General features: G+C 43.2%; 1 protein-coding gene across 3 annotated transcripts; it reads left to right on the forward strand.

The window, feature by feature from the left end:
- The first annotated feature begins 7,292 nt into the window (after positions 1-7,292).
- Positions 7,293-60,375, forward strand: LOC311031126 (shisa family member 6). 3 transcript variants are annotated; one of them, XM_084037243.1, is made up of 9 exons: positions 7,293-7,341; positions 7,795-8,699; positions 13,268-13,425; positions 18,642-18,737; positions 19,094-19,162; positions 52,873-52,935; positions 53,678-53,698; positions 55,020-55,148; positions 59,037-60,375. In XM_084037243.1, exons 2-9 carry the CDS (start codon positions 8,134-8,136, stop codon positions 59,636-59,638), a joined length of 1,704 nt encoding a protein of 567 aa, XP_083893369.1. In that variant the 5' UTR covers positions 7,293-7,341; positions 7,795-8,133; the 3' UTR covers positions 59,639-60,375. The 3 variants fall into 3 exon arrangements, with proteins under 3 accessions (XP_083893369.1, XP_083893370.1, XP_083893371.1); XM_084037244.1 differs by lacking the exon at positions 53,678-53,698 and having other exon boundaries at positions 52,873-52,956; XM_084037245.1 differs by lacking the exon at positions 53,678-53,698.
- Positions 60,376-72,089: the final 11,714 nt, after the last annotated feature.

Consider the following 72,089-nt stretch of genomic DNA (forward strand, 5'->3'; position numbering starts at 1 on the left):
GCTCAGCTTTACTGAGTTTCATGAAAAGATAGAGATGTGCTTCTGCTGCTTTCTTTTTATTTATCCGGTCGGATGGCATCTTCAGATACGCTTTTATTCCTTTAATTCAGTCCGTCCACGTCATAACAAAACCAGTTAACCATGACAAGCTGATACATTTAAAGATTGTTGTTTTCAAAAAGAAAAATAACGCACAGTCGGCAAGTCTGAAAAAAACATTGTGATAAATCCTTGAACATTTTACATCAAAGTCATCGCAATTATAAAATAATATTCTATTTGTTTTACTGAACACCTCCGAAAGTGGGACAGGTGTAAAATCTGGCTAACACTGCAAAAAATGGAAAATCTTACCAAGTAGTTTTTGTGTAATTACTAGTCAAACATCTCAATGAGAAAAGAGAGACTTGCTTTTAGACAATGATCTTGGAATATCTTGTTAAATAAAAAACTTCCTAAACAGTCAAATCTTTTATCTTGAAAGGTTTAAATATTACATATTATATCAAGCAATGTAAAGCAAAAGCATCTTGTATTCATTGTTTTTCTTTGTGACTCTTTTTTATAAGAAGACAGCAGCAGGCCTTGACCAGGACACAAATAAATAAATCGGCCTTGGCATTTTGGTCCACAATCCATCACACAAAGCTCATCTTCATGCTCAACTGTGTATCAGCTGACCGACTGTAAACACTTGGGGCATGTAATGAGAAAAGGTTATGGGAGATTAAGGGAGGAAGTGATGTTTCAACATTATAAAGGCTGGAGTTTGGAGTTTTTAAAGCCTCACGTTAGCTCCTTGCTTCTGTGTGATGCTCACTTCCTGCTGGCTACAAACCATACCAACCAGAACCTTTGTGATTAATAATCATGCAACCTTATTTATTTACCTTCACTGGAATGCTTATTATGAGATACCACAACGATGGGAAATAGATACAGATTAATTTATTGAATCATTCATTAAGCCCGTGAATGTCGGCGTGGCGGCGTTCGCCGGCGGAGCCCGTCTAATGAGGATGTCTCCTGTCTGTGCGATCAATGCACTTCTTAATTTGCTCTGTCATCAATCATTTTGCTAATAATCGTCAAACGAGTCTTTGCTCTCTACTCGGCAGGACTGATGCAGACAGACAGGCACGTTCCTCCGTCATTATCATCATCATCTGCTCAGAACAAAAACCCAACGGCGGGCCGGTCTACCAGTTTTATGGGCCGTTGACCAAAAAAAGACAGTTGTGACGTCTGAAAGCGTCGGTGCATCGAGAAAGTTGCCGGTCTGCCAGATGGCCGGTCCAACGCGGACGGCAGCGTGGTTTGTTTAGATTAACACTGGAAATGGAATAACCAGCTGGTCCAGAAAGGCTTGGCAGGCACGAGTCCAGCGCATTGTTTGATTTTCAAAGTCAAGCGTCTCGTCGGTGGATGTGGGGCTCAACCGAAGCCCCCCCGACCTTCTCAGCGGTCTGTTTGTGATTCTTTGCTTTTCCGTGTTTTCTGATGGTTTCATCGGACCGTGACCTTCACTACACGCAGCACTGCTGCTGATGGTTTTTTCAGCCGAGTGTGAAGCAGTCTCAAGTGTGACGCCCTACCTAGCGCTCGGATCGTCTCGGGCCCAAAGGTCGGACTGGAAGGCGGAGAGAGAAAAGTGCACCATCACGGAGAGGTGTCATTTTGTTTAAAAAAACAGGGATAAAAGTGAGAGTCTCTCCTGGAAGACACTCGGTTGAAGTCTCGAGAATGAAAACGAGGAGGTCGAACACGGACTCGTTCTCACCTCCACACGGCCGACCAATCACAGCGTGAAGTGCTTGTGAATAACACATTGTTGGTTTCTACAATTAACAGAAATGATAGTGTTTCTTTAGCTATTTGAACATCTGACAAGCGGTTCTGATGGAGCACACTGATGGTTCCTTCAGACCTTTATCACCTTGGCTGCATCCAGTGAAAGACATAGTATCTATATAGTGTATTAAGTCAAATAAGCAACATTTGTGGGGAAAATATATATATATAAAAGGTTAACATACATGTTGGCATAGCAGGTGTACCAGCTGCATAAAGTGCAGAAAAACAGGACAACAAATCAGATATCTCCTGATTTACATAATATTTGGTAAATAATTAATCTGATCATCGGGATCTTTTCCACATGGGAATGAAAGTATCCGAAGACAGGTGAGGCAGTCGAGTTGAACAAGCTCAGTCCACTTCACCCATTATTTATGAAAAGTAATATTTTTTGCTCTGCCTCGAGAGACTCTTGCAATTAATATATAATATTCTGCAAGTAAAATTGTCAGTCTCAAACCCGTTTTGTCCTCTCCAGATAGATAGATGTTGGAACTGGGAATACTTGTGCATATTGCATGGAGGGAGCCGTCCCAGACATTAAAAAAAAAAGGTTTTAAGGCTTCAATATTGAATCAATTTAAAAACATAAATGAACCAACAATTGTAGAATACTATTCAAACTCAAAATATTACTATGAAATGTTAGCATGTTGTTTTACTGGATATCATTTCTAGAAATAAATTCAAAAATCGGCATGTCACTGCCCTCTCACCTTTCAGCCAATCCCACGCCCCCCTGTATACGCTAGCAAGCTACCACATTTAGCCAGTTAGCTTAGCTCCCATTAGCTAGTGCAGCAACATAGCCAAAGTAACTATGAATCAACCAACAGCAGGTTTTGGATTTAAACTTACAACATGACACAAATACAGTAAGTAACCTACTTAACTTTTAAGCATTAGCTTAACAAGACTGTTACCTTCCTAGCAGGCTAACTAGCTAGCCCGGTTTGTGGGCTATTCAGCATCAAAGTGAAGAGCTAGTATTAGCAGTTAGCTAGCTCCTTTTGGCTAGAGCTATAAAGTAATTTTCTGGGGAACATATTCAGAACAAAAAACACAGCTAACCTTTTCTTCAGTTTGATATTGAACCGATCTCGCCTAGCTAGTTTGCCAACTAGCTAATTATATGCGTAGTCCTGTTCAAGGCGCGGTGAAATTAACATTTTTGTTGTAACTGTTGTCACTTTTACACAAACTTTTACACAAACTTTTAACAATGAAACACTTGGTTCTAGTTCTTGGTTCCACCCAAACATTTCCAAAAGTTCTTACTATCAGAGACGTAGAAGAATCTAGCAATCATCTTACTGGCAGAATTTCAGCCATCAACTGAGTAACTCGTCTCAGACTTATTGGAAAAAAGCCATACCTTTGGCAATGGATCGGAGTTTTGGAAAATGATCAAATCCTTTGGAGAGAGAAAAATACAACCCTGCATCATTTATCCCTAAAATCTGTTTTCATTTCAAACAAATCAAATATGTGCGAAGCTGTTAATCATCATTTAATTTGGTTGTACCTGAAATGTTGCCTCTTCATCCACTGGTTCTTTACCAAATATTTTCCATTTTCTTTCATATCAGCAAGCCGAGGTGAGGTAAACCGGTCAATTTAAACCCCGAAAAATATAAAAGGTGAATTATAATTTTGACCCTTCCCCTAAAATACACGATTTGCATTTTTCTTAGATGTGTCTAAAGCATTTAATCCAGTAAATTGTGGTATCTTTTTGGAAAAACAGCTATAAAAAGAAATGTAAATGATGTACTAAATCATCACAGCTAGCCCAAAACTCATTTTTATCCTCTCAGTAAAATGAAAAAAGGTGAGAGCTCGGCGACGACACCACTGTCAAGAAAAGAGAAGTTATGAAATTAATAGTGGCACGGAGTAAAGGTGTTTCTACACAATTTATACAAGGTTATTTATGTTATAGTTTCCTTATTATTTAACATTTATTAAACCTTTTATGTTCCAAAATGCAGCCCTCACTTATCATCCTCTTTGTCTGCCACTCGTATCCCTTTAATCTCTCCAGCGCCATCGGACGCTTTATATGCTGATAACTTCAAAAAGGTAGAATATCTCTGGAGGACTTTCGTGCTCGATGTAAAGTCAAGATTGTTATGGGACCACTTTTGAAGTCAAGAGGCACAGTATGGAATATCAGACAGCCGACAAGGTCGACGGGATGTGAGGCGGTCGTGGTCCTTTTAGTGATACACGGCCGTGTGTTAAGATTCACTTGAGCTTTTTGAAACATGTCGAGACTTCCTGGCTCATTAACAAAGGCGACAGAGCGGGGGACCCTTGAACGGGGCCGGTGTCAGAGGAGAGCAATTCCCCTCTGCCGCCAGAACTGGGGCAGACATTTTGGTTGGTGCTCTGAGCAAAGCCAAATCAAGACCCACATAAAAATCTCTGATTGAAAAGACCAAAATATAGACCAGCTAGTTACTGAGTGAGAGAATGTGGGGCAAACATCTGTGATACCAATCAACGTGACGATTACAAAGGCGAGTGCTTTCGAGAGCCTTTTTCCACGGTGGCGAACAAAAGAGCGTTCTTTATTTCATTCTTACGTCAAAACACCGTCTCATTATTCTCCAGCTAGTGTCGACCACGTCGTTACCTGTCAGAGCTTCTTTTTTTTGTTGCTGAGGTCAGCTTCGTGCACTCGGAGCTGTTAAACGCTAATGGACAATCGCTCTTCCCTTTGTGCTCAACACGCCATCTGATGTGTCATCTTGACTGACAGAGGAACGGAGGGCCAATTTGCAAATGCTGACTTCCAGAGCATCCAGTGTGGAAAGACATTCATCAAAAAAAAAAAAAAAAGGGCTCGGTGCCCTTTTTTTCTTGTCTCCTTGTCATATTATCTGTACGGTGCTGTCAGGGCAAAGGAGGGGGGGGGCGGCGCCGAGTTGATCACACTTTATTTCTAAAGGCCCGTGCTGGTAGGGCGCATGACTGCCGTAAAAGAACGGGCTCGGCAATTAATGTCCGCTTCCTTTTCCTGTCTGGGATGTGAAATGAGTCGCGAGAGATAAAAGTACAACTAAAGTCCAGAAGTAAAAAGTATAAATCAGCCAGGAATCATTAAAGAAATTACTTTTTGGCCTCCGTCTGTAATAAACCAGCTACCCTGAACAAAACGTTGGCATCGTATGTTTCTGGAAACCGCTGATTGAATAACGACGTTCCTGATGAAGAAATGTCGCGTTCGGTTAACGTTGTGAAACTACGTGCTTGAGATCATCGTTTGTGTTAAAACTATGACACAGTAACTAGTATATTAAATTACGGAAATAGAGGATTTTCTTGTGTAACAACGTTGCATAACGATCGTAATAATCGTAACATGGACAGCGGTCTCCTGGGTGAAAGTCCTGTGTTTGTTTGACCCATCCATCCACCTTTCTCTGACCTGCTTCAGTGTACTTTCTCGCTCGTTATACTTGTTATAATACAAAGTTTTCAAGCTTTTCTGAGCTTTTAACAACATCTCGTTAGCAAATGAAACCTGCCCATCAAGGTGTGGAGCGTCGGTCATGTGATAATGGGGGTCAAACATCATCTTTGCCTTCAGATATGACAGTTTCATACCCGTCATGTGTGTTGAAACGCCTTTAACAGTCAACCTGCTTGAGGACCAGCAAGCCTAAACGGGTTCATCATCACAATATTCAGAATTATAGTGCAGATAATAAAGTTTCCAAAGATACAGATGGATAAAAATGTCAACCTTAAAATGTCAGGCTCATTATTAATTTTTACATTTTTGAGGGGAAATGTGTCTGAAATGAGGCAGAAGACATCTAGAACATGAAAGGTAAGCCTTAAAAACAGAAAGTTGAACATTAAAGAGCTGAAACAAGAGAAAACCTCAAAAAAAGTGAAGTAGTGATGAAACATCTCATGTTCGAGGACAATGATAGCAAAGTATTTGAAAGTCAATTTGATATGGTTTTTCTTTTTTCTGTCAAATGTCCAGACTGGGATGTTTTAATGTGCTTCACACTTTCACCATCTGGTCCAAACAGGTTTCACCAGATTCACTCACATTTGTAAATACGATTAAAATTCCATTAGAACGAACTTGAATGCTGTGTGAAGATGGAGTGTTGCATTATTGAAGTATGCGATAAATTACCTGATCTATAAATTAAATTAATGTTGATGTCGGATGAAACAAGAGGACGTGTTTAATGTGCGAATCGAATTCTGCAGTCGAATTTCAAGATGCAATAAACATGTGAGAATGAGTCAGAATTCTGAGTATGAATAAACTTGTATATTTAAATACATTTCTGAGAGAAGAACATCAGATGATAAACTTATTTCTATATTTCTATATATATTTAGAATTTTGAGAATAAATTCTGAATTCTGTTTGTAAAGCGGACTAAAACGATAGCAATTATTAAAGTCAGAATAAAGTCTTGATTCTCAGAGTTGAGGGTCCTTTAGGGGGATCTATTGGCAGATGTTGAATATATAATATAGGTCATTGTGTTTTCTTTATTTTATAATACCTGAAAATAAGATTTTTTTGTGTTTTCATTATCTCAGAATGAGCTATTAATATCTAAATACAGGCTTTCTACAGTAGCTCAGAAGAGCCAAACCAAACACTGGCTCCAGGAGACGTTTCAGCTGGTTGCAATCTGTAACCTCACCATTATAAATGCCTCCAAATCCTTCACACGCACCTCCAAGACAATTATGAGGAAACATTTGAGATTTTTTAGAAGTGCATTCTGAGAATAAAGTCACATTTATAGCCAAAAGTTTGACGTTCGAGTCAGATTTTGTCAGAATAACATGCAATTCTGAGAATAAAGACGCCTGAAATCAAGCTGACATTACTAGATAAATGCTTCTCAGAAAAAATACAATCTTAAACATACATCCAGTAATAACTGCTGTTACTTTAAAAGTCAGAATATAAAAATAAAAAAGCACATCCCCCCCCCCCTCTGCACTTGCATTGCATTTGATTTATAATTCTAAAGTAAACCAGCTTGGGCAGGCTTTCACATTTGCATGAACACACACACACACACACACACACACACACACACACACAGCGGACGTGATTGGTGACTTGTGAGTGGATGCAGCTTATGTGTGCACTGATGCATGAATGTACACCAACAGCAGCCTCGCCTCGTACCGACAACTTCTTTAACACTGTTATCTTTCTGTTTCTTCTTCTTTTTCTCTCCTCCGCGAGTTATCGGGTTGAAGCCTGGAGGCATCTGACCAAAGCAGGGGGAGATGCCTCTGATAATTAACTGAGGCACCTGAATCGGTGACGTGGGTGGAGGGTAGGGGGTGACGAGAGGGAGAGAGGGAGAGAGGGAGAGAGGGAGGCGGGCCGGAGAGGAGAGAGAGGTCTTGCCTCTTGTCTTGCTGAGGCTCTTTGATTCAGTGGCAGCGGCTGAGACAACCCCGTTACCGGCCACCGTTTACCCGGTAAGTCCTCCTCATCTTCTCCCTCTTTCTTCGCTCTTTATTGTTTTTTTTTTTTTTTTGATTATGTCTTTTATTCTTCGTTAGAATAAAAGTCAATGCTCCGTTTCCAAAAAGAAAGTTTATGCGTCAAATAAAAAGGCGAATTAGGCGTGTTTGATCCGTGGTGCGTTCAGGGACACGGTTCATGTGTGTGTCCTCTATTCAAATAACCCGTTTTATGTTAGAAGTGGGATTAATATGGAATAAACAGGTGTTTTTACTTCCCGGTGCTGACGCGCTCCAGACAGCGGGCGCTGTCCGCGGTGCTGAAACTGTTCTCGGCTTCCAATCCCTCCAGTTTCCTTCCTATTTATCGATCCGAGAGCGCCTGCTTATCAATACACTTTCTCATGGATACGTGGTACTATTCTACAGACTAACCCCCCTTTCTGCATGGCTCTCTCCCCTACACAGCGTCACTACGAGCGCTCATGGTAAAGATCCCTCTCCGGAGGACGTCGCGTCTCCATCGCGTCTCCATCGCGTCTCTGCAGCCCCAAATAAACAAAAAGGACATTTGAGCCGAAGCGAACTTTTATAAGAAACCAGATCCAGGCCGGATGAAGATGCGTTGTGTGTCCGACGCGCGCCAAACCCGCCAGTCAGAGTCCGTGAGTGTGAGCTCGGCGCGTAAAGGAGTAACCAGCCCACCTGCGATGAAGAAACCCGCGAGAAGCTCCGCGCGGTAAGAAAGTTGAAAGAGTGAGAGAGAGTGAGAGAGAGAGAGACCGGAAGGAACCAGCGCGTCCTCAAATGATGGGGATAAAGCACCTTCTGCTGCTTTTGATTTACTTGGACCCGCTGAATGTGCTGTGCGCCGCCGCCGCCGCCGCCAACAAGAAGAACAAGAGCCCGTCGCGGAGGAACCCAAAGGTGAAGGAGGTCAACGGCAGCACCACCGCGGTCCCGCTGGCCGCCGCCGTCCCGGGCAAGATCACGCAGGTGCAGGCGCCCACCGTCCAGCACGACACCTGCCTGGGCTACTACGACGTGAGCGGCCAGTACGACAAGGAGTTCAGCTGCAACAACACCGACCACCGCTTCTGCTGCGGCAGCTGCTTCCTGCGCTTCTGCTGCGCGGACCGGGGGAAGCGGCTGGAGCAGAAGAGCTGCACCAACTACAACACGCCGGACTGGATCAAGACCCAGCCGCCGTCGCCGGCGCCCACGGGCGACACGTACGACCCGGAGCTGGACCAGACCAACACCACGGTGTACATCACCTGCGGGGTCGTGACGCTCGTCATCGCCATTGGGATTTCTGCGAAAGTTGCCTATGATAAAGCCACCAAGCCCCCTCAGGAAATGAACGTGCACAGGTAAGCCCTCCCATGTTCACTATAGATGTCTATGGTCCTAGATGCCTTGTGTGCTCACCTGTGAGTTCATCTCCAGTCAGACTGGTATGGACTGCAGAAAAATAACTGTCATAAGTGTCATAACGCTGCATATATATCCACCAGTTGGCACCCTTTTGGAGAGCTGACTTCAACACATTTCTCTCTCTAAAGTGTAAAAAAACCCTCACCAAGTGGAAATCCATCCTGGTAATAAGACTCACAGCATCTTAATCATCACACAGCCTCCATATCATGACTTCGGACAAGCTGGTGACCTTTTAACGGGTGCCGTTACTCTCCTCCCCGGAGCCTCGCTGTCAAAAGCATGTCAGGATTCTTACCTTCCCATTCTGTGTTGTCAGTGCGTCCCTTTGGCCCCCAAGGGGAGATAGAGTAAATGCCACTGAGCTCACATTATGATCATGTTCGTCCCGATGGGAGTGGTCTCTTCTGCAATGACTATATACATATATATATATATATATATATATATATATATATATATATTTATTAAATCCTCCAGGCACAAGTAGGAGTCACTAAATTGCCCGATGAGCATTATAAAGGCAATATAAAAGCCCATCCTGTGAGCCGTTTCAGTCACCAGCTGAACAAATCGCTGTACAGTGATGTCGGCGCAACGTTTTGCTGCCATCGGAGCGTGAAATTATTTCCTAATGTTGGTCATATATATATATTTATATATGAGCATAAACAGAAGAGCAGATTTAGGAAAGCAGCAGTGTTTGCTGCTACATGATAGAATGTGTTATTCAAATGGTGTCAGTTTGGTCAGAGAGACATGACTTCGTGGTTTGATTCATGACAATCAAAGTTTCCTTAACGAATGTGTGGTTGCAGTTTGATTGACAGTGGCCATGGCAACATAAGCATGAATGACTGGATGGCAATTATAGAGGCTGAAATGACCTGATTGGTCCACAGAAAATGTATCTAACGATGTTGATAATTGATTACCACATTTGGTGGTCATACCAGTAATTAACTGAGGATTTGATGGTTTCCCTTGTATTTGATTACGGTAAGGGAGTCATCTTGAGGTTGTGGGAGTTTTTATCGGTAAGCGGAAACCCTCTGGTGCTAAAAAATGAAGCCAAAAAGTGCCAAAAACTGCAGTTCCTCAAAAGACCACTTGAGGCTTGACTCCACCGAGCCATAGACCCCCCCCCCCCCCAACACACACACACACACACACACACACACACACACACACACATTATGAATGCTGGCTCCACAGACGATCCACCTCTTTTCCAAGTCACCCACTATTGAGTTTCACAACAGGTCTTCAGGCACCACTCTTACATCTCATAGACCAAATTATTAATCAATATTAAAAATAATCATTAGATAATGAGGTTTTGTGTGGAAAAATCTGAGGAAAGTTGTAGTTTGATATTTTCAGTGGATGACTGATACATTTTCCAGGGTCGGGATGTATGTTTTCATCCAGCTGTCTCCCTATGGTATGGATGACTGGACTGTCAGTGTCCCTGACTGTCATTTGTGTGATGCATGCTGGGATACTCTCCATTCCCACTAAAGCAAATGTCAAAAAAGTCTAAAAAAAGAATAAATGGGTTTTTAATTGGGGTAAGGTCTGACTTAAACGATGTTATCCAACCCACTGGTGTAGAAAGAAAACACTTAGTCATTGCTCTTATCCAAGAGTCCCCCGGGTCCCCTGTCAGGAACCAGAGTCCATCGTGGACAGAACAGGAATCAACGTCATGCATGAAGATAATTGAGCGTTCATGAAACTTTGACCCCCGACTGCTGATGAAAATGTCAAGGAGGATTGCTCAGGTTTCTAACAAACACAGGGACATTGATGAAGGACACAGAAATGTCCAAATTCTGGCCCTGACAACCACAAAGGAGCTCTGCTAAAGATTAAATTTAAGCTCCAGTGATTGCTGTAAGTGTCTTTTCTAAAAAGTTGGCACAGTCAGCTTTTAATATCCAGATGGACTCGTGAGATACAGTTTTTCATTTGAAACAACAAAAAGAGAACAAAGCTCATGATGCAGCACTTTTTTTTCTCTTCTCCATCTCTGCTCCGAGAAATGAAGCGATGTGGAAGTTGGTGTCTCCTTGCTGTGCTTCTATCTTAGCCATGGGGCGGACTTTCAAGTGGAATCTGCTTGATGCCGCCACTTAAATATAAAGCAGGAGCCACGAGAGTTTAGGGAGAGGTTGATTAAATGAGGAGGCGTGACCTGCCGGGTGCTCAATGGTGTCATTTCTTTCCTTTTTTTATGATTTATATTTATTTTCAATGACCATTTGGCACGTAGAGCTGTTGGTAATGATGTCTGCAGGAATAACCTCGGCGGCCGGCAGCAGACGTTCACGCTGACAGCCGTGACCAAATAGAAGTAGTGGAACACGGGATTAGCTTTATATTTGGCATGAGTCTGCTGCTGAAAAGTGGGTGCTTCTCTAAAGCAATTTGGTCTCTTACTTCTGCGACTGAGGGGGGAAGGACTGTGAGCAGAATACTGAGCTGTTGGCAGACCTTTGCTGTTTGGTCTGTGACCTTCACCGAAACACAAGAAATGCAAAGTGAGAGCTAAAGCCACTGGTTTGAGCAGGCTGTATTGATCACCTTCTGCAGGGGCAAACCTGAGATGCTGCTAGGTGGTGAGAATGACGCTCTACTCTCCAATTGCAGGACTAAGAACCCGAGTTAAAAGGCTATGACGATTGGAATGTGCAAAAATAGCAGCACTATAGCTGAAAGTTCAATGCAGAAGGTTAGTTTAAAAAGGCTGCTCTTAGCGTATATTATCAGCCGATTTGAGCTTATCACAGATATCCTGGTATCAGCAAATATGCTGGACAATAAAAATGCAACAGATTGCAGAGCATTGTCACAGAACAAGCTTTAGCCTTGTTCTGTTTTTGATTAGATCGATCACTCTTTTGGCCTTATCTTAAAAGGATAAGGCTGGTGTTGTTCTCTATTTTTGCTCCGTGAAATCCAAAGAAAATAATAAAACTAACAATGTGTGGATGTATGTCGAGTTCTCCACCCTCAGGGCCAAGCCTTTCCGGTTCCTGCTATGTTTGGGTATCGTACTTTATTTCATACGTTTTTTTACTAGTTCATTAAATACCCACCCATGTGAATCAAAGCATTGAGTTGCGTAAAATTTCCTAAGTATAGCCATTCTGGCAAATATTACGATACCCAGTTATTTTTCTTAGTGCCGATATAAATCTTACACACTAAGGCTACTCATTTGTTTTTCCTGGAATAAATGGGTGCTTAATTTTGAGAAAATGTTACTCATGAGGTGCTCTGGTGAATGTGGGTTTGAGACAAAAACACTACTAGTGTGTTTTCATGGGAATGAAGGTGCCGCCCTGAGGCTCATTTCCGTGTTTTTATGGAGGAAGAGGATATACCCGGCATACGCAATACTTCTGAGAAGGGTCAGTCCAATTGTTTAAGTGTCCTACTTAAAACGGTTACCTCTCAGAAGATAGAACCTTATGTCTTAATAGTATTCTGCTGTTACTCTTTAACTCAGTTTAATTGTGGCGTCCCCCAAGGGTCCATTCTTGGCCCACTGTCATTTTCAGTTTTCAGGCTTTCATCAAAAAGATTTCAATTGTGTAAAAACAGAATGAGAATTGACTGATACAGTGTGGACAGCTGTTTTAAACTCTCAAATATCTAAATGAATATCAACACCAGACATGCAATATCGATCACCTCTACAAGGATTATGAACAGTCACAGCATTTCGGATTAATACTCCCGCAGTTTCTGTGCAACTTGATGAACAATCCAAAGTTTTATTTTATATAGTTTTATATTTCTGTGGTTTTTGTTTCAGAGGCCGAATGTTGTTCTTTGTTGTTAAAACATGAAAGTCGGACCCGTTCCTGCAAACTACTGTAGCTCCCGCTGCACACGACAGCAGCCAACTGGGACAACGCAAAATCAGGTCGCCTCTGTCTGCGAAAAAGAAAACGGCTAAAGTGTTCTCCTCCTGGAAGGGGATTTGCTATTTATATACTGTATATATCTCCCAAAGTCACAGAGTTACGGAAAAGTGGAATGTGTGGTTGCTTTAGGTTGACATTGACACAGTTGAATTGCCCTTTCCATTTCCTTCAAGGCAATGCAGAGCCGACATTCCATCAAACGGGCTGACACTGTGCCTCCAAACGTTGGACATGGTGTGTTGGTGAAATATCACTTTTATTTCGTGGGCCTCAAAGAGGAGACACTGACTTAACTCTCAATAAATGTGCCCTGAGCTGGAGTCCGGCAAGCATAATAGGCTCGTCTGTAATTTGTGTACTGCTCTATTGAAAATCCAACTCCCTTGTGAGTCTGGGTGTAATTAGGATTTCCCTCTGCCGTGCTCCATACCGCTATGATTCAAATTGGAGCTGCAACAAAAAAAAAAAGAATATATATAGGAAGACCTTGAGGGTGATGGCGAGAGGAGGAGAAAAAGAAAATGTTGGTAATTGCTCTTTTTTTCCTTCATGATGTGTTTTCTTTCCAGAGCCCTGGCAGACATTCTGAGGCAACAAGGACCAGTTCCAATATCTCAGTATGAACATGAAAACATCGCAGAGATGGACGGGTCACTGAAAGACGAGACGCCGGTCAGAACCTTGAAGAATCATTACACGCCCGTTCACGCCAAGGCATCGAACCACGGTAGGTGACGCCCCTCTGCTTTCATACACATCAATATCTCAGACTAGAGAGCAGAGTCGACGGCAGAACGGTTTGTCCGACTTATGTGTAGCTTTTGCTGCATGTCCATTGAATGAAAATCCAACTTTATGTTCTTGCGATGGTAAAGCTTAAGTGTTAATCTGCCACAACATTTTCCTGACTGACATCCACCGAAATAGATGGACCGTGAATCTTAAGCCTTTCCCCCCTCAATCTCTCTTAAGAGGAAACACATGAGGAAATATACAGAAGATGAAATTCAAAGGCGGCGGCTGGGTTCTCGTCTGCCTCACACTGCGGTTTCCCCATAAGCCTACTCAGCACTGGCTCAAAAAATTGAGATGCAAATTATTATCATCGTCTGCGGGAGACGCAAGATTTTCCGTCCACGGATAATTCCATTTGCGCGACGCCCTTTTCCTCCTACTTTTATCCTCGCTCGGTCTCCAGATCCCGGCTCCAGGGATCAGCTCAGTTTGCTAAGTGCCCCAGTATGGTGTCCCAGATTCCACAGTGTTGTGTTTCACTCGTGTGTCACGCTGCCTCCACCCTTCTCTCCCAGCGCCACCCAACACGCAGGGAGTGTTTGCAGATACAGATCACACTGAACTGCTGATTTAAGTTCTGCAGCAGAATTGCTTTTTAAACTTGTGGAAAATAGACGACCCGATCGTCAATCTGCTTTAAATCTCCGCCCTTATGTCTGCAATAATAAAAAGGTATCAGCATTATCATTTATATCACGTCTGCTTCTCTGCTCGCTTTTAGTAACTCTGACTGCTGCTGTTTGAAGACTTTTACTTTGCCAAGATTCAAGACATCAATTCAAGTGACGAAAGTTTGCAAATGTGTGGATGTTATAACCAAGAGATCCTTTAAAGTAACAAATCATTGGTGAATTGGCAAAAACCTCCAGGTCCACTAATCACTATTGTTTTGACAATACATGCACCACTACAGCACATTATGAACTAAAATGAAGGGGACCTGTGACATGCAACCTGCTGTATACTTATTGTTAAGAGCTCCTGATTTACTTAGTCTAAATCACTTTATTTTGAAGGTATGTATTGTGTGTTGAAATACCATTTTGAAGGAACTATTCTGGTGCTGAAGAGATGTTCTGCAAAAGGGTTTTTCAGTGAATCGGTCAAAATGATCATTCCCTCTAAAATTGCAATAACAAAATCAGTTCAAATAATAGCAATTAGATATATTTTTTCTATAGCATTAAAGTTTCTGCAACAAAAGTTTTGCCTCTCCAAATCATCTGCATGAAACCTTTATAGCGAAGGCATTTCTTCATCTTTCTCCAGGGTCGAATGCGTCTACATTTGTGCAGATCTTTGCTGGTTCGTCTGTTTGACGTGCTGTGGCGTCTGTTTTGAGGAGCAGGCTTTCTTATTCGTACTTAGGCCTGGTGCTAATTTCCGTGCAGTCCCATTTGTTTTAATACATTGCTCATTGAAGGTTGCAGCGCCTCGGGAGGAAGCACCATCCCTCCGTGTGATTCACAGAGCCACACATTGTTATTTTGTTCATTATATATATGGCGCCCACAGAAAAGATGTCTTCATTGTTCAACCTGTGTCATATCAGCCTGCTATTGTTTGCTGTGTGAGCAGGACGTGACAGTGCCAGGGTGAGTGCTTCTCAGAGGAAAGGGGGGGATGGGCGAGGGGGAGGAGGGTGTCCGAGCAGGGATGGAGGCACTCCAGGGAAGACATGACTCAGATTTTATGACAAATTCATGACAGTGATGTGAATTCAGAATAGAAGATGGCTTTGTTCTCTTTCTTTCCGTGGGGGAATGGTCAAAACTCATTATTTTTTTATGCTGCTCCTGGATTATATATTTTATAGATTTGTCTGGCTTCTTTTCATGGATTTCATTGCTACTACCGACATTTTCCAGGATTAACTTTTTACATTGGAACATACCGCGACTACTAATGTACAATATGTGAATTTCTAATTTGTGCATTTAAGACTACAAGAATGAGGACTGTTTAACATTGTATGAAGTTCTCACCTTTAAATGGCGAGTTGAGGTTTAAGGTTAGAATTAAGTTTGGGTTAAGCTTAATGGATTGATGTTAGAATAAAAAAGTCAGGTTTTAAGGTCATATGGAAAGCAATGATTCAGGAGGCTGGGAGCTACAATATGCAGATGATGTGTCGGCTTTTATCTATGTTAGTCAAATTAGACCTTTCTGTGTTAATGCATTTGTTTTCAACTTTAACGGACATAAAGGCAAAACTGAGGAAGGAGAAAGTGACATAAAGGATGAAGGAAAAAGAATCACACTGGGACTAAATACACAAGAAACGTACGAGACAATAGGGGCAGACACGAGGGCAGGCTGGAAACTGACTGGTGGAAACAAATGGAACAGACTTGCTTCTCGCTTAAGTGAAGGGTAAAGAAAGAAGGTCTTTAATCCACATCTCGTTTAAAAGAAGACCTTTATTAGGGAATCCATCGGCTACAGCGATTCATTGGTCAGGAACCGTCTCCTGGGTCACAGCAACAGATCACAGTTAACGGGGGAGGAGAATAAAGATGGAATTTAATAGATTTCTTTATGTAGCAGCATGAAGGCGTATCAAATATATTGGTGCTGTGACTGTTCTAAATAGTGTGTGGCTCATCCCCTCTTTTAATCCTTTTTTATCAATGATTAATATACTCTAAGTGGTTAAGAAAACATCTTTAAATAATGTTTGAATAAGAGAACAATCCATGGCATTTCTACCACAAAAAAGAAAATTAAAGAAATGAAGGGGAGAAACAATGAGAGTTGTGACATGCCGGGTGGATTTCTGGATTGTAACTGGACTCATCAGCAGTATACGATGTGATCTCCTCCCACACGATGTTCCAGAAGTGATATTATACCTGCGATGAGATGCTGATGAAGTGTGTCTTTGGGCTGTGGATGGTACTTGAGTGGCCATTAAAGCTTACAATTTCCCAGAGTTCTGTTCTTTCATATTTCTTTTTTTTGGGGGGGGGGGGGCTCTAAAGTTTCGATGGCTCTGTGAAAATAGGCGACAAATGTCCTGCGCACTTTGCAGATGGAGACAATGGACGCGTCTCCATAAAGGACGCTCACAGCAATGGGTTCATTTCGAGGTTTAAAACCCTGCAGACGACATAAAATGAGACGAGACCAAAGAATGGAAGCTGATGATAGTGAGTCTGGATGTCTGAGCCTGTGGAGACTGGATTTGTGTTTCTCAGGCTGGAACTTGAGGTTCATATTGTACCTCAGTTCTGGTTGATGAGGTCTATGTGGACTTCTGCAGACTCATCGGAAACTTATTTATGATACGTCCAAAGCAAAGTACATTTCCCTTGAAAGGTAACGAACAATGTCCAGTAGCTTCTTAGACTGGGGTGAATTTGTTCTAATCTAAATGTGCCTGCACTCTGAACTTAGTTTGAAACGTTCCATCCGCCGGTGAAGAAATGTGTTTAAAACTTATAGAAAACTTTCGTTGGTGGACCGTGAATTAACATCCAGGTGAGAGGAAACCCTTTGTGCTAAACACATGAGCCCCTTTATATTAACTCCTACACTGTCTACACACCGCTTCACTAATTTGATGACCATTTACTTTTCTCCCAGAAGGCCAATTAAAAACATAACTTCTTAAATATCACATTTATCCAGAGATTTATGTTTCTTTTAATCTCTAAAATAAAACACTTTATTCATAAATATGTGATGAAAAACGTGAAACTTTAATAACGCTGCTATTCTCTAAAAAAAAAGAAGAAAAAAGGTGAGATCAGTTTTCATTATGTCGTGTGGATAAAGCAATTCTCTGGTACGTTTCCAGAGATAATAAGGGGATGTGGGTTTGTATTGCCACATGGGAGCAATTTATATCACAGTCAAGCGTCTCTACCTGTTTTCAGCTCGGCGGCGGCGTCCTTGGAGCATACAGAAGGTTATGAATCATCAGCATTCATAACTGAGATATACACCATTGTATTATCTACATAGATACAACACTGAGCTCTTAAAAAAGACAAGATTCAGGGACATAATGTTATTTATGTCTTCTCATATTTACGGATTTCTTCCTTTCATTAACAGAGTCGGTGATCCATTTATAGTTTGATAAAAAAAAAATGAAAACAAACGAGCTTTAGAGCTCGGGCTTTGGAGCTCGGTGTGATGAAGGCCTAAAGGTCCCAGGTGTTTCTTCTCATTATGATAATTTGAAACGGCATTCGATATTGGCTTCGCGTTGGCCCAAAGGTCTGAGTGATGTTATTGACTTTGAAGTAGTTCCTTGGAGAAAGAGGCATTTAACTGTTCGCCACTTAATGTCGAGGAGGACGACCAGAGAGAACGAGAGGACGAGGAGAGGTTTTACAATCCAACTTTTCTTGTTGGGTTGGTTTTTTTCTTTTGTTCTTTTTGCTGTTTTTTCTTTCATTTCGTCTAATGACTCGTCCGTGATGGACAGGACAATCGGAAGTCGTCGGAGTGCCGGCAGACACCTCGTCTCGCTGCTCTTTTGTTCAGGCTGCAGTCTCAATTACAGCTGCTTGGGAGGAGAGTTACCGGTGATGTGGTACAAATTGCATTACGGAGTGGTCTTTCAACACAGGGGAAATCCACCGGCATCCTCCCTTCTTAAATCCGACAAAGTGTATCTAACCCCCAATCATCTTGCCTCCGAGGAGCCGGAAGCACTGCAATTTTATTTTTCAATTAAAATGTAATATTTCACCTACCGTGTTTGTCACGAAAGCCCCGAAAAAATCCAGAGACTGAATCTCTGGCAATCAGCGACATCAACGAGCCGATGATCCCACCCGAGAGTCCATCTCCTCTCTTTTTACCCCGTTTAGTATTCTTGTCATCTGTGTGGCTATTCCTTTACAAAATGGCTGACATTACTGGGTAATTAAGTGCAGATGCTCAGTCAGTCTTCAGGCCCATTGAACGGCCTCCATCGTCGACTCTATTATGCAACCTGGTTGCCATGGACACGATCATACAGGGTTTTGTTAGATTATCAGTTTTAATGATGTGATCTTCGTTCTTGAGGAATCCCAATGTTATCACAGACTATCTAAACTGCATCACTTCCTGATTTGACCTTTAGGCAAACTGTATAATTCCTCAGAATATTTTGCTGTAATATTAATTTTCCACGTTTGTTTGTTTCCTCAGGGCACTATGGGAAAGAAAACATGCGCAGCGGAGGCCAAGACATGCACAACTTCATCTCCTCCGGGTTCGTGACGCTCGGCCGCGGCCACTTGAAAGGTAAAGTCCAGCCATGGTTTTCTGGTTTTTCCTCCAAACCAAGTTTGACTCACAAAGCGACTGTCATGCTGTCCTTCTATTTGTCTGCCAAAAAGAAAACCCAACAACAACGTGAGTGGGACTTTTGTTTGAGCTCAGTGGAAGTTGGACATTAACACACACACACACACACACACACACACACACACACACACACACACACACACACACTTTACTATCAGTGATTAAATCCACACTTCCAATGACAAAAGTAACACTTCCTGCCTTGTTGGGTGTCATCATGGCGCAGTAGTTTTTTGAGTTTTCATGAATCCGAGCTGTAAACGAGTGTTGTTGTTGTTGTTGTGTTTCTACAGCGCAGCACTCCATAGACGAGTCGGGCCAGATGTCCTGGCAGGGCGACCTGGACATCCCCATCTCCTACGGTACGTCCTCCTAAACGTTCCTCCTTCTCTGCCAGAGAACCTTCCTCTCTGCTCGCCCCCGATAAGAAAGGTCACTCGCACATCACGACTGATAATCGCAGCGTCGAAACGTTTCATCGGTATCGTGAGCCAACGTATCTCTCTTGGTGGTCGTTTGGACAGCAGGTCTGAATGAATGCGATGGACGTACGGTTGATTTGTTTGGCTTTTATGGGCAGGTGAGGGTGTCAGACGTTAACGAGGTGCTCGTTAAAGCGTCTTGACAGCTGACAAACACCTGTCAGGTGTCAGGTGTAAGGTAAGTGCACGCTCTGATTGAGCGACCGTGACATTATTCATTCGTTCCCGATGGTTTTGTATCAATCACAGTACGATGTGTAATTCTTAATGTCTAAGAGCACAGTGCCGCTAACAGGTAGCACTACGTATTCTTTCTGTCTTGTATATCTTATAGGGTTTGAGTTAGAAATAGACTGTGTTGTATATCAGAAGTGGCGGAAGTCATCGTGCCATTTGTTTGTGGACGTTGTCTCAAAGCCTCGAGTTCGCCCATTGCCATCTTTGTCTTGGTCCAGAACCAGCAGTGACAGGAGAGGGTGGAAAACATGCTGAAAGGGTTCAAGTTCAAGGACAAAAACATGGACTCACAGACCGGACAATGCTGTTAGCCACCTGTCAATCACACAGTAGCCCCGCCCCTAAAGCATACCCTGCTTTATGCTCTTTTTGACTCTAAATGGACCATAGTCGACAACGTGGTGCTGATGGCCAGTAGAGAGGATGCAGGTTTCAGGCAGTTCGTCATGGCTTGTCGCCAGCTCACAACGAATGCACCGAGCAGCTTAAATCTGTGATATGATATGAAGTTCATGTTTGATATTATGAGGACACGTTTCTCTTGAGAAGATTTGACACTCTGTGATCCGGAAAGATGAAAACACGGGCATCACCTTGCCTCGGGTCTCGTCAGACGAGCGCAGCTTTTCCACGTTTCGGTTTGCGGCTCAGGTTCATTATCTTTGACTCGTGAAGACCTCTAGTGTCTCGCACACGAGTTAATGTAGTGTTGCTGCCGCAAAGTGACATAAAACACGTCGAGAACGCCGTGCCAAGGTGTTCCTCCTCGAGAGGTGTGTGTTTTATTGAACCGATGATTGGATCCTGACAGCTCTATTTCAGAGTCTCCGTGATATAGTGGGACGATCGCCTCCAGAAAGGATTTTCATGCTTGAAATGGGGCTTTTGCTGATCACAATTTATGTCCGGTGTTAAATATGTCTTCAACTTGCACCGTGTAACTGTCAGCAGTCACTAGCAGCTCACATGACTCGGCTTTGTTGCTGTGCTGTAACCTCCAAATACTGGATATATCGACCTCAAGACAGGAAGTAAGAGTCTCCACGGATTATTTACAAATTCAATTTGGATGAAATTACAATAAATACACTTTAAGTAACTTTAACACGTATAGAATGTTATCTTTTCTACGTATTTAACTAGATTTAAAGTTGTTCTGTGGCCTCGTGAGGCTGTTTTTTTAGGTAAACGTGAGGCGTCTTCCTAAAAATACCCGCGTCCCTGCTGGTGATGCATTGACTGACATTCACTTTGATGACATGTTTAAATGGCTCAACCCCGAAGCCTAGTGACTATCACTCTGTGTGTGTGTGTGTGTGTGTGTGTGTGTGTGTGTGTGTGTGTGTGTGTGTGTGTGTGTGTTTTATTTCCCCCTGTCCAAAACAATTAAAAGAAAACTATCCTCGTAGTTACCGGACCAATCAATTTAAAAATATAATCAGAGACAGACTGAGTGGTGGAGTTCACATTATTACACGTATGAAATGCTGGTGTTGCACAGATATTAATAATGTGTAGGAAGGAAGGAAGGAAGGAAGGAAGGAAGGAAGGAAGGAAGGAAGGAAGGAAGGAAGGAAGGAAGGAAGTAGAGACCAGACAGACTAGCAGGTTTGCAAACATCAGGATGATTCCTCCTCGTATTCGTCCACGGAGAGGTTTGGGTTGGAACACATATTCTTCAGACTAAATGTTTGAGCAGCTTCGAGCCGAGACTAATATTTTAGATAAATGAGAGTCTGACCCGTCTGTGCACCGTCACCCTCCCGCTGCACCCATTAGGTGACACGTTAGACACCTGATGGCGGGGGCCGTCAGTCTGAAGCAGCGGTCCCACCAGCCTCCATCGTACAGTTTAACAGCTGGCTGTCGGAGTCACACACACACACACACACACACACACTAACAGACACACACACACACTAACAGACATACACACACACACACTAACAGACACACACACACACTAACAGACACACACACACACACACACACACACACACACACACACACACTAACAGACACACACACACACACACTAACAGACACACTAACAGACACACACACACACACACACACACACACACACACACTAACAGACACACACACACACACACACACACACACACACACACACACTAACAGACACACACACACACACACACACACACACACACACACACACACACACACACACACAGCTGAACGCCTCATATCTCATTTCTGCAGTCGATAAACGTACCTGCACAGGTCATGTGACTCCCCCCCCCCCCCCCCCCCCCCCCAAAACAAACTGAAGTGTGTTTGTTTCTCCTCCGACAATCAAACCAGACTTCTTAACAATCAGCACTTTTCCTCGGAGCGCCTCTTCCTGCTGATATTTGCTGATTGAACATTTGAATTCATGAGCCGGGCTTGTAAATGGGTATTTCCATATTGTGGAACATGTTCTCACATTAAAAATAGCAGCTTGTTCTTATTTGCATGTCTAAAAGGGTTGGAACAGTTCCTTTCAAAAATCAGTTTTTTCTGAGGCGAAGCACGTCGATGACCTCAAACTCTTTTTTTTTGTGCGTGGGAGCGTCGTAGCGCAACAGAAAGGAAACGGCACAAAGAGTGCGTTTCGGATGTACGTCAGAGCTAACGAGCTGCTAAACAAAGGCATTAATATTCATAAGCGGGCTTCGTGGATCCACGCAGACCGCCGAGGCTCTGCGTGACGGATGTCTGTCTGGAGTCGGTGAGGGTTGGAGGGGGATGGTCCTCCGTCCGGCTCCATTCCCTGTGATGGATCAACTCTGGACCGCGGCGGCGAGCTTTTATTCTGATGGAAGACTCGCAGGAGATGCGTTCAAACAGAATGGGATTCCTGAAACCTCAGTGATCAAAACGGGGGGTTGAGATGCTTCATATCTGCCTCCTGATTGTGGGAGGAAAAGATGAATTATATTCTCTCTCCTGATGTCTCTGCGTATTTTTAACTCCACAACAAAGATCCTTCAGAACAGAAGAGATCAGAAAGCACTCATACAGACGGACACGGTTCTCATCGTTGTAAGAACTTCCGTTTTTATTGTGTCCTCGCTGCAAAAACTAGGAACAGTCATAGTTCTGAGAACGCCTTTGTGAAGGATTTAAGGTAAGTAGGTAACAAACACACACACACTGAGCCAAAGGACGAGTGAGAGACGCTAAAGGCTAACCCAGTAGCACAAACCACGCCCACCGAGCCGAAGAAGACGATCCAAACTGAAATCTGCGTTTTCATAACGACTATTTTGCTAATGTGATTGCAGCGTGTAACACAGTTGTTCCTGTATTCTTATATTTTTCTGGATTAATCCAAGAGATCGTTTAATCTCCCGGATTAATCCGATGTTTGAACGGCCGGTTTACGTCACGTTCTCTAAGGAGCCTTTTCACATTTAGTGGAACTTTTTGACGGACGGTTTTCACGCCGAGGTTATCGGCGTTCAGCGATCGTTCCCAGATATTAAGTGTACAAACAAACAGCCTCCACCGATGTGCATCCTGCTTAATTACTTTTTCATGAGTTGCTCGTCCCGAGGGAATTGCCCCCTCCTCCCTTTTCATCCCAATTCACTTAAGGTGACCTTGTCTGATTGGGATGCTGCAGTATTGCTGTGATCCCTGCAGGCCTTACAGTGTTTCTGTGCATGAGTGCATGGAGGCGAGTGCCGGCGTGCCAAGCAGGTATCATTTGCCTCCATTACAGAGTCCTTATATGCCCCCCCCCTCCCTCCAGCTCTGAGCTCCAGCAGGCGGTAACTAAAAACTTTGAACCTGAGGGAAAGACGGATCAATAAGCCGTGTAACGTGACATCATCAGCACACACTGCACAGCCGTGTTTACCAACCTGACTGTGATGCTTCGTATCGATCCAGAGGGGATCGAACACGCGAGTCCAGCCCTCCTTCTGGATCGAGTTCTTAAAAGTCCTCTCCAAAGTTTCAGCTTCTGGATCTGATAACGAGAGTGGATCCACTTTCCCCATACTCGTTATAGTATTTCATCTGATGAATATGTAGTCGTTTTTAATATGAGATTATGATGTCATCGTTGGCTCAGAGCGTTGGTTTTTGCTTTGCTGAGCACCTCTGGGTTTTACAGGATGGCCCTGAATGCCTCGAGTTAATCAGTGTAATCAATCAATGTTCTTCTCATCGTGGTGACGTTTGCTGGAAACAAAAACAAACAAAAACTTTGTTTGTTGCATTTTCAACCAAAGTTGTTCCTGCAGCTTTAAATAGTAAAAGACGTGATGATATGACATCCGGTCATTTCCTGTGATACTTCGTAGAGACGTAGTTTGAAGACCGGACGTTCCTCCTGGTGAAAGTCACGGATTATGTGTGATGTGAACAGTACGGCGATCCGACCTAAGTGAAAGTCGTAAACTCCCAGAGTCTGAACAACGACATGGTTGTTGAATTAACCTTTTTTTTTTTTTTGCATTTTGTGCCAACGTATATTTATTCCAAACACTAATTGGTGAATTTGCATAAAGAATATTTCCATCAACATAAACAGTGAAGTAAGTTTTCTGTGAGAAGCGTCGTGATGAATAAATGCATCCGTTTGTTTAAAGTGTCGATAGTGAATTAAATAAAAAGGCCACGATCGCAGGTGAATAACTGGAGTTTGGATCAAGGTCACGTTGATGCTGCTTCCTGCTGAAGCTCAAATCTTCTATTAATGAGAATATATATATATATATATTTTTACAAAAATAGAATAGCTTCCCAGCGGCGTCCTCTGATTGGTCTTCATCGGGTTGTTTGAACTGCGTTCACCGGAGCACTAATTTCCGCTTCTTCCTCAATGAGCGTGATTCAGGAAGCGGCGAGGAGGCGGAGTCTTCTCACGGCGCCGAGCTGCAGCCGCCAAAACACACAATGTGGACTGATTCCTCTCTCTCCCCTCTCGCCGTCCCATAAATAGGAGGCTAACGAAGCCGATGAGGTCGGTTACGTGAAGATCCCAAGAGAATATACAGACTTTTATCTGCTCCGAAACACTACATTTCCCACAATGCACCCAATAATCTAATTTCTTTAAACGCCACTTTTCATTATAAACGTCTAAAAAGTAAATATTAGAGTAGAAATAAATCTGTTTTTTTCAATAAGCATCACTGGCAGTTCGCCTTCTCGGCTCAGAGACCTGCAAATGAGTCCGGCTCCACTTTCACATCCTTCCCCTCTGAAGGCCTCGGGGTTGGGCGGTGGGGGCGTTGATAAGGTGGGGGGGGGCACCGTGACACGCTGTTAGCGGCGTAACAAAAGTTGTGAATTGAATGAGAAAGCACCATTACGAAACGTGAAATCCTGTTAGCATGCAGATTAGCGTTATCTGCGGCACACCTGTCAATATCCATTATGGAGTGGAGGGCAAGGACACGGGGGGGGGGGGGGGGGGGGGGAAATGGACATGGAAACGCTTCTGTCAGCACCAAACGGCGACACTTAAAGGGCTGCAGCTCGTATTGGTATGCGAGGAGCGGCTCTGATACAGTAGGAGGGCGGCCCGAGGCAGTGTTGTTTTATCAGAGGGGAAAGTATTTTCCTTTTACAATAAGGAGGAATCACATTTAAACCGAGAGCTGCCGGGGGAGGGGGGGGGGGGGGGGTAATTCAGGGGAAAGACGCTGACGACCAAGGACGAATAAAAGCCTCCGAGAGGCTGAGCCTTAATGGCCGTGCTGTGAAGGACAATATCCTCATCTGGAATACAAAGAGAGCTCAATTTCTGAATATCTGGCTGAAGACACACACACACACACACACACACACACACACACACACACACACACACACACACACACACACAGTGATAATGTATATGCAAAATATTACCACCCAAGAGGAGAAAACAGGCTGGGAGGATATGATATCATCACTGTAAACTAGAGGTAGTAGAAGTACTACGACTGTAGTACTTCTACTACCTCGCCTCTCAGTTTCATGCTAATTAAGTGCACAGAAATGAAATTAACAACACTATGAAATGGGACATGGATCAATAGATAATGTTTGAGAGAAGTGATTGTTCATGAAACTAAAGTGGATTTTGTGTTTTTTTCTTCTTCTGGACTTTACCTGAAATGAGAATGCTAAATATGATATATTTAGGGCTTTTATTGTGAAAAGGTAAACTCAGAAGTACGGTGCTTGTTTAACCACCTAAGATTCTGTGTGGAAGTATTATGGCAAAAACAAATGTTTGAAAAATTATATATTGACGTGCAAATTAATCACTGGAAGTAAAATGATGGCCGTTCAAATAAAAGCATCTTCCATTAGAGCTCAACAGTGAACGTCCATCCACTCTAAGAGAGTTTTAAACCTGGAAGATGAAACATTTGATTCTCAGTATAAAAAGAAAAAAAAATGCTGTGTAGGTAATTTTTTGAGCGAAGGAACAACTCGTCCCATAAACTGCAAATGATGACTCCCCACCTCTGGAAATTAGCCCCAAAAAACATTGAAACGAATAAAAACGAGCCGCCATGTTGGTCGTCACTAGCCGGTAAACGTTTCCATGGCAACAGTGAGCCTCACCAATCAGAGATGTCTTGTGTTACACGTTAGGGTTGTGGGTAGTGTAGTGCTCATACCTGACATAGTGGGGAAACAATCATATGGACCAAATCTCAAAGCTCGTTGTCACGGCGATACGGCTCATAATCAACACACAATTCACTCACTAAGAGCTTCGGCAAAAAGACACAATAAGCTCATCAGGGAGACGGGGGGAACGGGCGCACAAACACATCAGCGCCCAGTTGGGTGAAGATGGGATTGCTGCTGCTCTGGCGGCGGCGGCGGCGAGCTCTCGCTCCGGGCACCAACGTCTGGTACTTGTACGTGAAATAACTTCAGAAAGTACAAGTCTTCGTTATTACGCCGCCTCTGGATGTTTTCTGTGCCTGAGGAGAAGCCGAACACCCACCAGGTTCCAGTCATCGGAGTCAAACCTGCAAAACGCCGCAGTGATGCATCTTTATGCAAAACACACAGACTTCATTCATAAAAGTAGTGTTTAAAGAGAAAACAGCAGCTTGGACTGATAAAACATTCTGCATCAGTAAGATCGGGATTAAAGGCTTTACTCCTGGGGAGTAAAACATCGCCCCTGTGAGTTGCCTCGGTAAAAACACCCAGCATGCACTGCAGCACCTGACAGAGAGGCAAAGAGGATGGGGGGAGAGGGGAGGAAAAAGGCCAGTAATGTGGGACATCTATCAGAGAGGTTTCAACGAGCCGCGTGGCCACTTTTCTTTGGCGCCCATTAAGAGTCGGGACGCCAGCTGAGCGCCTGCAGGAATGCATCATGGTTCATTATAATATTTACCCATTGTGCTCTCGTTCATCACCGGGCCTAATGTGGGGTTTTTGTTTTTTGCAGAGCGCCATCAGCGTTTAGGTATTGTGGTAAATGCGGCTCACAGAGCTGGTTTAAGATCGAGGACTGGGATCTGGGTTTCCTCTGGGTGCCCAGGTCTGTTCAGGGTGCTTCTTGCCCAATGCATACATGCAATAAATACATGCAAGTAAATACATGCAATAAATACATGCAAGTAAATACATGCAATAAATACATGCAAGTAAATACATGCAATAAATACATGCAAGTAAATACAAGCAATAAATACATGCAAGTTAATACAAGCAATAAATACATGCAAGTAAATACATGCAATAAATACATGCAAGTAATACATGCAAGTAATACATGCAAGTTATTTTTGGTGAATTTGTTTGTGCAAATCAGGTCGATCTTGTAACAAAGTCAGTCCCAAGTCAAAGTCAAGAAAGTCTATCCTTATATATATAAATATTTATATCATGCAAATCTATTTTGGTTAATTATTTCTGCGACATCTGGGCCCGACGGCCACAGTGAGGTGGTGATGTTCGGGTAAAGTTAGCGAAGGCCACCGTCAAGGTTAGCATCTGTCAAGTGTTGCATTGCAGAATCTTCTCATTTATATTTATATTTTCATGAAAGTAATCAGGCAGCTACGCGTGATGAAAACAACGAGTCACCAAACATGACGCCTTTTGACGAGCTTTTATCCGAGGGTCCATATTTGGGTTTTTTTAACTTCCTTTTCCTGTGAGGAATAAAACCTTTGCAGTGACAACATGTCAACTCAGAAACAAGATACAATGAAGTACTTACTTAATTCCTGATTCTGATCATAAATTGTTTCTGAATCAGAAGTTTTTTTTCGTGTTTCGTGTTTCGTGTGAACTTTCACTGACGAGCCTTCGCGTGGTTGGAAGCCGGCGAAACCTCCTCTCACGAACACATCAGCTGATTACAACACACTCACGTCTTTTTATTCATCCGGGTCACATGATCGATCTGCTGACTGTCAATTCAAACCGTTGATGGGAACAGAGACGTCTTCCTTCGCGGCGCTGTAATGATGCAGGATGCCGTCTGGTCTCGGCCTTATCGGCGTGAAGCCAAGCTTTAATATGCTGCAGAGCTGTGGCCCTATCAGATGTGATGTGGCTCCGGGCGACTGGAAGGAGGAGGAGGAGGCATCATATTCTTCCCGGTTCCAGACAACAGGCCCGGCGAGGAGAACATGACTGTGGGAGCCTCCGACTGTGAAATTAATTGAACTTGTGATCCGAGGGGGTCGAGACCAGCATCCGGGTTCCGCGGGGCCGAGTGTGCATCCACGCTTACAGCAGCTCGGGAACGGCCGAGCCCAGCGGCGCCGACCGCATCCTCGGGGTCAGTTTCTCCTCCACGAGACGTCTCCGGACGTGGCAGCAGAGAGAGTGAGACGGGTACATGTCGCTCTGCTTTATTTCGGAGGGGGACTGGGATTAGTTCACGGATCCGCCTCGTCGAGCTGTTGATCCTTCTAGAGATAACGATTCAGCTCCGGACGAAGGATTAAGCCAAAAATCCAGAGTTGGTTTTAAAAAAGGGGTTATTTTGTGTAAAGTAAATAAACTACAAAAATAAAAACAGCTTTTAATAAACTACTAATACTTTTAAAACACATTATTCCGTCACGTGTTCTGGTGAACTTTGAACTCAAAACAACAGACAAACAGGAAACATTCATATCATGTTACTATTTTGATGAAGACTGTTTAAAGGCAGACCAGTTCACCGGCAGCGGCGATGAAAGCAGGCGGTCTAGACGGCGGATTGCATCGACGATTTTCTACTTTTTATCTGCTAATTATGTTAATTTAATTCAAGCAAATGCTGAGCCTTTTGTGCCCCCCCCTCCCCCCCTCCACAGAGTGACTCTCACTAACGAGGACCAACACAGGTGAAGTCAAGAAACGGCCGAAAAAGAAAAAAGAAGGAAGGTCACTTTTTCCCAGTTGAAAGCAGGATGAACTTAAAACCTAATTTAATTAGTTCCCAAAGTGAGCGCTGCCAACGAAGGCAAAGTCAATCAATGGGAAGTTGAAAAATAAGCAGGTTAGGCAACATCTGCCTGATGAAATGTAATCAGCAGGGAGTAAATAAATCAATTAGTTTTTCTCTGGGTTTTTTTTTTGCTTCTGGCCGGCGAGCGGCGGAGAGCGGCGGAGAGCGGAGGCTCTCGGAGCGGCGAGCTCCTCTATCTGCTTTAAGCAGATTGTGTCCCTGAAGTTTCCCCGCGGATACAAAGCAATCTGCGGCGCCCCACATTAGATAAGTATCCTCCAGCTCTCATCCAGGTCACTTTGCACCGCAGAGTGCTTCCAAGTCTCTGCTGCTTCCACCGCCATCGCTCAGGTGCAGGAAACGCCGCGTACCTGACCTGAAAGAGTTTCAGGTCAGCAGAGTCTGCATCGTTGTCTTTTATTGAAGATTATACACAAGTCTGAGTCTTTGTGAAGCTCCAAAAGCAACATCTCGGCTCATTTCCAATCAGGTCCCTGAAACAAGTGACTGGTCATGTCCAATCAAGTCCCAAAGGACGAGTCTCAAGTCCTGTCCAGCAACGTCCAACTCAGGTCTCAAGTCCCTGAAGAAAAGACGCAAGTCATGTATAATCAAGTCTCATGCCCTTGAGGACAAGTCACAAGTCGTATGCAATGAAGCCCAAATCAACACCTGTCACAAGTCGTGTCCAAGTCAGAAGAAAAAGAAAAGCTTCTGACCATTAAGTCTGGAGTCCTCGGCCTTACAGCTCAGAAAACAGCATGAAATCTGAAAAGGCAGAACTGGAATTGAAGTATTGCATCAAATTTGATTCATCCTTATTCCAGCGTGTCTCTGCCCCGACGTCTGTTTATTTACTGAAGTCAAAAGTGTAGCCATATTTAATTACAAGCCTTTGAACAACTCGTTCAGATATCGCAACCTTTAAGCAAAACAGGGGTCTTTGTCACAGAGCGCCGAACGGCGAACGGCGGCGGCTGCCTCGCCTTAATCAATTAGACGCGTAAGCTTTTAAGCTCATTCCTCTTGATATCTGTGATATGCATAATAACGACCTCATTACTGGAGGCGTCGGGGCATTGTGTCGGGGGGGTTGGATGCAAACACGCACTTTTATCATCTGTAATTTATCCTTCAGAGGGGCCGACGACGGAAAAAGCAACAAATGTGGAGACTGGGAGGCTGCGGCAGAGAAACCAGACACGGAGCGAAATGTAAACCGGGCCAACGCGTTCCAGGCATGAATACACACCCAACCATACGTGGTATATATATATATATATATATATAATATATATAAAAGATTGACAAAGGCAGCTGCCAAAGGAAGAAGAAAAGATGACCTTTGCTCAATAGAGATGAGGCCTTGCACGTATTCAGAGCTCGTCTCATCTCTAGAAAGGACAGCATTCCTGCTGTTCTGATTGGACGAGAGCCTTGAACAAAGCTGACTTGTGTTTTTGTTTGTTTTTTTAACAAAACTGAATCCAATAATTCAGACACAAAGATATGAATAATTTCATCACGGAATGTGTCATATAATAATTACTTCTGAAATCTATAGAGGGTGGAGGCGATGATAAATCGTGATGTTTTTTTCCTGTTATTTTTTCATGCAAACAGACCGTCTGAATGTCAAACAGGGGTGTGAAATGTTCCGAGAACAGAGTGAATAAGAAGAGCAGAAAAAGCACAGCTCTTTATGCTGTCATCCTAAAGAGGCGGTTGGTGTAGTTGTACTCTGAAAGTGGCCTTTAAAAAGTACATTTCCATGAAAAGGTCCTGGTTTTATTGTGCTGTTAAATTGGTGTAATTTCCTAAAGAAAGAATCAAATTTAGAGTAATAATGTATTTTAGTTGATCAACAGAAGGTTTGCTGACGACCCTGAATGCTTCCACGTGTCCGAAATACAAATGATTAACCAATCAAGCATTAACCAGTAAAGCCAATCATGTTGGCTTTACAAATCAGACAAAATGTTCGTACTGAACATATCTGGAATGAAGCCAACTGATTAACGTCAAACGGTTGAGAAATGAATCCGATTCCAGCTTTTTTTGCGGCCCGTTCCAGTTTTTCCGAGCGTCCTCGGAGACGGCGCCATGTGCAGGGACTCTCTGACTAACGAGGTCCAGCTCAGGTGTCTGAGATGAGGATCAGGACTTCTTTTCGCAGGATGAGTTTATTTATACGACCCAAAGCCTGACGCCGGAGGGCTTTCTAAACCGTCTGTACAAAATGTTCTGTCATCTGACTCAAATGCAGCAGAACAGAAAGGCAGAAGTATTAGAGCTCCAAAGACTACAAAGATTCAAATTACATATTAAAAATACACATCAGTAGTAAATTCATCAGGTGGAGGAAATGTGTGACAAAGTATTTCAGTCAGCAACTACAAAAAAAGGCATCGTTTATTGAAGATTATACAAGAGTCCGAGTCTTTGTGAAGGTCCAGAATCATGTTCATGGAATTATAAACTATTTTAGAATTCTGATCATCTAAGAAAGTCTCAAGGCCTGAGGACGAGTCACAAGTCCTGTCGGACAAAAAGTCCAAGTCAAGTAATAAGTAATAAGTCATTGAAGTCATGTCCAAGTCACGTCTGAAGTCTTGTCTAGCAAGGTCTAAATCAAGTCTTTGAAGACACGTCACCTCTCAAGTCCAAGTCAAGTCTCGAGTCCATGTCAAGTCTTGACTCCAATGCAGCAGAACAGAAAGGCAGTACAATGTAGAATTAGAGGTACAAAGAATACAAATAACCCAAATAATACACATGAGGAGTAAATTCATGCAACTGCGGACAGAGAAGTGTTTCTATGTTCAGATCAACATCCTTTAATACGACACGTTTTATATTCTAGTCACTAAAGCTGAAATCACGTGCGCCGCTCTGCTGATGGCATGCTGCTCCAGAATGTTACGCCTTCCAAAGTTGGCGACGAGACAGTTTTCCTGACTCTTGACACCGACGTCTCCACGGAGGCCGGGTGGACTCTTTACTATTCACGCTGCGTTTTTTTCTTTTTTTAAACGACCACTTCACTGGCTCTTTGGACTACGAGAATCCAAAGAGCCCGTTTTACCGACCTTTCTCTTCTCTAATGGCGGTTTATACATCGGGAACACGGAGGGAGTCGCACAATTACACTGTCCACTCATGTTGTAAAATTTACAATATGTGTAAATTTTACAAAGTGCAGAATCCCTGTAAAATGCTTCTTTGTCAAACATTTATAAATCATTCGCGTACACTCGGGATCCGGAGCGAAGCTCGGGTGTAAAACCTCCGTGGCTTCGTGGTCGAAGCTTCACGATCAATTTGTAAAAGCCCATCAAGCCCCTCCCCCCGCTGAGATCATTAGCAAGCTGCCGCTCCACGCAGCAGCAATAACTGCTCCTCCCGGTTTCCACAGCTCCTTTTTTTTAATCAATGAGAGATTGACCCCAGAGGATCGTTTGGCCCAAAATGTGACTGGCATGTCTGGGATCAGGACCCCCTTTTATTGGCCGGAGGGATCCATTAAAGGCTCATGGACTCGATCAGACGGGTCACAAGTTCATGGGATGGTCCACTCCAATGAAACTCATTTATATTCGTCATCCTTCCGAATCAAAAATCTGTCCTAGTTTTTCTGGAAAGAAACCCAGTAAAACAAATGTTTCCACCTTCCTGGCTGCATAACTGGAGGCAGAAAAACTAGCTGCTCAAATATTGATGAAACTTAATTTGTGTGTTTCTGCACCTTTTTCTCCATCATTAGTGCCGGCGTGACCATTTCTGACAGATTTCTGATTTCTTTTCCCTTCCTGTTTAATTTATGTCTTAACGGCACGTTGGATCAGTCACATTAGTCCACAACATAAATCACATCCTTCCATATGCCAGCTGTGAGTTAGATCTGATCTGTGCTTTTGAAAACGTTGAGTTTTATATGTGTGTGAGGTTTTTATAGTGTGTATGGACAGAATCTATGATCCTAAGTTGTTGTTGTTTCATTTTTAAATGTATTTAACCCTTGAGGACCCTTTAAATATATAAAAAATTTTCACTTTCACTCCATGAAATCTTTTCAGTAACTTCAGACCTAACCATAGATATTATGATTAGTCTTATTTTCTAACATTTGTTTATGTTTTTATGCCCTTAACGTCATAAGAACAACCCAAACCCTGAAAAACACAAAATATACAATATTTTCCAAAAATGAGGTGCAAAGTGGATTATGTTTGGCATGTGGTTATCACAGCCTTGATTTGCCCAGTAATTGACAGCAACATTGATTTTGATTTATTTTTGGAGTAATGAGAGTTTCAGGTTAAATCTCCTGTTTTATGTCAAACTAAAATAAATCTTCCCGCTACCACCGGTTGCCTCTAATATGTTAATCAGTCTCCTCCACCGCCATCGTTAAAGCGTTTAAATGTCGCGTTGAGGCGGCGGTGACGGCGGTCCTGGCGGCCCCCCGCGGCGGTCCTGGCGGCCCCCCGCGGCGGTTTCCTCCCGGTGTCACCGTCTCGGATCCTTGTTGGTTTGAATAACTGGGCAGAAAATACAGAAGTTCCACCTGCTCTTTCTGCTGAATGCAGACGAACGGCGAGGCTTTTCTTATTAACCTCGGCCATTAAAATCCCCTTCGCCGTGAGGGGAGGACCGGGGGCTTGAAGCTCGCTGGTTAATGAGCAGCTTTCAAAGGAGCATGATGGGATGTGGGACTCTTTTTTTAGCTTGTGACCTGTGGGGGACTCAGATACGGTGTATTAATACTTCCATTGGAGGTATATCACACCGGTCCGCCTGCCGATCCTGTTCCACCGTCTTTAAAATGAGTTCGGAAACTAGCTGATCTTCCTGGAATGTACTTTCTAAGAGTCAGCAGGTTTTCCAGACAGTTTCCACTAGAATCAACATAATCAATGGATTTACAGACCAACTTTATTACTTCACACTGTTGTTTTTGCAGAACACAAATACACAAACAAGTGAAGAAATCACATCATTTTGCAGAAAATGCTTTTTTGTTTTTGTTTTCACACCTGAAATAAAAACAATAACGGACATATTCAATATGGACACTATAACGAACGACAACATGGAGGCTCTGTGGCAGACGAGATCCACTCTGTCTGTTCTTACCTTTCACAATAAAAGCCCGAGATATAGGGTTTCAGCTGGATCCTTTTTATTGGAAAAAGTGCTGCAACTGTTTAAAATCTACATCACAATATGTTTTTACGCAATTTTATGTCTTTTTGGTAGTTTTTTGTCACTTTGTGGCTATTTTATTTATTTTTTTGGTTGTTTTGTATCCCTTTGTCATCTTTTTGTGTCTCTTTTGCCATCATTTTGGTCATGTTGTGGGTTTTTTTGGTTTGTTTTTTGTCTCTGTGGTCATTTAATTTATGTATTTGGTCGTTTTGGTTGTTCCAGATTTTAATGAGATCTAAATTGTTTTTCAAAACACTCGAGTTATAAAAAAACAAGATTTTCCAGAGTTTTCCTGAACTAAACACGTCACTCCAGGAGATCTAGTCCTTTTTTAGTCAGACGCATGTTCATGGAGGGAAATGCAATTAGCTGCACAGTCAGCGGGGATCTCAAATGAAGAGTCACATGTTTCTGATGAGTTTCAGGAGAACGCGGCGGAGGAACCCTTCGGCAAACAAAGTACGACGAAACAACAAAAAGCTGGCAGAGTGATTAAAATGTTTGAGGAGGGATTAGAGAAGGTTAACAGATGCTCCGCCGGGTTTCGCCGCATCACAAGAACACTTCCTTTCCCGTTAAGAGACTCGGGTGTGACCAGCTGTCGGGAAGAAAAACCTCCTCGGCTTTTTAATGGGCCTTTTTTAACGATAAAAGCTGCTGTGATGTCACAGTTCATTCATAGTTTAGTCTGCAGACGACTCCGATGCCTCGCATCACGTTTTAAAATGAACGGGTAATATTTCTCTGTAACCGTGGCGATTAAAGTGTTGCAGGAGGAGAGAGAGAGAGAGAGGCAGTGGGATGCGGAGACGACAAGTTTGACCTTTGACCTTATGGAGAGTGAGCACAGAGGTGAGTCTCTGCTTCGCTGCACTTTTTTTTTCACTGACGGTGTTCTTTTTAAAGGAAATGACCCGATCAGCGGTCGGGATTCATGGCCCCACTTTCAGGATCAGACCCCTGAATTAATAACTCCACACGGCGTCCGCCGGCTTCGGGATTAAATGTTTTCGATCTTCTCCTGGGAGTCAACGCGGTGTCACCGCAGAAGGCCTTTTTATTTCACCGACAGGAGAGAGAACGTGTTGCCAAAGCCTACTTTCCTCGAGTTTCTGATTCTAAAACAGGTTTAAAGTTACGTGTTCGTAGGTACAAAACGGACAACCTAGTGGACTGTAGTGGTACTGCCAAAAAATGTACATTTTTGCTAATTTTTTTTATTTTTTCTCAAGAATTCACCTGAATAAAAACGTTTTTAAAATCTTTCAATGAGCGGTTACATTTCAACGTCACCACAACAATCCTGACACATCATCGAGCTAGCTAACGTCGGACGCTGCGACAACAAATTGATCATTTTTTCGGAAAGTGAGGAGACAACGATGCAGTAAAAGCTCCTGGTGAGGACATATTACCTTGAATACATTAAATTTGGATTCATATTTTTGTTTTTTTGGTCATTACAGCAGAAAATCACATATTTATACCTTGGTTTATTTATTTTTCCTCCCTTTTTGTCATGTTATGGTATTGTTCTCTATTTATTGGTATTGCTGGTCCCCGGGTTTTGTTTTTAATTGCTGTTTGTTGTGCAGTGTGTTAAAAAAAAAACTGACTTTGCTGTAAAACGATGTGCTTTAAGTCACAACAGAGTCGTTTGTTGTTGTTGTGTGTTTATTTGCACAAACATGACGACGATATGCAGGAATCTGTGTTATTGATCGTAAAGTGGTAGAAAAATGAAAAAGAGCTGGGTTTGCATGCTGGTTCTTTATGTGGTCGCCATGGCAACATGCCTTTTTTGTGGTTGTGTAAATGGAGTTGCCTGTAGTGTGTATGGCTGGAGGGAGGTTCGATACGATGCACACACACACACACACGGCCTCGTACTCCCCTCGCATGCTAATGTCCTTTTCCCCGGCTGGAGACGGCGAGCGGCCCCGAGGCGTTCGCCGTCGGTCTGTTGACAAGCTTCCTGTCAGGCGGTTGTCAGATTCTTACGGAGGAAGAAAAAAACAAACACGGTGAGGACGCTTCCCTTACGCCGCCAGAGAAATAAATGCTTTCCGCTCAGATAGTTTCAGCTTGTTTGTGGCTGCATTAACCTGGTGGACGTACAGTGAGAAATGCTGAGTCAGCTGTTCTCATCCCGGCGGGGTTAAAGGAGCATTACACCATCTTGACTTTTAAGAGCCGGCTACGCGTTGCCAGACTCCTGATGAATGACGCTGCTGAACTAGGATCAGATCCTTCTACTACATAAGCAGCCCGATATTCCACTATTATAGAGACAAATATTCGTTTTTCAGATCTGGATTATGACGATTATTATTATTTTAGTTTGGGGAGAATTGGACATTTACTTTCAACTTTATTTAATAGATGTTCGATACAAGACGTGGAATAAAGCAAGCCAAAAAAAAGTCTATAAAATACCAAAGTGGAGATGAAGTTTTAAAACATTCATAGATAAAATGGTAAATGATAAAAGGATAACATTTTCTTTTTTTTTTAGAGATGCATCATCATCAGGAAATATCATTGTGAAATACTTGTAAATGTGTGAATATCACAATGTCGACCTTTTCAAGTGAATCATTTTTCATAGATCATGTAAATGACTGAGTATGACTATTCACTTTTTTTTAAATGGCAGACTTTAGAAGACAACAATAAAAAAAAATCAACTTTCAAAAAGTTATCTAGACTTTTAAACTTGAAACAGCTTCTTTCCAAACAAATCCCAGAGTTTCCTGAAATAAAACAATAAAAGCGCCAAATGTTAAAAGACATTTAAGGAGGATTAAAGAGGAAATCAAGAGTTAATTGAAGACGGACATGAACGTGACAACGACTCATTTCCAACCATTTCACTTCGTTTGAGCTCAACCAGCAGAGACGACCATGAAAAACCTTTTTAATATTTGGAGCCGGTCGTACCTCTACTCAGAATATGATAACATTTGAAAACTTAAACTATTGGAAGGAACTCCGTTTTATCACTGTGGTGTTTGTGTTGCATTATTGCCTTTGTTAACATTAATGCTTCGTGGAGCATCAAGGTGAAGCGACGGAGAATAGCTGGAGTTGCATTGTATAATGCAGACCATTACCTGGACCAACGGGGGACCACGCAGACTATCAGGACTCACATTAGATTAGACCGGGCTTCCTTCATTGTCCCCAGGGCCACATTCATCTTGTGGCAGTCACCAAATATTGACTGTAATGGTGACAAATGCAGAGGGGCTGCATAGTACAACGCTTTATAGCTTGTATTGTTCCCCTCCCGTATTACAAAAAAAAGCCGCTTCATTACCGGAATCCATTATACGTGCAGGACGGCCGGCCGGGACACGCTGCCAGAATTCAAAGGCACCAATTTACTTTTAACAATATGCAAGGCTCGCCCGATCGCTCGCCGTGGACCTCATCAGTGAAACGGATGGCTGTGAATACGCGGGCCATGAATCTTTCACCGCCGTCCTCCCTGCTTTTTATGGAAGTTGCTTTCGCTGGCGGTGCTTAAATCCAAAGTTGCAGTCCATCTCCACGTCTGCCATCCGAGTCGCCGTGCAGCAGGTCAGGTGGTTGATTTCAATCCTGACCCCTCGCCACGCCCTGTTTTGTATTTATTATCAGGGTTGTCTGTGCTGGTTTCTGTAACTGGTGGACGGGTTTCCGGGTCCTCGTGTGCTGCCCTAGTTAACGGGGTATTTTAAGAGTTCCCACGCGGGTTTGGTTTGCCCTCGCCTCCTTCTCAAGTTCAGCCTCTTCTCCTCCTGAAGCGTCCTTTAGAAATGATTATTATTACACCGTCGCCGGGAAGGAAGTATAAATGACGTGACTTTAACTCTTCCAACGATCGAACGCCGGTCGGATGGGTCTTACAGTTTCCTAAAGCAGAGGAGTCCGATATCACGGCTCCTCAAACGAGTGATGCTTTAACTCGGGAGGAGGAGGAACTCGAGCCCATAAAACTCGTATAAAACAAACAAAGTGCTTCACAGTAAAAGGTGAAAGGAACATTACTCTGGGTATTATGAGATAAAATGCCAAAAAGCAGGAATACATAAAGTGCAATGCAATTGAGTTCAGAACCATAAAATAAAATATATATTTCACTGTGAACACTTGACAGCCGTGATTTAAATGGCTCCAGGGAAATCTGGTCTCGGACTTGGACTGGACCAGATCAGAGGACTGTGGATCCACGTGGTCTAAACCCACGTACATGATCCCTGCTTTTTTTATTATTTTTATTAATTTTCATATAGGACTGTCAGTATTAGACAGTCAGATCATCTGTTGTTATAAAAAGAAATAAAGTGGGCTTATGAAGGAGGTCGAGGTGGATGTTTGACAAATGAAGACTTTCACCCAGGAATCCGCCATCAATGTTGACTTATTTGACTTTAGTTTTGTAACGTAACTTATTTACTTTGATGCAACAAGGAACTTTTAATTCAGTGGCGCCCTCTCTGGACAAAAACGGTTGTGTTTCCGAGGACCAGACTCCCTTGAGAAAACGCCTCATTTAACTGCGGCGTACAGGAGACCTTGTATATCTGGTTTGTGTTTTTACATTTGAAGACTTCATGAAGATGCTCCTCCTCCTCACACAGCGGCCATTAGACTGTTAAGATGTTCACTCCTTTCACCATTCCTATCTTGTGATCGTCAGCCAAACAGCACCAGAGACATTTTAATGGCTTTTTTTTTTGTGGAATTTAATTAGCAGGATATTATTTTTGAAATGGTCGTTCCCGCTGCGCTGCTGTTGTTTGTGCTTCTCTCTCAGAACCTAAAGATGTAACGACGGATCTCCGGGCTGGTTTCTGAATTCAGTGTGTTTGAACTGGTGATGATGCGTTTCCAACCGCGTCAGCAGGAAAAGGAGGCGTTCATGAAGGACTGACTTCAGGCTCCTCATCAGCATCTCTTTATTTAGTGTTTTTTTGTAATAGATTTTAACCCCTGCTTTGATCTTGTTGATTTGTCAACCAGATCATTTCAAACATAATCCTTGACCTCTATCAACCTCTATAGTAATAATCACGATAATGTGAATATTTTACCAACGTAGAATTTGACACATTTCGCTCATCAAACCCGACATGAGCATGTAGTAAAACTGCAGGATTTCTCTTCCAAAACTTCCATCATTTGCCAAAAAAAGCAACGATACAAAAATATGAAGACGGGATTTCATGCATACTTCAGACTCATAAGCAGCAGAAATCAACATATTTCCGGTCTGTGTGTTTTGCAGCAGGTCCAAACTTGAAACCGCCAGCTAGCTTACCCCCCCGACAGCAGCCAGAATCGCTACATGGATTCCAATCATGCGACGCCCGCGAGGATTTCACCTCCGAACCCGCAGACAGATGTGTCTGGCACCCAAAACCAACAGACACAGCATGAGGCGAGGCAGCCGCTCTGCCAAGCTTGTTAGTGCATCACTCCGTCTTGCATGAAGCGTCGGGATGTTGTTTTGCTGCAGAAGTCCAGAAGTGTGTGTTTTTTTTTTAACTCTCCCTTTGCACCTCCATTCCTCCCGGTGTTTTTTCATCTCTCACGTTTGGCTAGCCTCAGTTTTTATTTAGTTTTCATCTATCAGGTCCTCGAAGGGCAATTTCCTGTTTTTTTCCCTTCTCCAATATATATATATATATGAAGTGCTGTCTGTGTGATCCGCCTTATAGCGCCATCTCCTTTCACTTTGAATAATGTTGTTTTAGGTTCAGGTTGAAGAAATCAAAAAAGAGAGGAGCGGTTCAGACGATTCGAGGGTCTAATTAAAAAGAAGAGATGTTTGGTTGGAGGGGGGAGGAAAACGAGGGTGAGACATGAAAGCTGAGATGAAGCTGTGACCGGTGGAGGCTCGCTGACAGCGGGAGGCTCAAGATGGAAGACAAGAGGTGGCAGGAACTTCATTTTTTGACACTCGAAGGCACAACGTGTCTCCGAACAAATCAACGATTTCATCTCCAACCGTGAATTCAAGATCTGCAAGTGTACGTCCTCATGCATGAGCAAAGCACAGGGTCGGTACGGGTGCTGGGAATCCTTGAAAACACTTGAATTTTAGTGTGGTGTTTTCAAGATTTGAAAAGTGCTTGAAAGGTCTTGAAATGTGTGTTGTATGTGATGACATCTATGATAGAACAGAGAACAGAAGATCTCCATATCTGAGGGACTGAAAACAGCATTTTCTGACATTTCTTTATGAAAAATGACTTTTGATGATGAACAGATGATGAAAATAGTTGGTGATTATATTTCTGTGGATCTGTTAGTGGAATTAGTTTTCCTTTCATGTGTGGTCCTTCTGTAAAAAGCTGCCTCCAAACATCATGTTGGTTGTTTAGAGGACAATAACATCTCATTTAATGTGATGAACAAGTGACATAATAAGTAGACTGAATACTTACCATTGGATTGGTACAAAGATGGAGTTTACCACAGCTGGAAGGGGCTGGAAAAGCACCTTGAAATGCTTGAAAAGTGCTCGAATTGGTGTAGGAACCCTGGAAGCAGCTGTTTTAGTTCCGTAGGAAGCCTGATGCCGTACAGCAGCAGCAGCTTTAGGGCTTTATTTGTTTTTGAGGCTGAAAGTTTTGCCATTGACTCCACACATCAGGCGCTTAAATTGGAGAAAGAAAGTGGCTTTTTTCAGGAGGCGAGAGCGAGTGGAGGCAGCAGGACTTAGTAATGGTTACAAATGTCATGGCGGCGGGAGGCGTAGACGTTGGAGGACGAGCCTTCACGCGGGGATTTAGTGGATGATCGATTGCACGATGGCAGAGCGGCTAAAAGTGGAAAATGTTGAGACGAGGTTATTTTTGTGTGTTTTTTTAAAAGGAGTCCAGTCATCAGTAGTATGCCGAACATTTACAGCAATTTTCATAATTTAGAATAAAAAAGTGCTTCTGATTTTCATGGATTGATCAGTATATTCTCTTATTTTTTAATGAGAAGTTTTAACATTTCTGACTGGTGCCCCCTAGTGGACAGTACCACTCCTCCTCTGAAACAGGACATGGCATTTTAAAACACCTCCTAATAATTCATAAACCCAATCTTCCAGAGCAGCTCTGTGCTTTCTGCTGCTGGTCACGTCTTTGATGTTGCTCAGGTCAGAAAATGTCTCGCATCGGTCCTCCCACCTGTGTTTCTCATTCTCTTTGTTTGGTGGCGGGTGGGGGGATTTTCTTGGCGTGCATATGACGGACCACCTCTCCCACCCTTATCTGTTCACTGACCTCTCCTTTTGTACCGAACCAGACGGCTCTTCAGAAAGCTCAGAGACAAAAACAGCTCCGACAATCACTTCACTGTTTCGTACGCATTCATTCTCTTTCATCTCCGGCCTCTCACCCGCTCCTTATCTCGGAAAGGTGTGGATCAGATAGGAAGCAACTATTCACAATGACTTTTTTTTATTTGATTCCTTTATGCATTCAGGAATGTAAAAAAAAAAAACATTCTCTCACTTGTTCTTCCTTTCCGCAGTAATGTGATCTCACCTCGTGTCTTTGCCTGTGGGCTACATGAAATGACGGCAGCTTCATTTCTTTTCATATCTTCAGCCCTCACACCTGCCGGGAGTCACTATTAGATTTCAAGACCAAGAAAAAGAAACAGAATCGAAGAAAAGCAACAGAATCAGTAATTCCTCCCAGTTGTAGCAAGTTAAGTCTGATTTTTCACAGTTGGCTTCCTTTCCTTCCTGCTGTATAATTAGTGGTCACTCCTGCAGTCAGGACCGGGGGGGGGGGGGGGGGGGGCAACACAAAGTCCTCCCTGAGAAATGAGTCTATTAACTGGCTTCCTAAAAAGAGCCGCTGTGTGGGTTCTTGTCACAATGAATGTTCAGTTATTGGAAGCTTTAGCTCCGAAAGGAAAATAAGCCAAACACTGGTGTACAAACACGGGCGGGAGAAAAGGATGGAGGTCCGTGTGTAACGGCGTCGTCCAATCGGTGTTGGGGCTAAATGTAGTTCATTGAAGCAATACATTCCTCTGTGTCCGGTGGTGCATACATGTACCAGGATGCATTGAGCTTCAAAGAGTCCTTGTTGCAGCCTCGGCGGCTCACAGATATTCAATGCAACATATCTTGAGATGCTAATTTGCAATACAATAGAAGATAACGAAGAAGTTCTGATTAATTCACAAAAATGTGAAGTGACTTGATTTATTTGCGACTTGGCTGCCCGAAAGACTTGAAACTTGAAAGCAAGACCTGAAAGCCGTCGTGACTTGCAGTTTGCTTATAAAGTCATGTGACTTGACTGACTCCAGTGTTGCTGTTGGTCTCCTGAAGCATTACCAGCATTATGTGTTCATCATAGCATTATAAACACTTATTTTTTAGACTATATGACCATGTATTTAGTTTTTGCACCATCATGTTCGGGCATTGGAATAATCAGCTGTTTACTTTTTTACACCCCGTTGACTTTATTGGGGCTCTGACGACAAACAAGACTCACAGTTACAAACCGACAACAAACAACACACACAGCAGATCAGCGTGGCGCCGGGTCGTTATCGGGAAAGACACGAGAGTGTATTTTCGGTGTCGCCGGGGCAGCGATGGAACTAGTGAAGTAATTAAACTATAGGAAAGCATGAACACTGAGAACAGCGTGGGGCGATGGACTGACCTCTGGGGGGACAGCGGGTGTCCGTGTCCTCAAGAGCCTCGGCTTATCTGCATATTTCTGGTCTCCTTTTGAAAGGTAGGAAGTGAAGGAATATGAATCCATTGTCGGGAAATCTAAATTTGAGTAAACAGACACAAAATCAGCATTAAAACCAAGGTTCTCTGGATACTGATGCAACTAAAAGTCTTCTACTGCTCCGTTACTACAACAGTGACTGTAAATGTGATGGAAATACACTAAAACACAACATTCATGAAGAGATTCTCATGTTTGCTGGGTCACAATCTCAGAACTCCTCGTCCCCCGGTCTGGTGATTTCCAGGGTTTCTGTTGTTGCCGGTTGGCTTCCGTGTGCTGCTCATTGTTCCCACTCTGATAAACATTTTGAGATGCAAGATTGGAGTTGGACGACCGGATTGTTTCACAAGCTTACAAGTTAATTTTTAAACCAATAAAAACCTAAATCTTTGCCACACAATGGCCCGTCCCCCTGTCCACATGGACTGTTTGCCTGGATTCTGAGGACACCAACTGTGTTGCCTCGTTGCCTGGAGATTCTACATATGAAGGCAGATTCTGTTTTGAGAGATCGATATAGTAAACAACATGAATATTGATCGATATTCATATATGACTGAAGAGCTCCATGCTATACGACAGATACATGGAGAATGCAAAGTTGACAAGTATTATTAGATTGCTCTGAACCCAAAAAGAATGGTATCAGGCATTTCACTTTCATTTGGCGGCTGTATGAATGTACGAAGTAGCTTCAGCCAAAATGACACCGGATTCCTCGCCAAGATTTTTAACCATTCCAGACATTAAAGAAGCTAAATCTGCCATTTATGGAGAAAATGACATCAAATCTTAGCGAGATACTTCCATTTAGGTTCATTAGAAAGCATGGGATTCCTGGTTTCCAGTGATACCAAGCAGGAGCACAACCTTCTGGTACATTAACAAAGGTTACATTTTTATGACTTTATTGATAAGATATATTTTGGACAACATAAACATTGGTTCATGGATTCCGAAAGCTGAAGACACAATGTGTTTAAAACAGTATAACTATCATATAAGACCATCTTCATTACTATTTGTTGTCACTATGCCACTGGGGGGGGGGGGGGGGGGGGGGGTGGATTCAAATCTTTAAACATGCGTCTGTTGGTCACAACATTTCTGAACACAATCTAGGCAACAATGACATTTATCAACCCGATGCATGTTTGTCAAAACAATTAAGGTAACGACATTTCGAGGCGGCGGCGTCACGCCCTGACATGTGGCACTTCTGGGAAAAAGGTCACGCCGCCACTGGAGACACGCCGCATGTCCCGAGTTCCCGAGCGTGTCAGGATTATTACATCGTGTCAAAGGAGATGGAGGCTCAGCGGTCAAACCTCTAACCAGACACCTTTCTCTGGCAGAACACTTTGCACCTTCAGCCCACCAGCGAGCTGCAGGCACATCGCCGGTTCAGAAAGGACCCGCCGGCTCTTTTGGGCTTTTAGCCAAGGTTGTAATAAGCAGTCTGACTGCTCACCTGTTGGTGTGCGACATGACCAGAGGACATGTTTTGACACAAGACTGCACGGGGCGAGCAAATGTTGTTTCACCTGGGCGCTTCGAGGCAGCGCCGGCAGACATTTCTAAAAAAAGAAACAATGGGGAGACGGAACAGGAATTTGATTGCATCTTAAACATTTACGAGTGCACAATCAAGACATCGTTGCTCGTTGTTATGAAAATGGGATGTTGTGGCATCTATTTAAAAAAAAAAGGTCCCCTTGTTTGGAAACCATTTGCGTCCGCCTTGACATTTCCAAAAGTCCCACTGCGCTCACATTTAACGAGTGCTGACATTATCGCCCGAGTGTTCATTTGAGATTCGTAGGAGGGGTTGTGGATGCAGGGGATGGCGGTGGCTAATCAATGGGATCCATCTCTGCTTACTGGGAGGGAGAAAAGAAAACAGATCTCACTCTGCGTCTTCATGAGGTCTTGTTCATCTTAAACACCATTAGATTAATACAACGGCGCCATCGTTAATTAAGCATCATCACCCCCCCGAATGTTTACTCGTGGCGAACGATCATTTAATTAGCTAACTTCAGACGGAGGATCCAAAATATTATGGTAGATTATGATGAGATCGGTGGCAAGCGGCTCCTGCGGCGGCTTAAGGAAGCTTAAGTGCGTAGGACAAGTATCAATCACATTTATATGTAAATAGATGTAATTATCTGTTCTAATCATCACACATTACTCATGAGGCCGGGAGTGAAGTGGCAGAAGTGTGAAGGAAACAAAAGCCGATGACAGGCGAAGAGACGCTCCGTCGCCGACGGAAACGGCGGGAAAATAACACCCACTTACTGGAAGAGCCGATGATAAAAGATTGTCTGAGAGCCGTGAAATGGAGAGACAGCGATGCCGTTTTCTTCGGTTGTTTTCCCTCCAGGAAACACCGAGGTTGGTTTGAAAACCAAAGCTGCAGAGAACATCTTCTGCTCGGATTTCATGAGTCAGCGACTGGTTTTCTCACCCGTACGTGTCACTAAGCTTCATCATCCCATCAAGTCTGTGATGTGGAGCCTTTCAAGTCCCTTTTTTCTGAGTGGGAAAACACATGCATTACATTTGGTGTTTTTAGGACTTTATTTTGACATTTTTGGCATTATCTTTAACATTATGTTGTTTTGCATTTGTCTAAAACAAACATCTAACTCTATGAGATCAGACATGAAGTATTCTCCTGCCTTTCAAGGATTTTCCAAATCCAACTTACATTTTCTCTCTTCATTGCAGCAACAACTGGCCTCATACCTTTACTTTTATATTGAAAACCGTTACTGCCCTTTCCCTTTTCCGTTGTCCAATAAATACATTGAAAGAACTCAATCCTAATCAAAGGTTTGAAGATTTACGGTTACAAACCTTACGGCACTCTGAAAGCCTGCTTCACAATGCCAGGACGGGATACTGAAAGCGGGTGTCCTAATGCAAGTCAAATGATGATTGTTGAGTCAAAAATGGCTGGAAGTGCCTATAAAACACTCTGAAATCATAAAACAGGCTTTTGCAGCCACTAAAAGCTGCACAAATACAACAAGTATGCTGAATTGTGTCCGCGAACTGCCCCTGTGCTGTTTGCACATATTTAAAATTGGGTAATATGCAGACATTTTGGCAAAAATCATCAAAGATCCGTGCTGAAGGCCACCCTGAAGCACATTTCTAAGCCTTTCTCAGCGATCAGGGCAGCAGCGACAGCAGCCAGGAGACGCCATCGTCTCGCTCCACTAGAAACGTTGGTGTAGTGCCGCGGTGACAGGATGCAATGAAATGACAGGATGCAATGAAATGACAGGATGCAATGACAGTCGAGTCACCAGCAAGTGTTTAATTGGAGACTCTAAACTCCCCCGGGTCAAATTACAAAGGAACATGACCTGTGGCAGCGACAGCTGCAGATAAAATGGGGATTTTTCAGACTTGTCTTCTAAAATCCAACACATCCCGACTTCCCTTCCTCGCCGGTCCTTCGTCGGCTTCCAGGCTCCGAAGAGCTAAGAATTAGTCTGCAGGAATGTTCCATTTTCTGTGAAGAAGTCACAAGGTCAGCCTGAGGGCAACAGGCTTCTCTTGACTTGGGAAAACAGCATGTCAGGAGGTGTGTCACACAATCCCTGATCGATAGGAGAAACCAAGATCCTCGGCCCCTGGGGGCCCCTAGTGGGAAGTCGTCATGTGTAATGGCTTTTTGTGGAGAGGAGGCGAGGGAGGGGCCCGTCTGAACCACACACAACGATCCGTCAGACTTCTAGACCACATAGAGATGGTGACAGACTCCTCTCCGGTCCACATCCGAAGCCCGGGTCGGTTATTTGCTCAGGCTGACTTTCGATCGGAATGTCAATTTGCGTGAACTCAAATTAGCAACGTCTCAACTGAAAAAGTGTGTTTTTTTCTAAATTGAAGCCAAAGATGTAAACATTGAGATTTAGCATTCCGTACACTCGGTCATGAAGCCGGCTCGTAATTTGCAAAGTCATTAAAATATCTCAGTTTTGTAATTTTCCAGTTAGCGGCGTCGCAACAAAAGACGGGCCGTTTTTCTCCGTTGAATAGTTTCATCACAAACGGCCGGCGTAATTATGGGGAAAAACGCTGATCGCAATTATGGGAAAATGAATTAATTTTGGGAATACTCTGCTGCCTTTGCTTCACACCAGATAAGAAAGCCTCCACTTAATTACTTCTGACATATATTGTCTTGTGTTTGTGCCTCTAAAGAGTCAAATCAAACTGTTTCCAACAGGAACTTCACATCCTGCTGTTGAGATGCAAACTCAAATCTAGAAATGTGTTTCATTCCTTCGAGAAGCCCCGAACAAGCAGGTTTTGTGTGTTTTGAGTCACTAAATGGTCAAAAAGTGTGTGGACGCCCCAAATTCTGCAGGTTTAAAGAGTGAGAGCTTTGTTTTACCATCAAGCATTTCATTTCCTGCATTCTTGGTAATTTCTAAGCACTACTTTATGATGGAAATGTTACACGGTGGAAATGGTGTGAAAGGAAAACACAAACTATAAAAACATAATGCAGTCAGGCTCTCGGGCATTCCGTGCTGCTCTCAAATATTTATTCTCCTGTAGATCATTAATGTTTTCTCTGCTGAGTCACGTTTCCCTCCTCTATTTGTGTCTTTGGTTTGGGGGTTGAAGTCAATGATACATTATTTTTGTTTTACTTTTAATTGGATTTATAACCCAGAGACTTAACTAGCTCACGTTCCAAACGTTCTGCACATTCATACCTTTCTCCCCACATCTCTGTTCTCTGAGGAGTTGTCATCATTTTGAGGAAAAAAACATTTTATATTACGAGAATAAAAGTCGTAGTTTAATGAAAATAGAATATCGTTTTGTTGCCGAAACACCACAGGGGGCTTTCACAGGTGCACGGAAATATAATAACTTTTCATGAAATATCAAACCGCACAGTCGCTCGACTGTAACGCAGTGCTGGCTTTTGGTTCCAGGAAAGTCTGGGTCACAGCTGGTGGTCCAGTTCAGTCCAGAGGTGTTGGATGGGGGGTTTGGCATCGGTTTGTTTGCCCAACATAACTGTTGCCACAACTTTAGAAGCACACAATCAGCATGGCGTGTTGTTGCATGAACAACATTGTGCAGGTTTTTCTCTCTCGAGGACCCGGACGTCGACGTGGATCCTTCACTCTCCCTCTTTCTTTGCAGGCCTCGCTCCAATGGAGTCCTACGCTCACGGCAAGGATAACGGCAGCTTTGTATGATGTTACTTCTGACTAACGGAGAAGACATCAGATAAATCTGTGCTTATCCTTGTTAGTAATTCACAGACTCCCTCCCCTCCCCCGAGACGCCCGTCGGTCCAGATCCACATGGGTAAGACCCCCGATGCTGTCTGTCCTCCACGTGGAAATGCAAAAGGATGTTTCTGGAAAGAAAAGGTCTTAACGAGATGTGATCATTTCAGGAATTACGATTCATTCATGTGCAGAGAGAAATTCCATAATTCAGTTCAGTGCACAAGGTGGAAAATGCTTCTGTTGAAGAGTGTATTATTATTAATACGCAGGATATTGAGCTGCGCAATGAAGACTGACACATGGATTAAATGATTAGATTGAATAGATTATTAACAATTAGATAATTCCTGGCTCTCTGCCACATGATGGAAAACAAAACATCCAATAAAAATCCCACAAAGAGAAACGCACATTAGAGACGAGAGGAAATGCCGAAGGTTCAGAAAACACGACAAAATGACGAAGAGGAAACCATCATCCAGATATTGTACATTGTTTTAATTACTTTGGGTTCTTATTGGTTCTTTTACTGGAACCCAACTGGAGACTCATCACCACCAACAGTCAACAATCCTCCTAATGGCAAGATGCTTATGGATGGAAATTTGGTTACATTTTTTAATAATTAAACTTCTGTGGAAAGCTGATGATGGATTATTCATCCAACTTCAGACTGATATACCATTTAGTTTCATCTATTCATTGTTTCTGTCGCCAGCTGCTTTCTTGTGTCTGTAGATGACATCACCACTCCTAATCCCGCCTACTAGAGGTGGATAATACGACATTATAAACCACGAGGCAATAAAATGTTAAACTTTATGCCTCATTATGCATCTTTGAAGCGTTATGTTTTCGTTCTTGTGAGCACAATATCAAAAAATAATGCTCACTTGGACACAAGGGTGGACCGACCAAAGGTCAGACATCATTGTGACCACACTAATCACGTTTGAGCCAATGATTCAAGAATTCACGTGTTAATTATGACAATTTTGTACAAATTGTTGATTGAAGTAAATGAACGAGTCATGACTTTGTGGACAGACGTGGATACAAACTGCCACTTGACCGACCGACCGGTTGGGGAGAAGTAATATTAGTGATACTTCAGTGGCCACATCTTGTATCTCTCGTATTAATTAACTGTGGTGAAGATGCACATCGCTGAGCACGACTGTACACAGTAATCAGCTCCGACCGCTCTGAAGTACAAATACACCAAAAGAACTGAGATTTCCTGATGACGTTTTAGTCTCTCGTGTCACTTCAAAGTGAAGATGATAAATCGTAGCTGCGTTTGGACAGATTCATGAGATAAATTGCCTATTTGAGATAAGATGCAATTTCTTCAGATCTTTAGATTGTAAATTATTTGTATTTTTTCTTTAACTTATTCAGCTTCTTTGGCATTTCAATTTATTTCTCCTTTATCCATGAAGCTTTTCTGCCCATCACACACTGACGCCTGGTCAGGACCTTAGCATCACTTTCTACCATAGTCAAATGCTCTACTATACTTTACTACGCTCTACTTTATAGTAAACATGCGGTTAACATTGTGAATACAGATGAATTACTTTTTTACTTTTAAACAAAACAACTTAGTTATGTCAGTTATGTTAAGTAAAACCACAGATTCACAATAAGACTTCTTTTTACAACCAGAGGAGTCGCCCCCTGGTGACCAGAAGAGAGAAGTTTAAGGCACTTTAGCATTGGCTTCACTCTCCAGAATTGGAGGTTTAAGTGAAACCTAAAGAAAGTATTACAAACGTCACTTTAACTTCAATATAGGTCAACAAAACTTTTGGGACAAGAACACCGGTCTCCTTGTTGAAAGTCCAAGTCTCCTGGTTGTTTGGATTTTCTCTGAGTGTTTAATAACGGTTTCCTTGTGGGTCGTGTCATACGCATCGGTATTTGCCTTCCTGGGAAACGAGTGCATCACGGGTTCAAGTCCCGAGAGGTTCTCTCCCTCTTGTGTCACGTTGCCTCTCCCCACATCACACTCTATATAATATGCACAAGGGCAAAAGGAGGTGATCTGTCCCACCGAGTCCACATGGCGCTTCACACTCTGCCAGCGTAATGACATGGCATCGGGCTGGCTCTCTCTCCGCGGCCAGCGTCTGTCCATCAGCCTCCCCGGAGCGAGCCGTTTAAAATGGATCTGGGTCACAGTGGGATCCCCCCTCCGCCCCCCGCCGGGACCCTGGAAGCATTCGATTCGTTCGTGACAGCCGCCGGCGTTACTACAGCCGAGTCCGCGGCCGTGTGAAGGCTGCTGCATTATGCATCGGCGCTTCGCAGGTGTGTTCCTCTGCTACGCACTCGACTCGGGTTCTGGACCACGAGACCAAAAACTGATATCTGGAAGAGGAGGGAGAAACCCCCCCGACATTCGCTCCACTTTCAGTCGTGGTTTCAATGCAGCAGAGAACATGCAACTTCATCTCCACGTGTTTTATATTCACTGATTTATTTTGACACTAAAGATTGCTGGCTACATTTTATTCTATTTGAATATTTAAAACTAACAAAGTGACTCCATTCAGCAGTGACAGATTAGTCCGAATAGTTTAATCTCCTTGCATAAACTGCTGATATTCCTTAATTCTTAACGTCTTCTTAAGGACTTGCTTTAAGGTATCTGAAGAAGCCTCTAGATGAGACCACGACTACGTTTTCAAGGATCACAACGACCCGGATGATTGAAAACCTTCACAGATTTGTTGTCAATGACTCCCATGAAAATACCAATCAAAACTCATCGTCATATATCATACATAAAGACTTATATTCATGGTCCTGCTGCCACATTATGTGGGGTATATTATATATTTAAGGCGTGTCTTTTTGTGTTATTTTGGCAAAACTGTGTATTTCAAATGTTGCTGCAACAGTTTGGTTTCCTGTCTCGACACCACAAAGGCAGAACCGGTTTCTCCCGGTTCTTCTCTCCCCGTTCCAACTTTCCAATAAAGACGAAAATGCCACACAAAAACAACATTCAATTCAAAATGGACTGGCCCTGTTGAGTTCTGACCTCAACCCCATCCAACACCTCTGGGAATCCTGTGAGCCAGATGCTGGAGCTCATCGGTGCTCTCTTGGCTGCATCGGAGCAAATCCCAGGCTCAAACACACCTGGTGGAAAAGCAATGAAACTAATAGAGCACAGGCTTGTCCAGGCGTGTTAAACAATCACACCGTTTTCCAGCGTTCTCTGTCAGAATATCTGCAGACGTGTCAAGTCTTTGTCGAAGGTTCACACGCAGAGTGACAGCTACAGAGAAAGAGAGACTTCATCCATTACGGCTGTCGCAGCGGATTGCATCGGCGTTGTAGTTCATCGACTCACCTGACTGGTGGAGGAAACAATCTGACTTTTTAGGAGTTTAGGTTCATTCTAAACGTCTAAGGCGTCTTTGATTTGTATTCTTTTACAACGTGTGCTCAGTTTGTTGCAACAGTCAGATAGCTGCACATAAAGGGAATCATCACAGGCGTGAACACCTGAGACGGAGATTAGCTGCATGAAGGAAAAACACCTTGCAGCATGTTAAACTTGTGAAGCTTTGCTTGTCCATTTTAATGTCTCTGCTGTGGAGGAGGGGAAACAGTTTCTGCAATTACACAGATAGTAAAAGGTTATTATTTATTTTGTGCAAAACTGCTTTCATTTCATCGCGGGGTCATTTAGCCGAGCTCTCTGCAGCCGCTATAATTGGTCCCTGGATCAAACCTGCAGTGATTGGAAATACGGCTGCAGGGAGCGAACGGACCCAAAGACTTGTTTTAGAATGATTGTCCACCGAGTCTTTAGATTCCTTCTTTTCTGCACTGACTCTCAGTTTGACACGAAACCAAGAAACACATTTCAAACCTTTACATTTCTGGATCTGAGCAAAAGTCAGATAACATTTGTCAGAAATGTCACATCGGCCCGCTGGGGAAAGAATGATCATAGAAACAGGCTGAACAAAAAGCAGAACATGCCCCCCCTCCCCCAACGCTTCACTAAAGAGCTCATATGTGCAGGTTTACGCTATCGGAGACGTGTTTTTATCGACCTTAACGCTCTTTAAAGGATGATAGATGAACATATTTAAATGCAAATCAGGTGCAACTAGCACACACGTGTTGTTGTTTGTTCATAAAAACACAAAGCAGTAATTGAATAAAGGCAATATTTCCCCTCTCGTGAAATGAAAGCGGCTCCGGAGGTCCGGGATCGCTTTGTTCTTCAACCACTCCGACGACACGTAACGATATTAGCGCGGCATCAAATGACTCACTCGCGGGCGGAGATGGATCACCGCGAGGTGCGAAACCGCCGCCGCAGCGTCGCCGCGTCACAATCAATCATGTCGAAGCGAAGCGGCGATTCACCGTGGATTCTGTCAAGCGGAGAAGAAGAGCAGTTTAGTACTCGCCAAACAAATCAAAGCTCTCGTATCAACACTTCTTACATCCTTGATTCCTTTCCTCGCCTCCTCTCCTCGTGATGCAAAGAGAGGAGGTAGCAGGCATGAACAAAATGAAATCCTGCCTCTGAGTGGTCATTTAAAGTGATATGACTGTCCTCATTTGATCGAACTGACCCTTTAACATGAACCTGATGACCTGATTTCATTTTTCTTGTCACTTGTTGAAATTAAGTCTACATCTCTGTTGTCCTTACACTAGGAAACCATCACCATGACTACCAGCACAGCCACCTGGATCTGACGGCGCTCACACCTAAACTGGGTAAGGAAACACAGCAAAGCAGTCTGGTCCTTAAAATGACACGTAGCGCAGCAAAGTGACCGGCATTATTATCCGTCTCTGCATGAAAGTCACAGAAAGACTAATTTTTCAATTTCGAGGAGAAAAAAGTCTGAATCTGTTTTTCACGGGGAGGAGCTGATAAAAGTCGTCCTCGGGAGAGAAAATGAAAAGGTGTCTGATAATCAAAGGATCATCTGTGCCGTTTGCTGCTCTTATTGAAAACTCAATGACTGTTATTACGTCCCATCTATTTTCTCCAAATGTGATTTTTTCTTCTGTGAAAGGACAGCAGCTTTCAGTGAACGGCGATGAAGTGAAAACTGTAATTAAAGGGGAATCTGGCCGGACTTTTTTATAGGGAGAACAGAAATCCTCCCTCCGTGATATTCTTAAAAACTGCCATTATAGGAAGTTTTCCGTCGTTAATGGAGCGTCCTGCATGTACTCGTCTGCCTCTTAAACAACGACGGCCTTTTCACACAGAAAATGGATTTCAAAAGTACTTTCTGCACCAAATCAAACTCTCCAAACGGCCTTTTGAAGCCTATTAAGCTCCCGATGTGGGATGATCGCTGTTATGTTCATAATTCCACAGTTAGACTTTTGTGTTCAACATTCTTTGCAATATTGGCTTTGAACCTTTTCCTTTCTAGTGCGGGGTTTTTGGTTTCCTACGTACTGTTGTGTTATTGATCCTTTCTTTCTCACTTGGATTCGTTAGCCCACAGACAAATGAGATACGGTAAGTAATACACATACACGTGGTGTGTTCATGTGTATTTCTTTTCTTCTTCTTTTCATCAAAGTTCCTGCACACTGGGGGTCATTTTTGATTCATTGTTCAAAGCGCTTCTGTATTTTTATGTTGCTGTCACAACAATTCACGCTGCTGCATTACAGTCCATGACCTTTAGCCCCATCTCAACATTTTTTTTTTGCTCTTTCCCTCTCCACCTATCCGCCTCTATCTTCCCTCACAAAGCCTCCGACATGCCGACGCCTCTCCGCCATATGTTCCTCAGTGTTGTGTGTCCCCGTTCTCCTTGCTGCAGGAGTCACCCCAGTCCTATTTATAAAATCCAGCACCAGAGGCCCGTATCCCAGCCCCCCCTCCTGACCCCTCCATGACGGGGCCGGCCCAAATAAACCACGGGAGCTCGGCTCGGCACAGTGCGGGCGACGCGTGTCGCCGCTGCCCGAAGAGAAGTGTGAGACGCGGTTAAACGGATTAGTGCGATTTGTTGAGGCGACGGCTCGTCAACTTTCGGTAAAGAATCACCTTGAAACGCTCAAAGGGAAAGTCACCAGGAGTTTAGTTTGCCTTACTGGGAGAAACAAGGTCTCAGTCATCAGATCCTCATCCAAGCGGGTCACGTCTACTAAAGAGTATATCGTCTGTATAGAGACGTATTCCCATTGAAACGGGATCGACAGAACTAAAGATTAGCTCACTACCTTCTCCAGCTCTGGGCCTCTAAAAGTTACATGTCATGTGTTTTAAAAGGTTTTAATTCCAGCTCTACTTTCAACTTGTTTTGTTTATTGTAGTAAAGGTCAACTTGACTAATCGGACCCCAAATTTGAAGCTAACGCTAGCTGTAGTGGCTAGCCCCGTTCTGTGACCAACATATGAGTGCATACCTGCCACGTTGCCATCATCGTGAAGATCTCAAGTCATTGTCAGTTATTGCAGTTCATGAAAAGTTCCCTGTGCAGCAAATGATCATGCAGAATGGTAGCAATATTTTCATGTCGATCAGCGGCAATAAAGGGTTTCATCTTGCAAACGTATATTTCTGGAAACCCCATAAAACCCAGGTCCGTCACTCCCTTGCCATGTCTGGATGAACCTGCAGCCGTGGCTTTATAACCAAACACGTTGTTTATTGATTCTTGGGGTCTACGTCCCAGAAGCTGAAGACCTCCAGCAGCGTCACTACATCCCACCTCGCCGTCCGCCTCCCTCCCTCCCCTTCAGTAAAAGACTCCCAGTGCTTTAACCGTCTTTCTGAGCCGACTGTACTCTGACCGCATGGCACCACTTCCTCCCTGTCCCCCTGTAGAGAGACCCCAGCGGATGAACAACATCCTGACCTCGGCCACGGAGCCCTACGACCTGTCCCTGTCCAGGTCCTTCCAGAACCTCAGCCATCTGCCGCCCTCCTACGAGCTGGCCCTCAAGTCTGACTTAAGTAAATACTCCTCCTCCTCCTCCTCTGCACCGATTAAGTAGGTGGTCCTTCATTCACCCTTCATCGCCCTGTTTTTGCCTGATGCACTTATTTTTTAAACGAGATGGGGGATGAGGTCATCCTCGGGCGTTAAAGGGTTTCCATGTGGCCTGATGAGCATCCATTAGCGAGACACGCATTATGATAAGTGTCTCCAGATGTTTGGTGGCTCATCACGCAGATCATCTCTTCACCTTTTGTTTTAGGGTAATGAACTTTCTCATAGCCTCCACTCATCTGTCGGCCTCGTCCACTCACGTCTAATCGGCCTGTCGTTTAGCTCCGTCTGCAGCGCCGCGTCACGCTGATGATGTCTCTTAATGACATCGGCAGAGCGTTTTGTTTGAATTTATTTTTCAACGGCTTCTGTATGCCAACCAATTCACCTTCTATAAACCAGGTTGTTTCTTAACTTGCGTTTTCTCGTTCTGATTGTGGCATTTAGTTGCTTGATAGGAAGGAAGTCTATCTTGCAAATGATTCCAAAACCTTTTTTATATACGTTTATATACGTTCACAAATAAAAAGCCTCCAAGATGAAAACATATATTTCAAATAGAACTCGACGGTTTCAGACAGAACCTTGAAAGCACCAGGAACAATACGTTGTAATAACCTTCTACTACTCAACTACTTATTGGGACCATCTATTTCTCATGCCTCCGATTTTGAGAAAAAGCACTCGAACTCATCGAACAGAACATTTAAATTACTTTTCGACGGATGCCGTTTCAAACAGCTTGTGTTTAATGAGCAAAACAAAATGTCACAAGCCTACATCGTAAGGTTAGGTACTCATTTTAAACTGTTATTTGATATGTACGGCCTGTTGTCCTGTTTAATTCACTGAAGTAAACAGACGTTGAATATGAATTAGTGCACCGTCATTTATCAGCCGTTTTGATGTTGTGTTACGCCGTAACAATCCGTTCTCACCAATTCGTTGACGGTAAATCTTTACTGAAAACATTCTCTGCTTTGGCCTCGAGAAGCCGTTCTGTGTTTACAGTGATTCCTCCGTGCAACATTACAACGTATGGTTTTTCCTTCAAAAGGGTTATTTTTGCAGGAATAACTACAAATGCATCATAGATTTTAATGCAACTTTCTGCCGTCCTTGAGCGTTGAAAGGCGTCGCTACGCTGAAAGAAACCGTTTAAACGCATCTCTGGTCGTGTGATGGAAAAAACACACATCGGCACAATCATTCCTCTTTTATACTCTCTCTCTCTCTCTTCCACTTATCAACTCTGGGCTTTGCTCTTATCTCGCCCGAGCCTTGTAAACACACACACACACACACACACACACGCAGAAAAAAAACACGAGATGAATCACGCCGAACTACAAAGGAGGCTTTTTGGCGTATTTGAGCTGTGCAGAATTTGTCAAATGAAGCAAAAGTCGTCGGTTGAACAAAAAGCTTTCGAAAAATTGTGGGTTCAAGCGTGAGCGAGGTCTTTTGGAAATAAGCCTGAAAGTAATATAATTAGTTAGTCATTTTAATTAAACCATCTGGAGAGATGATGACTGGCTCAATTAAATTATACAGCGTGGTTTGTTTTAAGTGGTGTGTTTGTGTGTGTGTGTGTGTGTGTGTGTGTGTGTGTGTGTGTGTGTGTGTGTGTGTGTGTGTGTGTGTGTGTGTGTGTGTGTGTGTGTGTGTGTGTGATGTCAACAAGGCGGCGATGGAAGCGAGCGGCTCCTCCGGACGCCGTGTTGTCACCTTAATCGCCCTGAAAGGGATTAAAACACCTTTTTAAGAATAAACAAGCCACCTTTTTTTAATCTTGCCCAAAAAAAAAAAAACTATTAAATGAAATGAATGCATTTTTTTAATTCCAGCGCCGCCGCTCCAACCCTCTCTCTAAAGATCACTTTATAATTGATGTTCCACCGGTGTTAGTGCATTACATGATTACAGTCCTCCGTGATCAATAGCTGACACATAAATATACTGTTTGGATTGAATGTAATCTAGCAGAGTGGGAGCAGGGCTTTAATTAGCCGTTGTTAGCCGTTTCCTCCCTCGCCGCCTCACGTTCGGGACCTTTTAGCCTCGTCGCAATCACGTTAATTGTAAAGTGCTGCGGTCCGTCCTGAAGTCGCTTCTGTCACCGGCGTTTAAAGAGAAGCTGGTCGTAAATCAAGTGGAGAAGGGCGTTTGAGAGGAAGTGCATTGGTAGTTTGAAGAGAAATTAATATTACAGTGAAATATCAAATACCGGATGAAGAGAGGCCTAATACAAGTAGATTATATTATTTATTTTTCTAAATCAACTTAATTTTGAAGATAACAGAGAGGTTGCCTCTCGTTCTCTCTCCATAAACACAACAATAGTCACCAAATCTTAACGTATCGTAAGGATTGTGTCGCTCAACGCAACTTTCTATCCACCTCATCACCCTCCAAAAGTACGTACAGTCAGGTTTAGTCAGCAAAACCACTTGGGTTTACATCACTTCATCACAACAACATATTCCTGCCACATGAATATCACTGCAGATCCGTCTCACTGCCTGGAGGTCGATTAGTAACTGTAGATCCGTAGCCTCCGGTTCAGGTTTTGGTTGACATTTTCGGATATAATGTCGCATCTAAACCAAGCCGTCGGGGGGAAACAAATCACCACGGGGCCGAAGTGAGGCCTCCTTCATTAGGAATGCACAGAGTAGTGGACATGACCCCCCCCCCCCCCCCCCCCTCGCGGAGGGACAATGAGGTGACCTTCTGCATCCAGGCATGACTTCTCCTCCCAGAGAGCCGAGCATCCGCCCAACAATTCCCATCATCCCTCTTCTCCGCGACGCAGCGATGCGTGTTATGCACCTAAAACGGCCGATCGACCTCTGTGTTCGGCATAATTAACTACTGCGGAGGTAACGACCCCTCAGCCGACCCCTCCCGGGCGCCGGTGCTGCCAAAACAGGTAGATCCAAGTCTGCTGAAATACCTGACAGACCTGCTTTCTGGCAGACGAGGTGAACAACTGGCTTCAGTGTCGAGTCCTTGTGATGCCCAAGGACAACTGCATGGTTCATGGGACTTCTTAATTGTAATATTAAATATTCAAAAAGCATTTGAGTAGCTACTGTGTTGATTACTGTTCACTTCAGCAGCCAGAAGGTGCAGGACGGATCACGGACTTGTACTTGTTCTCCATCGTCCTCGTTTCGCAAAAGTGATTTGTAAGCATCGCAAATAACGTGGCGCCTGCAAAACTTCAGCTAACTTCTTACGTCCTGCATTCTCACGCTTTGATCGCATTAATTATTAGCTTTAGCTGTTTTGATACCAACACTAGAATCATAAATGCCTCCAATGCAGCATAAGATGCTGGATCGGGTATCGGCGACTCTGTGCACCGATCCGATAGCACTTAATTTATCAGCTCATTATATATATATATATATATATATATATATATATATATATATATATATATATACATATATACACATATATAAATATATATATATACTGGTATCAGATCTGTACTTGCTGTCTCTTGATAATCAAGTACAGCTATCAGAATCAGTAGCAGCAAGAAAAAACAATGGTATCCGAAAGTTTTATTTTTGAAATGAAATGATCTCTTGCATGTTGTATGAGTTGTTGAAACTGACTTTCAGTTGAAATACATTGAGGTCCTTGATGCCCCATTGTGTGTAATGGTAAAATACATATATTTAGTATTCTGTAAGTATAGAATTGTTTAAAATGCACCAGGGTTGTTCTAGAGTGGCCTTGTAGGAAACGTGGGACTCACTACTCGTATAGGGTTTTATTGGAAGCACAGCCAGTAGTCTTGATCCTTGATCCCGTCTCTCCGTCTTCTGGCTCCTCAGATGATCAGGACATGGAGGAGTACTACGTAAGGAAGCATCATCATCCCGACCTCGGCGGCCGGGGACCGACCCACATGGTGAAGCTGAACGCCGACCCCCAGCAGCAACGGCAGCGTCCCCGCCGGGTCCAGAGGGCCATGTCCCAGGACCACGTCCTGTCTCCCCCCAGGACGCCGCGCCGCGGGGACTACGGCCTGTCTTCGTACGGCGTCATGTCGGCGGCGGCGTACAGCAGCAGCCGTCACCTCTCGGAGGAGCAACTGCTGTCGGCGGACCGCCTCCATTCCCAGGATCCACTGCTGTCCCCGGCGATGAGGCGCGACAAGTTCCGGGAGAAGGCGATGGCGCGGGCGATGTCTCACGCCGACATGCTAATGCCCGTCACGCCCGTCATGGACCGCCACAAGATAACCAAGATGCACTCCCAGCCGCCGGCCTCGAACGACTACAACACGCTGACGGTCAACCACCAGGCGCCAACGTCGAAGAGGCAGGCGTTCGCCTCCCGACGAACACACACGGTGGACCACCTACAGTACATTCCCGGCCCCGGCCACCACCACACATACCGCACTGCCAGTAAGAACGAGGTAACTGTGTAGCCGCCCAGTCACTCGCCAAAAGGATTCCTGAGCCACTTCGAACAGAACAACCTGTCTCCTGCTCCAGTCTTATTTAAACAACCTTCTACATTAAAACGTAAAACAACTCTTCCTGCTTTTTAGCACAAGCTTCCCATGTCATCCAGACTCGACCCCGGCAAAGACTTCTCTCTCTTAGAGCTTCTTAAGGGCTTTGCGCGTTGACACAAAGACTCACGTCAAGACGCTTGACAGCCCGGAGAAAATATTTTTTAAAACTCGACATGAAGGAAGGGGAATTCTATCAACTTTATAAATATATAAATACACTATATTTACTATTTGTATTTTCAGTCCTTGTTATAGCTTTAGAGATTCATTGACCGATGTAAGCACTTCAAGGGGTGCCTCCTTAAAATTGTCCCATTTCAACGACGAAGGGGATTCGTGGGTTAAAAAGCACAATTACTGAATTCCCCCCTTTTTTTTCTTTGGTTTATTTTACTCTTCTTCTTTGGTAAACGGCCAGAACATATCAGCTTGTTAGTGAAAAACAGAGGTTATTTCTGTTGCATACAATAGATGATTGTAAATAGGCTATATTAGCAGCATTAAAACAAGAAAAAGTTGGCCTTTTTGACTTTTTATTCTTTTTGTTTTCTCCCACCTGGAATCTCTATCATGGATTCAGAATTAAGAATTTTCATTTTTAGATAAGGCAAAGATCGAATGAATAGTATTTCCACAGATGTCTGCAAAATATGTGGATGTAATATGTATATGGGGGGGGGGGTATTTATTTCTGTTATAACTGTGCTTGTAGCGTCGAATGATTGTGTATGAAAACAACATAGAAATAGAATAGGTGTAGAACGGATATTGAACTATATTCCTTGGTTATTTGTCTCGTTCAAAATAAAAATGGCCATTGTTGTCAGTTGCTATGGTGACCGGGACAGGGAAGTGAGGCAGAGCCCACGGTTCAGCTCGTTTGCTGTAGCCAGTGTAGTATTAAAGCTTGGTGGAATGAGCACACTTGCTGGTTGGCTCATGAACTCCACCATGCTACACAATTTTACCCTTTTTTTTTATTGTTACTAAGCTTCGTAATCTTAAGACTCCGCTGCTCGTTTTAGTCTTCACTGCAAAACCAATTATCTCCCGACGGAGAACGCACCTTAGTCGTAAATTGGCTTAGTTCGTATGGAATTTAGCCCGCTACAACGGTCGCTATGGCAACACATAAAAATGGCCACCACTGTGAATGAGAATGTCCGTTCTGCTCCTACTCTGTTTCTATGGAAACAACCTTCCACCACCATCGACCGGCAGCTTCAGTCTGCAGACGGTAGGTCAACGTGTGAAAATGGAGCCCAACGGTTGTTTTGAATTAGATAATTTATGTTCACGTGTTTCTTTACGACCACCCCCTGCCCCTCCCCCCCTCCCCTGCCCCGCCCACTCTGCTCAGCTTGTGATTGGCCGGCTGCTTCCGTCTCCACAGATCAGGTACTCGTGTTGGAGCTGGAAGGCACAGGTTGTGGTTTTGCTATCGCTGTGTTCAATCAAGAGAACGTCGTAATTGCTAGTCAGTCGAGCGTTTATTAAAAACTGTGAATCTTTGTCCGGATGTTTTCATTAAAGCGATGCCTTATTGTATGGAATCCCCCTGTGCTCTTAATTGAAACAATCGTGCTTTTGTCACAAGTCTCGTTGCTTTTTGTGCAATATTGTCAATTATAGTTTACCAGCAGAACCAGCAGTAAAAAAAAAACCCTGTAAAGTGATAAATGATACAGTGCATACCTCAAAAAGACTACATTCAATTTAAGGAGAAACTAGGAGGTATTTCCACTGGAAATGTGTCACGCTAATCCCGTTAGCTGAATTAGCTTTTAATGGCGCCTAAGTGTGAATCCAATTTGTTTTCAGCTGTTCAGTGAGATGAAGTGGAGAGCAGAGGTCTTCATGGGTGATCAAGACACAAACCGGGACCAGAGTTGGACTGGGTTCTGGAGTTATATTAGGTCTGGTTGGGCAGAGTCGGATCAAAATACCTAAATCGGACTCTATCAGCTCTGATTCAACAGTGGCTCATAATCATCACTGGAGAGGAAAAAACGTGTTTCAAGGCCGAAGAATGACTCACTGCTCTGTTCAACCTTTGCTCTGTAACGAGGAGATAATTGGTCAGGCATCATTAGACTGGTTTTTAAGGTCCCGAGGAAGTCTCAAGTCTTGTCAGCAATCAATAAATCAAATACTCCAATGATCTAATTCAGCCTCAATGACTCCACAAGCTGCTAGCTTCACAGCTGTGAGTGCTAACAATACGCATGTTAGTTGTTTACGTTCATAATGATACATTTGGGGGCGTGGCTTTGGAAGGAGGTCTGGCTGTCAGTGTACCGACTTTCTTGCTAGATTTAGCTCATTTTGGCGCTAGTACTGCTAGCTACGTTCTTGGAAGAAGGTTTGCAACATTGTGTTTTTTTGTTGGATCATTTAAAACCTAGCATACTCTTAAATTTAAATCCCCAGTTTGTGACCACGAAGAACAAAGCTTGAAACAATGAATTGGGTGGGTTTTCTACAGGACTATTTCCCAGAATGTGGACCCATGAAGACCTCTACTTAAGAGTCCCAAGACTTTGACAATAATCTTAAGTTTAAAGGTCAAAAGGTCTTTTGTAGACTTGCACTGTCCGTCCTCCAAAAACGCCAAGAACCATTTTAAATGAATTGCTGGTTTCTCTTAGAGATAAAAATTAAATTGTACCAGAAAAAGGTTTCTACGATCAGATATTTGAGTTGTACGTTGCTGTATATAAAGACTTGAATATGAATCTTTAGCTGTGATTGGACCTGTCGTTTTGTGTTCAATGGCGGGAAAGCAAAGCTCGTTTCCTGTTGCACATTTTTCTTAAGTTGTCTGTCTGGTGGTTTTTAAAAGGATTGGTGACCTTGTGGGGAAAGTTTGGCCAAATGAGTTCAACAAATTCATTTTAAAAAGAATGTTATATAATGCTACTTTTCCTTTTTTTTAATGCCAGGTCTGTATTTAATGATGTCAATTAGAGATTTCCTTTATTAAATTTGTGTCTTTGTACATATAAAGTAGGTTTTTTTGTTCCTTGGAGCGAGCTCGCTGGTAATGAAGTATGAGTGAAGGGTTGTTAATTGTTCAGTAGAGTCCTTCAGACAGATATCTGTACCCTTCCACCTCAACTAATCTTCACAAACTTCTTTTTCACTTAATTAATAATGATGTCATCCCAAGAGCCTTTTAATCTTTGTGCAATATTTCCTATTCATGCAGCATAACTCTATAGCCACTTTTTAAAAATGTTGTGAGGTTCATTCGCTGCCATAAAGGCTTTCTTGTCCTTTTTTTTATTTAGGGCTGTTTTTCTTTTCTTTTCTTTTTTATAATACAGCTTAATGTGGTATGAATGAAACAGGTGTCTGTGTAAATGCACAAATAACTGGAGACGAACTTAAAGGATTCAAAACAACGAAATACGACTTCTTGTGCATTTTCTGTTTGTTTACAAACTATTAAAGCACATCATGTGTGCTGTACGTCAATATTAATCACGTTAATATTGACGGAGTGTGTGGCATCACAAATAAGACACATTTATTTTTATTTAGGCAAGGCAAGGCAAGGCAACTTTATTTGTATAGCACATTTCATACACAAGGCAGACTCAAAGTGCTTCACATCATAAAACAAAGTGAGAAGAAAAAAAGAAAAAAAATAGAAGAATTAAAAGAAAATAATAAAAATTTTAAAAATGCATTACAGAAAGAGAATAGAATAAAAACATATAAAGCTATACAACAAGAATTTGTCATCAGATTATTGAGATTTTGGGGGGTTTTGGTTTGAGCTACTGTTTAAATGTCCAATTAAGGAGGTCCAGGGGGTCGAAAATAACGGTCACCAGGATAAATAATAGTAACATTATAGTAACATTAAGAGGTCCTTGTTATTTTCCCGATAAAACAAGCCAACAACAGACCTAATTTCACCAGGTAAGACCTGATTCGCTTCACTGTTGTGTATCCTACTTTAGCACTTCTCATGTTCTCCAATGTAAATCCTCCAAGTGATTATTCAGACGCTCAGAGCAACTTAACATAAAGAAAGTCCATGTAGGTCGGAGGGCAATCACAGGACTTTCAGTAGAGAAGAAATGTCCAAATTCGACAAATGTAACACACTTTTAAAGACGGTCCGATTGGCAGTTTGGCATTCCAAAGTGGAAAAGGTCAAGATGGGACAATATGAAGGCTTGAATTGTACGTTTTAAATAAGTAGCCGATTCATTTTGGACACTGAGTTCTGGTGAATGGTCTTCCAGAGAGGACGAGCAGGTCATCACTATGTGTGTTGATGAGTCAGAACTGACACTTAAACACAATATTTCTACCGCCGACTGAACTTTTTGTGCGTTTTTTTTTAATCATCTAAAGAAGAGCCCAAAGTCATCATGGCTTCGCTAATCCACCAAATTAGGGAAACTCAATTAGAAACAGAAACCGTCATGTTTTTAACAAAGTTTTCAGACTTTCTGCAACCGAAGCCTGAAGTTCTCTTAATAAACCTCGAAGGTGACTTTATGTTTGATTCCCGTTGGCTTTGGGAGGGTTAATCCAAAAATGGAGTTCCTGTTGCCTCGTCAATCACAGGTCTCTTTTTACGCATTTCGTCGAAGAGAGCACCAATTGACGAATTTGCTTTAAGAGGCCTAACACCAGTCACCTCCGGTTAAAAGCATCGCCCCGGTAACGGAGAACAAATAGAGAGCACCAGATAGAAAAGTCCAGTTCAGTGCCACCGTTAAGACGTGTAATGGAATGTGACGCTCGCCCATTCTCACGCTATCAAAAGGCCAACGGCGCTAAAAGCAATCCCCCCGAGACGTGATTGAACAAGCGTTTTACTTAAAGGCGGGTCTTTGTAGTCGGTTTGATCGCTAATCCTTTTATCTTCTGGCAGGTTACGAGATGTGGTCGCAAACTTCTATCTCCATTTGGTTTGTGTTGTTGTTCCTGTTCGTGATGATAAAGTCAGAGAAAATGCCAGTCGATACTCGTGACCTTGCGGACAAAGTTTCTCTCTCCGAGTCTCCACAGAGATAGAAAGGACTTTATTTTCTTTTAGAGCGACCATGTGTCTGACATTCAATCAATGAAGACGCAGCTGTTTACTTTCCTTAACGGGCGCCGTGGACGCGTTCTCGGACGATGTGTCAACCGTGTGGTGAATCTTTACACTCGCCTTTTTAAAGGCAACACATTTTCGGTAACTTGAAGTCATTCTTTGGACGTTGAGGATGTAGCACGTCCATCACCTTGAAAGGAAACCTCAATGCAATGTTTAAACATGCATTTTGTTTTTTCTAGAAATACCAAAAAATATTTGGTTGAAAAAACATTAAAAACATCTCCCGAAGTTCCTTTCTTTCTCCCCGTACATTGTGTTTGTTGACAGAATCAACAAAAAAGTACCGAGGCGCCTTTTATCGACATGACACGCGTGTGTTATGGCGTTCCCATCACGTCCCGGGTCGCCCTGAACGCCTCCTTGAAATTCATAGAGGAACGACAGGGAGATGCGTTTCTCACAATAACAAAAGCACTGTGGTTACGACGCGCGCACACACACACACACACACACACACAAATGGGCTGATAGCTGTAGAAGTGTTTTTCCACTTCCTTCGACGCCCACCATTTGCATTTAGATGGAAAAAAAGGAGCGTTATTTGATCGACTGCGGCCCCTGAATGGAGGAGCGTCGGTCAAATGTTTGGCCATTTAAACAATTTAGTTGAGCGTTTACAACTCCAATGATCCCGATCATCAGAAGCAACTATTTACCAGAGAGGTGATGTATGTAACATACATGATTCAAATGTCAGGAGGGTTCGCCTGCAGGGAAAACAAATACCGCGGCTATTCAAACCAAATGCCATCGGCAACAATGGGAAACATCCCCATTCAGCCATAAATCTCCCCGTCGAGTCGTTGTGTTTCACTGAAGTGTTGATGACCTTTCACGACTCTCTACGGAGGAAAAAACACACGCAGAGCTCTGGGATGAAGTCTGAACTTTACGCCTTTTTATTCCACTTTTTATTTGATTCTTGAATATGTTTTTGCTGGCTGTGTTGACTGGCAGAGGGGGAAGAGGATTTTTTAAGGCTGCAGTTGACCTTAAACATCACGGCTGATGTGATCAGAAGCCGCGGCGGCGGCGCGGTGAGGGACAAGTTCCACTCCGAGTGATTGATGTGCTTTAAACAAAGGAAGCCGAGTGGAACGGAGCCGCTTGTAGTGGAACACAAACACAAACAGGCGTCTGGTCCAACGGGGTACATGAAGCAATATGGTCACACTACAGGTACGACAAGGGACTTTTAGATGGTTATTAAGTGTTTTACCGATGCTTCTGTATCAGCAAACCATCAGCTACTAGATTGGCTATTTCTATATGGTAGTAGTAACCAGAACTGTCAGCTAAGACTCCGGTGGGACCTTGATCCGGGTCCCCAGCCAGGAGCAGAGCTTTCGCTTCACTGCTCTGCCAGTCTCAGCTGATCCAGGTGAGACCAGGTGGTGGGTAGGATCATTCACATGGTCCCGGACGATCCGTACTTCGACCTCGGCAGACTTACTGGGGAGCCAACACCGGGCTGCCGGAGGTCCAGACTGGGTTGCTGGGCCCGCTGGAGGGAAGGGAGGAACACGGCGGAACCAGAACCAGGACAGAGTTTGTCTGAACTGTCGGGCCCTGCTGCAGTTAAACAAGAGGTTTTCTAAAGGGAGGTTGGCGGCTGCAGATCTTTGCGACACAAGGCTCCGATGTTCATCGCAATTTAAGCTTTTCAAGGACCAAAACTTTTGGAGTGTAGTGCAAAAGAATGAAAATGTTCTGGCAGCAACCTGGAATACAAGGGTCGTCTTTAAAGTTTACACAACAAAGAATCAATAAATAAACAGAAATAAAGGGAGAAAACAATAAAAAGAAAAAGATATAATTTGATTTAATAATTGAACTGATAAAATAATAATCAAACCCTAAAATATCAATGAAGCAGAAGTGTTTAATTGAGCAGCGATCTCACATTTATGTGCATGTTGTCGGAGTAAACAGACCATAAATTAACACTTGGTTGCGGTTATGCTCGTGAGACGCGGCTGAGATGCGAAAAATCCAACGGAGCAAGTAGCTAATAAACGGATATTTCCCTCCGGAGTCGGTGGAGACCAAAAACGGAGCCAATAACGGAGCGCTAATGTCTGATGGTGGAAATAGCTAATCGTTTGCTAACAAGTTAACTACAGAAAACTGTGCAACATGATGATATTTTAACGTCAGGTTTACTGCTTGTTTATCTGCCGTGTGGCCAACAAGACACTTAATACCACATCATGCAATATAATATTATATTTGTGTGCCCTGAATAGTCATTATTGGCTTCTTCATAGCCGACAACCTCATTAAAATACACTCACATTAACATGATCGATGTTCTCAGGCTTTCAATCCATAATTAACAACAGCATCATTAAATAATAGTTATGTTATATGTAATATTATTTTGTAATATTTAATATCAGGCTTTCATTTTTAACTTTATATTTATAAACTTACATTCCATCTCCTCAGATTTAGTCAAATCCATTTTACTTTTTTTGCAGTATTCTCACTTTTATTCCATATTCCCTGATTTCCTAAACACTGGTTTAATAAGTTTATGTATCTCATGTTTTGTATGTAAAATCTCAAATCTGTACCTCCAGTTTTTTAGATGAATGCAGTAACATAAAAAAGAGAATACTGAAATAATAAATATCTTATAGGTTCCCTTTTCGACGTGCTGACCAACCACCTGGGCAGAAACGGGAAACCCATTATCTGACTGCAATTATACCGAACGCCGTCCCGAAAAAACCTCAGGCGGAAATTGGAACAATTCGTGTTAGTTATGGTCGGCTCGGCTCGGCTGCTGCTGCTGCACCTCCGGGAGCAGCGATGGATGTGGGGGCTTCATGGAAATGCAGCGAGTTAATAGAGCCAGGATGCTTAAGGAGGCCTGAGTGTGTAAACACCACAGCGTTCACCGGTGACCGCGCACGCCACCGTGGGAGTCTGATGATGAATGCAGCTAATAGGCCGAGGCAGCTCCCACTGCACCACACACACACACACACTCACTCACACACACTCGTAGAGCTCGTAGCCGGCCGGTATCGATCCCTCCGACATGCTGCTTAAATGAGAGCAGTCAATATGGGAGCTGTCTCTCCGATGGCCCCGAGTGTCTCTGCACTGGAATGGATAGTTGTCGAATGCGGAGGGAAGGAAAGATTTCTGGAAAAAACGACAGCCTAAAAGAAAAAAGAAAACCCATCGCTGTGTCTATTCTGCAGACAATCTGAAAGTCTGTTTTATTAGCTCCTCGAGTTTTTATGAGTTTTATGAGCTGTTCCAGGGGAAAATGAAAGACGGTGACCTTCAAACACTTCATCTACATTTTTTTTTTGCTATTTTTTGCTCCAAGTAATAGATTTCTTTATCACTGGCGACGGAAATGTCTTCTTCAGACTGAATCAAACATTTGCTCTATAGCAATAGTGATCCCTTTGACATTGACGAATCAAGCCAATATCAGCCGGTAAAAAATAAATTATAATATGCTTTTTACTTTTTATTGTTGTATGTCTTGATGAGCTTCCTCCCAGGAGTTAAAACTCATCACCTCCCAAGGGGGGATTGATTGCCACTCAGGTGCTGGAGGTTTTAGGATGTATTGTTATTCTCGGCTTTGGAAACGGCTAATTGCAGAGGCCATGGGCTGACATTAACGGAGAGATTTTCTCCCGTGTTTTTATGGCCCAGATCCTTTTTTTTGCAAATAAAGATGTTAATGATTATGAAGCAGCTGCCTGGAGGTGATAATACATAACGTGAATATGATTCAAGCAATTTGTTAATGAGGCTCGGCCAAGCACCGGTATAGACCCAGAATGAGCTCTCGGCCTCAGTCGGTGAAGTTACTGGTCCGAGGACTCCGGACCGGGAAATGATGATGATGATGACGACGATGATTACCATCATAAATGTGATCACAACACTTATGTGGTTCATTATTAAATCCCTCATCAAATATCACGCAAATAACCTCACCGGGGAACACTCAAAGCAGAATGAGGTTGACTACAGAGGATCATAGCGTAGCATCGTCCAGCAACGGTTTCTGATTTCCTGCATGTCCAGGCTGGTTTAGTGGATTTGGAGCTTATTTCTGGTATAACGTCGTGTAATAGTGATGCTGGAAGGAGATTTCTGAGAGATTTTCTGTATAAAAACCTGTGGAACATTAGGCGAGTACGTTAGCATATCATTAACTAGAGTTAGCACGTCTATGCTACGCTAGCTACTGAAGTTACACTAAGTGTAAACACATGCTGCTTTTGCTTTCACTGAGTGTATCATTGAACAGCTGTCTTTCTGCTTCGTCCAAAAATTAGATTTAGTGGCAGTGTGGGCTCCATGGTAACAGCGGGGGGCGGGGCTTAGTGAAGGGTCAATTCCTAGAAAACAGGTATTTGCTGTTGAAAAATTAAGTATAAAACAAAGTTGACCAAATGTGGTCTTATCTTGTTTAAAAAGGAATGTCAGCGTGCTCGTTATTGTTATGGTATTGGTTTGAATTTCCACCAAAAACGTGTATGTTTATACCAAATCTTCTGGCGATCCATCCGATAGTTGTAGAAATATTTCACTCAACCAAAAAAAAGTCAGTAAAAGCCAGAGAATGTACTTTCCCATGACATTGAAGACAACTCCAGCTATAAGAAGAGAAATAGTCATATTTCTCTGTGCTCCACATCCAGAGAAAACATCCTTCAATTACAGTCGCAGCCTCCTGCCAGACTGATGAATTAATATCCCGCCTGCTCCGTCTTATTGACAAGCACCTTCATTAATCACAGGACACGCACACAATTCAGTCTCCATCTGCTGCCGAGATAACAAAGGCAGCACTTTGCTAAATTCTCCACACGGCGGTTTCCTGCTCCGCTCTGTAATTCTTACCTCCTTCCTCCCTCGTCTTCACCTTCAGGTTCGGTGGGGGGGGGGGTTCCATTATTTGGTCAATGCCACTTTGAGGTCTGGACTTGAAGCCATGAAGCCGAGCAGAGATTCCAGACTTCAGACGGGTCCATGGTCCACGGAGCAGATCAATGTGCAGCACACCAGAGATCAGACCCTCTCCAGAGGCTGAGACTGACTCATATATAACTCATACGTCCATTTGATCAAATGCCAGCAGAATATCTGAGAGAACACCTTTCGCGCCTTGTGACAAAATGAAAGGGCTCAGGGGTTTATACCAAACTGCTCCTAGTTTATTTGCCAGGAAGACCCGAGCTCTATGTTGTTGGTTCGACTTAAACCACCACAACACTGTCAACTTGTTGAGTTTCACTCAAACGTCTCCGATGAGGGAATTAAGCTTATAGCTTCTGTGACGTATTCCTTTGCCAAAACTCAACAAAAACATTGCGACACAGCCAGCAATTTTACCTGGAGGAGACCAAAACGGAGCCAAAAGGGGAGAGAAAATATTGGACTTGAATGCATCGTGGTGTCATGAACATGAAACACAAAGCAACTAAGATTCATTTGGAAGCCAAAAAAAAGCTAGGTTTCTCCTTCCGACCAGAAATGTGGGCTTTTTATTTGGGGCATCCATCTTTGTAAACTGTTGGCTCGTCAGTTTGTGTCCAACGAACAATATGTCCAAAGATCACCAGCACATGACACTTAATCAGAAGTGAGACCCAGTTCAAATTTCGGATATTGTCATACCCAGAATAACAGTGGAAAGGAGTGTGCAGGTGTGGTTTCTGGTGGCAGCTCGATGTGGGAGCTCCTGTTTCCTCTGCGTGCGGAGGGCGCCGCGGCGAGGTGTCGAGGCTTCCTGCTGTTTGAACATGATGAAACGAGGATGTTCGCAACAAGGCGCTGCTGATCAGACCGAACCCCGCCGAGAGCTATCTGACAGGGGGGGGGGGGGGGCTTGTTTGCAGAGACGTCGATGTGTGTGTATTTGTCTGCACGAGAGTGTCAGGGGTTGTGTGTTTCCACGCTACTGTTTCCTGCTCTGCAAGTGTCTTTGTAAGCGAGGAGCTTTAAAAATATCTTTGTTAAATGTATTTTTTTTGCAAACTCACTTTTCTACTTGGCTAAAAAAGTTGCTCGCCGACTCAAACCGGCCACTTTACAGGCAGGGAAATATAATCTGGGCAACTAGGCTGAAGACTCTCTGAGGGATTTACTGGAGGGGCACAAAGTAAGCACACAAAAAAAAGGAAAAGAAAGGAAAATACTCGCACCACGCTCCATAAAGTTCTCAGCAGTAAACAGCTCTGGGAGGCCTCCTGCAGGTCCGGCTCGTATACATCCTAAATTCATCCCTCACCAGCGTTGGATCACCAGGTCCGGTTTCTGCAGACACATTCATAAGGTAGTTTATACACTTGTACAATAAAACACGTGCTCTTTTTTGGTCCTGCCATTGTGTAACGCTTCCTTCCACAGAGCCGGCCGCTCCGCCACCCTGATATGAGGTAGATGAACAGCTTGTCTCATGAGGAGAACTGTCCTAGATTCTTAAAAGACACTGCGTGACCTTGATTTCTACGGCAGAGAAACCTACAGAGCTCTGATTTATTTCCTTAAGCCTAAAGGAAAAAAGCTGCACCGCGTGTTTGAGCGCTGCGATCGTCGCAGCCTACTTTAAGGGCTGCGGAGGGAGGAGGCAAAGTGGAATAACATTGTTTTTAGTTCAATGCAATTGTTTAGTTGCAGACGGGCGTCAACCTCAGACAATTATGTTATTAAAGTACATTGGTCAAATAAAGTGGAAATATTATTTGGAGTTTTGGGGGAGATCAGCCGTGGACAGACACGGAGCCCACAGTCACGCACGCACACCCAAACAAATAGATATCTGGGTGTTGTTGGGACTTTGAAATTGTGTTGACTCTTGACATTTTGAGCGTATTCTAGTCCTGCTCAATGTGTTAAGTTTCCTGAGATGACTTCTGTTTGATATAACACTATAAATAAAATTGAATTGAATTGAATTGAATATCTCCTTGTGGATATAATAATAATAATAATAATAATAATAATAATAATAATAATAATAATAATAATAATAATAATAATCCAGTCATCTGGCCTTGGTTCGGGTTACCCCCTTTAGTTCTAATGATAGGAGATCTTCATGACTGATGATACTATATATATATACCAAATAAATCTACTTACGGAAAAGGAATGTAAGACTTTGTGACCTTAAGGTTTTTCTTCTTCTGCTTCATTCTTTAATTGCGTTGTCAGCTGAGTTCTTACATCAGCAGAAAAAGTAACCCCGGAGGCTCC

Source organism: Eutrigla gurnardus (assembly GCF_963514095.1).
Source record: "Eutrigla gurnardus genome assembly, chromosome: 20".
Taxonomy (NCBI): domain Eukaryota; kingdom Metazoa; phylum Chordata; class Actinopteri; order Perciformes; family Triglidae; genus Eutrigla; species Eutrigla gurnardus.

Bases quoted from the DNA above. Each gene is read 5' to 3' on its own strand.
- LOC311031126 (XM_084037244.1), top strand. From the start codon at position 8,134: ATGATGGGGATAAAGCACCTTCTGCTGCTTTTGATTTACTTGGACCCG. The intron at 18,738-19,093 runs GTAAAGTCCAGC...GTGTTTCTACAG, and splicing joins CGGCCGCGGCCACTTGAAAG to CGCAGCACTCCATAGACGAG. The intron at 52,957-55,019 runs GTCTGGTCCTTA...GTCCCCCTGTAG, and splicing joins TAAGGAAACACAGCAAAGCA to AGAGACCCCAGCGGATGAAC.